General features: G+C 34.3%; 1 long non-coding RNA gene across 2 annotated transcripts; it reads left to right on the top strand.

Annotated features, from left to right (window-relative positions):
• The first annotated feature begins 15,612 nt into the window (after positions 1-15,612).
• On the top strand, positions 15,613-58,664 carry LOC112643813 (uncharacterized). Of its 2 annotated transcripts, none has more exons than XR_004812173.2 (5): positions 15,613-15,747; positions 29,350-29,453; positions 44,938-45,029; positions 52,092-52,190; positions 58,578-58,664. It is a non-coding gene; the product is annotated as an uncharacterized LOC112643813 (long non-coding RNA). The 2 variants fall into 2 exon arrangements; XR_004812172.2 differs by lacking the exon at positions 58,578-58,664 and adding an exon at positions 53,476-54,188.
• Positions 58,665-72,089: the final 13,425 nt, after the last annotated feature.

The following is a 72,089-nucleotide window of genomic DNA, read 5'->3' as shown; positions in this document are numbered from 1 at the left end:
TCTGTTTTAAAAGCAAACTTAAGTAATGCGATTAAAAGATTTAAGAAGTGATTTCTTAAATTTGAACCACTTGTTATATTTCTTATGACTAAATTACTTATGTTAATGCTAATGATTTATGAAAATGAGCAAAAAAACTTACATACTATTATGTGTAAATAAATATTCCTTATTACCATCAGAACAGTGTTCTCAGTGAAATTTAGAACAGGCAAATAAAATAGTTGTCATGCAAACAGATGATGGGTCAGATTTAAAAGTTTGGCTTTCACAGTATGCCCCTAGATTGAATATGAACATAATAAAGATGAGTCCACTGATACATTCTCTGGGATTAGGAAGTAGAGATGGGGTGGTAGGAAAATGATGAGATTAGATATGTTTATAGTTTTGATTTATCATCACGTTTTTATGTCACAATTTCCCGCTTGATGGTCTAAGGCCCAGGTTTAAATTTGTGTGAGCCCAAAGAAAGAAATGTAAGTACACAGGACATATATTTAACATTAAATTTAACAGCACGTATTTCTAATGGTACTTTAGGGCACACGTTAAATTAGGAATAACTATGACAAGAGCAACCATACACACATTCACACACACAAGTTCAACATGACCATTAGCAATATATGCTTAGAACTGAAAACAAAACAAAACAAAACAAAAAGCATTAAATGTAAAAGGTTTAATAATTAGGAACACAGATTTGGCAGTCAGTCCTGGATTCAAATCAATCTTAATTTCTCTTCCCATTTGTGTCTTTCTAAGCCCCAATTTATTTACAACCTCTTCCCATCTCACAGGAATAGAAGCAAAGTGTTCATGGACAGGCCAACACCACAAACTCAATGAGTGACAGTAGGGGATAGGCCCTGGGCTCTGACCCTGAAGCTTTAGAAGGTGACAGTTCCTCCTTGCACATATGTTCCTATGGGGCCACTTCTGTGAAGGTGGTCCATACTGCCATGTGTCTCACATGCTTTTCTCAGATCTAAATGGTCATCTAGTAGTGAAATGATGTGACTGTCTCTCTCCATAGACCCCTCTTGCCAAGTAGCCTCTGCCTCCTTCCCATCCTAACTCTACCCTACAACTGAGATGAGGCCCAGTTTCTGTCAGAAGAGACAGGGCCTATAGGCTTTAGAACTTGTCTCCTGCTCATGCTTGTTGAGGTGATGAAGTTGGCATGGTGCCCAAAACCCACCCTCATGGTCAGGCCGTGTGCCCTCAGAGTGGGGAATCTCTGTCCACTGTTTGCAGATGCACAGGTAGACACCTGTTTTCTCAAGAACCACTTAGGTAGCACAAAATTCAGGTAGTCAAAATTCAGTGACTTAAGTTGTTAGCTAGCCACATTGTCTTAATGTTCTTAAGCTGACAGAGATTCCGGAGTTTGGTAGGGAGTTGTCAGGCTCCTATAGTCAGGAAATAGCTATTCTCAGAAGGGAATGGTGGTGTTGCATCTTGGAGCAGCCAGGAAAGTTGGCTACTTTGTGTGTTCATTCAAGTCCCAAATCTTGATCTTGGAGTCTGTAAGAAAGGAGTGTGCACAAGAAAGAGAACAGCCAGTGGTCTCATCTGTCACCTTGGTGAGAAGGTGCCCTATTGGGGGGTCACAGACAGCTAAGGGCTGGTGGTTGGAGGAGCTCCAGAGATAGTTACTTTTGGCACAGACTCTGAGACCTGTTACAGTGCTCTTCTGGGCCAAACACAAGAGGCATTTAGGGCAAACCGAATTCTGACACTGGCATTTTGGGAGGCAGAAGACAACCAGGAAGTCTAAAGGATCACAATGGTGCCTTTTTTGGTACAGGCTTTGAGGTTGGTCAGGACATGCTCAAAATTCTCATCAAAGGTAGTGATAATTTTATCTACTCCTCCACTGAGGGTCTTGGTGAAGGGGCCAAAGTCCAGGGTGGGAATCCCTGGAATGTTGGTACTATACCTCCCCCAGGAGGGATGCCATCTGTCAGAAATTGCTGAGCATTCCCCGCCTTACCAGAGTCTCATGCAGTCTTTACCACCATCTTTAACTCTGTGGCTAGCCCAGTGGACTGGGAGTAAAGCTTCTGGATAATCTAAGGGTTGTTTCTATTAGTTTACCCAAATCCATTGGCTTACCTCCAGTCTTAAGACAGTGTGAAAGGAAATTTAACAACTTTAATGCATCTAGAACGCTTCTTTGAGTATAGAAAGTATTTTCTCTATTCATTAGTGAAGACAAAGATAAGGATTCATGGATTTTCATCAGCGTATGCACAAAATGTTTAATGTATGTTTGTATTGATTTGTGTGAACACATATGCACCGAAGCCAACAAGTGTGAAGTAATCCTTCCATAGATCCAACAAAGTGATTGAGATTTGTAATTATGTCATTATTTTGCAGATAAAATAACTGAGGTTTAGTTTACCCAAGGCCATGATGTCAGTGAGGGCAGATTATATTCAAATACACATTTGTATGAAACAATATCTGCTTTCATTTACATTTTCCCATTATTCCAGCTGAAGAAATACAAAATGCATTTACACACTCCTGTTCATTCCAGCCTTTTAAAAGGCTTCTGGTTAAATATGGTGAAAGACGATGAAAGATGAAGCGAATAGAAGAGGATTTGGCAGAGAGCAGCTGAAATAAGAGAATTTGCATTACAGATTATCAGATGCACAAGATGAAAACAATTTAGCATGATTTAGGAAGAGGGCTCAACTCAGAACACCTTGTTCTTAACTAAATCCTGCTACTTCTATTCATCCAGATGGCAACAAGATCTTGAGTAAGTAGTAGTCTCCTCTAAGCTCTACATCCTCTCAAGCCAAAGAAAGGATGCATCAGCAGATAGAAATAACAAAACCTTGAAGTTAGATTCACTGCTTCAAACTTTTTTTTTTTTTCTCCTGGAAGCACTGCTTCAGAAAAACTACATTCTGTGTGTAGCTCTAGCATTGGCTGCATTTGCACACACAATGGGCTATACAGTTTGTTCCACTCTCCCCTCTTCTCTCTGAATGACATGGGATTCTGAATCTCTTTTTTCTCTCTACCCCTGCCTCATGCTCTTTTTTCACATATTCTTGTGTATTTGTTGATCAGTTCTATCATACGTCAGCAATACCCTTCAGTTTGCTGGACTGGGAGTTTTCAGCAAGAGCTCAATTTTCTCTTCACTAGAATAAAACCTTCAGTATGTTCACTTGCCATTCATTTTTCACTCTAGGATTTCTTACTATCTCAATGATATTGCTCCTCAAATTTACTATTATTTTTGTTTCTTTGAGTTTCTATATTGGCTCTTGATATGGCCTTTGTATGACCCTTTGCTTGTGAATAAGACTATGTTATCCCTTGGCAACACATACAGAAAGTCTTCTGAAATGTTTCCTAACCTACAGGGCTATACCATTTCACTCTTGCTTTTCCTTAAAGCCATCTATTCAAACATTTTCTTTTTCACAGTATTGTTGGTTAACCAATTGAATGATTATTTTAAAAAAAAAAGGTGATATCTCATCCCTTCTCAATATTTCAGGTATAGAGGCAGGAGACCGGAAATAGCATTTCTGCTAGCTTATGCTGATGCATTTGAGAATCACTGACGATATGTTTTATCTCTAATTTCCAATAATTCCAGGTAAGATTTTGGTATACATCTCCGATAAATCTCTTCTTCAAAAGGTGAGAGAGAGAGGGGAGGGTAAAGAGATTTCAGAAAAACTAAACATTTATTGAACACCTAATAGGTGTAGATCCTTGGACTCATCGCTTTTAAATATGTTCTAGAATTTAGAGCCTTTTAAAGTTCTCATCCCTATTTCTCAGTCTCACTGTCTTGCTTTTTTGGTAACATTTGGAAAGTTTAATCATCTCAGAGAAGGAATACTGTGTGGTGTTTACTATTATGGACTGTGGAGCTAGAGCGTGTGACTTTTAATCTTAACTTCATCTTTGCCAGCTAAGTGGCTTTGGACAGGTTACTTGAAATCTTTATGCCTTAGTTTCTACATTTATAAAATAATTATGACAATATCACCTATCTAATAGGGATGTCTGGAGCCTTCAATGAGTTAGTCAATGGAGAGAATTTAGAACAATGCCTGACTCCATTGCCAGGATTTAGTGTATGTTAGCCTTTATTTTCCTTAAACTGACTTCATGTGGATTCTGAGAATTAAAAAAAAAAAATTCTGAGCTTACAGTGTTGGAAATTTTTATATTTCAAAATTTAGAGTATGCAAAACAGATTAGCATCATTTTGTGATTTTATAGAACCATAGGAGTTTGTGCTACATCACTAGGGATGCTTAAGAGTCTATTAATATCCATCTTTGTCATAGTAATAAATTATGTTTTCATAAGTTGTCTTTTGGGTTTGGCTTGTGAGTCATTGTTTTTATTATGGGTCAGTCACCTGTGGTCATGAAGCTTTAATGGCTGAAGGAAGTGAGACTGTCTTAACTATGACTACAATGATTGCGGTTGTAAGATTCACATTTGTGTAGGACATTGTAGTTAAAAAGTCCTATCACACATATCACCTTCTTTGATACTTATAATAGCCTTAAAAAGGACAGGTGGGAAAATCCACCCCCCTCCCAACCATTTTTCCAGATAAAAGATGTCAATTCAGGGAGGCTGATTTTTGAGAAGTCATACAAAAGAAATGGGGAGGAGCACATTTCTTTGTGTGTGGCTCAGAAATATTCTGAACTCTTGAGGCTGATACCATGCTTCTCCTGCGGATTTCCTTTTAATGTTTCCTTCAGTGAAGATGATTTGCAATAGCCAGGTGCCAGTAGCACAGAATTCAAAGCTAGTTGAACTACAGTAAGTGACCACTTTCTAACTATATAGACAGATATACATAATTTTTACAAATAAAGTGGACTGTTCTACAGATTCATATCAACAGCGGACAGAAATAAAGTCTGGTATGAGGTTAGTAAAGGAAAGTTCATCTAAGCTGACTTAGTCTAAAACTCAAGAGGCAGTGCTCCCATAGGCAGGAGGGGCACCAAGGAGACCTATTAATTTTGTTTTGTTCAAACTCCTTTTCATGATCACACAGCTTTCTTGAACACGGCTATTGTTTCTTACAAAGTGAAATTGAATATGAAAGTTAAAGAAAAAAAAATCCCCTGGTGAAGCGATTCAAAGCACAAACCATGCTGATAACAATTCAGTGGTCTCATCTCAGTATATGAAGAAGGACATTTGCATATATATAGCATGTTTTCTGGTAGAGCTCGACTTAGATTTTTTTTTTGAAATTTGAGCCTAAATTGCAAACACATTTTATGTTTGCTCATTTGGTGAGGAAAGGAAGTTATTTGTCATTTCCAGTGTTTTTTTCCCCCATCATGTTATTGTTTATATTGTTTCATATGATCCCTGCAGAATTCTGAAGTTCCCGTGGGGTGGAATATCATTTTGAGATAGATTATTTCTTGGTGCAGGGGAAGTAGATTGATGAGTAAAATATGATCATTTTCTTCTTTGGCCATGGGGTGTGTGTGTGTGCATGTGTGGTTTTCGACACACAACAAATACATTAAATTTAAGATAATGAGGCTTTTAAAAATGAAGAACACCCTTTTCAAAAGCAAATGTTATTAATATAATACTAGAAAGCCAAAATCCCTTCATGGTATTATTTTCCATGTTGATCTGTAAGCATTATGAGTTATATCTTATGAACACTGACTGTTTTGGGTTAGAAATCAATTGTTTTGACGCATGTAAGGGTAAACAAACATTTCCATACTGAACTTGGTTTCTCTTTCACCAATTAGCTATTTTCTCTGCTTGCTGACAATAATGTAACTTCACTTCCCTTTACTTCCATACCATGTTGAATTAAGCATACAAAGATTCTTTCGTTATTTATTTTCCACTTTCCAACTTTGTAAACATTCTACATCTCACTTTTTAATTTTTAAAATGGTTTATTATTTTGTTACATCTTCCACAACCTGTCTTCCTTAGTTTCTTTCTTCTTTCTCTTTTCTTATCCCTCTTTCTCCTCCCAAAAGTAAAAATGTTAAAAAGTTTCAAGCAACATACCAGCATCTAAGGTAAAAGTGAACCTCACTTCGCTGACAAAACCTTCAAGAAATCCTATCTTTAAAAGATTGTTTTTTGTTCACCTGCCCAGATTCTCCCTATTGAGCACTGCATGCATTCATTGAGTAATATCTAGTGTTTAGTAGATGTGTGAGGGGAGATACCTCTTTTTGATACCATAATTGATCAATTTACAAAATCACAATTTATAACTATAAATATAATCCAGAGACAGCATAAGACAGCGTACTGAAATCTTTCTCTCCAATATTTATCTCCACCCTTTTATCTGGGTCACGAGGACATTCACAAAATTGTATGTATGAGATAAGCTCACATACTGTAGAAAGTTGACCCTCTGTTCCCAGGCACAGAAAACTCAACAATTCTCCTTATTATCAGCAATAACTTGATGCAAAGTATTATCAATCTCTGAGTCCAATGTAGTTCCTGATTAGCATGTCAATAGCTGTGTTTTCCCTTCATTGAAGGATTACATCATCCACTGCAGCCAATCTAAGTACCTTTAAGTACAGGTCTAAACCGATTTAAATCTCTGTTGACCTATCTTTTCCCATAAATTGATTTTTTCCCCCTTTAATAGGTTCAAAATATAGATCTCTTAAAATTTTGTGAATCAGAAGTGGAGTCTGTCATGAGGATTCTGATCAAAGAGTTCCCTTTTGCAATGGCAACAATTGTGTTAGATTATAATATCTAGATGCAATTTGTATGTTTGTGTATGTTGGCAGATTGAACTAATGTTAAAATGTTATTTAAATCATAATATTTGCTATTGAAAAAACAGATTTAAGCTAGGAGTCTTGTCCAAATTTATTTTTGTTTTCCACTCATTGAAATGGCAGTTCTCAAAAATAATAGTCAACACAAAAATAAAATGTATCATGTAGTTGGCTGATGTCTGGCAGCTAGATGATAAAACTCAGTGATTACACTGGGACCTTAATTTTTACAATTTTGTTGTGTCTTCTATAATTATTGAGACGCAAACACTATTTTACTCAGCATGTAATGAAATAGAAGAGCTTAATTTATTAGATATTAATAAAGTCTCTGGAAACATTCAAGAGTCACTAAACTCTTAAATCTAGTTTATAGGTCAGGGCATGATACTATTTATTCTTTAAGGAAGAAATAAATAAAATATCCATCCTAATAAATTACTACAACACTGAAATGGTAAAAGCTTAAGGTTTAAGAATACATTTCTAGAAGTTCCAATGACTTTCAATTTAATTTGGAACTAGTATTACAGATATTTTTTAATAATCAAATTATCCCAGAATATCAGACTGGAATCATCTGAAGCATTGATTTTATATGCAGTATTATTTATAAAGGTTACTAAAAAGGAAAACAAGCTAAAACCACCCATTTTGGCATCTTCATAGGACCCTATGGATGTATGTATGAGTAAGTACTTTTGTGTTTTTTTTTTTTGTCTTTGTGTCTTCAGTGAAGTACACTGTGAAATGGTCTTTGTTAAAGTATTGACAGCTTCTGTTCCATAAGTCAAGAAGTTTTAACTGAAAATAAATGTTGTTTGTTATAATTTACTTTTTCTCTACTCGATAAAAATTAAGTCAGCCGTATATAATATCATTCAATTTATAGGTTATTTTACTTTTCTGAGTTCCAAATTTCCTGCCCCCCTGCCAAATATTCTCATCCCTTTATTTTTTTTCTCCATTGGATATCTAAATTTACCATCTCTCTCCATGATAATTGAAGGAATTATGCACAGACATGGATTATCTCACCTTGCAAAATGTCCTAATCTTGACCACTGTACCTCCAACCAGCCAAAATAGCTGGCTTACTAAAATTCCTGCAGTATCCTAAGAATTGATGTCTAGTCTGGGATTTTCCCATTATTATAATTACAATCAGTGGAACTCCTAATAGGCAGGCCTGGGATTGATTTTAAAACTGTATGAAGGCAGGCAGTATTGTCTGTGGAGCAGCAATGACAGTCAGTCCATCATAGATATGAGGGATATTTATAACTAAGCAAACTATGACAGAATTGAGCATTAGAGAGCAGAGCACAGAGATCCAGCCACTACCAAGCCAGAGTGGGGCTGTACAATCAGTGGGGAGTTGGATTAGATGAAATTTAATGTCCTTTTCAATACTAAGATATTATTCTAAATAATGCAGTATGGTGACTGGTATCTGCAAGCTCAAGGACCAGAACTGGCATAGGACTGAAACCATGTCGGCACATGGTTACTTTGCTCAGCACACAAAGTAAAACGTGGTGGTTAGGTATATATGTCAGGATGAGACACCCTGTTAGTTTGGGTCAAGGTCTTTGGAGAAGTGAAGAAGAGATAATAAGGAGCAATGGGGGGAGGAGTGAGGGAGAGGGAGAGAGAGAGAGACACTAATATTGGCTATGATATAGGTAAATATGATGGAAACAGATGGTATTTGTTCTTATCATTTTTCAGTTTCTTTGAAACAAGCCAATTACATTTTGTTTCCACAGTCCACAAGGTTTTAGTTAAAATATCATTTGTGAGAGAAAATTATCTAAGTTATTGACATACATTTTTAAAGGGCAGCCATGCAATAAACAACTTTCTTTTAACTTTATTTTTCAAAAGAGGCCACTAAAACAATCTAAGAATATCATTAGCACTTTTCAACTACAAAAGCATATCACCCTAAATCAAATTGCACTGATTTTTTGTTAAATCAGGACTGTTCTCTATATAAAAATTTATAGGCACATAAAAAGTCATCCTTCTCTGTGCTTCCCTCCATTATATTATCTACTGTCATGAGTGAATATAATGTAATCAGGGTTGTAACTGAGAGCCTACATCCTGTGTTACCTTGGAAATGGCCATACTGCCATGTGCAGAGCCCCCTCTACAAAATCAAGCTGCATTGCTCATCAGAATTATCTCACAACAACATAAATTATGAATGAAGATGGAAGGACTGCCTTTAAGTATTCTGCGGTTAAACCTGCTCACAGGGAGCCTTTCAGACTCCTTTCAGTGTCTGGGGATGTCCATATTAATATATATTTTTTTCCTCTCACATATCATGGTGTTTATTCAAATAATTGTGAAATATACACTAAATTTCCCATGATGTCCCAAACCTACAACAACAATAATGAAAACCCTAGTCCTTCATTTTGATGAGGCTGGTTTCACAGAAGCTATTCCAGATTTTCTCCCTGCTGCTCCATGCTAAGGGCATTGCTTGGTAATGGAGGGAATGCATTAAATAGGAGAGAAGCATCAAGGAAAATTTCAGCCTGTCACACTGAGCTCATTTTGACCCACTACACTTCCCCTCTGCATGAGAAGGGTACTTCTCAACCAAGGAACCCCAAAAGCCCATTTAATAATTATTTTGATGTATATACATTCCACCATTTACCTCTGCATGTGCCCACTACCTTAAAATCATAAAGAGCTATTTTGGATTGAAAGACATATGGGACTATTCCATTAAGAAGAATATGGCAAATTTTCTCCCTGTAAAAAACTAGAGGTATTACCCAAGGCCTACTTTTAGCAGCTGTGGTTGCAGACATTACTTTTAAAGAGTACTTGGCTTCAGCTGGATATGACCAAAGGAAAATGCTTTTAAATCAAGTAACAACAGGGTATAGTAATGTTGCTGATAGATCTTGAGGCACTGAAATTTTAAAATGTGGTAACGTTTTCAGGGCCATTGTAAAGTCTCTTATAACTCGGTGGCAGAAAGAATTTCATATCACAGATTGAAATTTTTAAGAGGTCAAATATAAGGTCAGATATGAAAGGGATACAAAATTTGACCAAATTGGGAAATGTAATCAATCTAGTTTGCTTCTCAAGTATAAATTATTTTTGGGCTGCCTGGGTAGCTCATTCAAAGCACCAACTCTTATTTTGGCTCTGGTCATGATCATGGGTCCTAGGATCAAGCCTCATGTCAGCACGGAGGCTGGATGGGATTCTCTCTCTCTCTCTCTCTCCCTCCCCCTCTCTCAAATAAATAAATGAAATATTTAAAAGGAAAAAATATATTTTTTTCGAATATTCATGGAGTATCAGGATCATAAATAAGACTATTTTTCTTCCATCCTGCTGCTTGCCCTACCATATACTCAAAAATAAGATTAAAGCAAATGATGAAACATATAGGCATCTTAATTTTCTGTCTTAGCTATACTGGTCAATATGAATTTTGATTAATTTTTGTGTCAATGAAAGTTATGTTGAGCACTACAATGTGTAAAATTTTTGTTAGGTCTATTTAATAGTACATATCATCTTGGGGCACTGGTTAAAACCAAATTCCTTTAGGGATTTGTCTGTTGCTTGGTACTTATCCATGCAAGATCTAATCTCCAATCCCACTGCAGTTCAGATTTATCTATTATTCACTTCACAACTCTGTATAAAATGACACTTGTTAGTGATACAGTCTAATTACTCTATAAATATTTGTGAATAAGTTCTTTCATAAAAAAAAATCAGTCCTAAATAGAATGAGATCACCTGCTCCATAAGCCTAGAAGACCTGATCATTGCAGCCTCCCATAGCTGATTGGGAGGAGTGTGCACTAAGTTGTACCAGAAATGGAGTCCACATCAGTATGTCCTGTGACGTACTGTTTAACACTGCATAGTAATGCTTCCCAAAATTATGTCAGATACAGGAGCAGTTTTGCTGGATGAGCTTTATCACTATAGCTATGCAGCAACCAAGGTGACAAAAGGGATTGGTAAAAAATGAACAGGAGTATAAGAGTTTCAGTTTGGCAAAGATGGAAGAGTGGTAGTGACCTGTTGCACAACCATGTAAAAAGTTATCACTACTGTACTATACACTTAAAAAAGTTGAGGCAATAAATATTATGTACTTTTTACTACAATAAAACAATGAATACCCAAAGAGCACAAGCTTGGACAAATCTAAAGGCTGATAAATATCCAACTACTCATTCATAGGTGGTATTATGAGTTGAAATGTGTTTCCTCAAAACCCACACATTGAAGCCTTACACCCCAGAACCTCAGAATGTGTCTCTATTGGAAGGTCTTTAAAGACGTGATTAAATGACAAGTGCCATTATAAGGAGAGGAAATTTGGGCAAACAGTAGGGATATATGTATGTGTACATGAGGACACAGTGAGAAGGTGGCCATCTGCAAGCCAAGGAAAGAGAACTCAAAAAAATCAAGGCAACTTATGATACCCTGATCTTGGATTTTTAGCCTTTAGAACTGTGAGCAAATAAATTCCTGTTTAACCCATAAAGACACAAAAACAAATCATCAAATTAAGACTATGTTCTCAGATATTATTAACTTCTATTTAGTAAATAATTTGCTATTGGTCAAGCAATCCACATCACAGTGCTAAGAAGTAGGTACTACATTTTCTTATACAATAGCAGAATATAGAAGTGGGGAGGGTTTACGTGTATTCCACTATAAAATTTGCTATAAACTTTTATAAAAGTTTTATAAAGGTTTATAAACTTTTAAGAAATTGTATAAAAAACGTGGAAAACTTTATAGATTATAACATAGGATACATATCACATGTTAACATAATATTGCATATTTAAATGGAAAATATAAAACATATTTTTTCTTTAATTAGTCCCATCAGCTGAAGTTCTCTGATTATTTATAGTACATTTGAATGAGACAGCAGTATAAGCAACTGCAATATGCTACATTTCTAGCTATTTCTGTAATTAGTAATTTCCAATGAATTAGGAAATGGGGTGATTCATCTGACCTTTCAAGCTCTAATTGCAGGCAGTTTTTACAGACTATTGAACTTGTATGAACCCCTTTCTGGGACCTGCCTTCTGACTTTTTGTTTTGTTTTGTTTTAATGACTTAGACTGTCACTTAGAACTAGTGAGCTGTGATAATAGGTATAATAGAAAACAATGTACTACAGAACTTTGGTATATTCTGAGGTATTTCATGTATTTTTCAAACAAAAACTTATTCTTAAGAATTGAAATTTTCTAAATTGTTTGTTTTTAAAAGCATGAGGAATGAGTAATAAGATAGATGAAATGCAATATCACAAGGAAAATTGGTGGCTATACATTTTTCAGTTGCCTTTTTTTTTTCTTTTTCACTCATCTTCTGAAAAAATTCCACTGTTCCTCAGTACTTTTGCCGTGTACATCCTCTTTCATTAAGTATTCTTTTCATCCTAATATATCTTGTAGTGCACTGGGTTAGTGAGAGACCATTTGGTTTCGAGGGATGGATACCCTGTTAAGATAGTTCAATCACAGGAGGGGTGGTGAAGATTATGGGAATATCTCTTAGAAATCTAGGAAAAGTTGGATTTTTCTGTAGAGAATTGGCCAAGGTAGACCAATTGCTTAACATATCCATGTATCCATCTCTATAGACAATTTTGGATTTTGAGAAGCCTCTATCCTCTGCACCCACCCAGTGTGTCCATTTAAATATCCATTCCAGCCTCACTTAGACATCTCTGACTGGAAGTCCAAAATATCTTTCTCTGTGTGTGCATGCTATATATAATAGGTCAAAGCTATTTAAGGCATAAAAGTATTTTATTCAGGAAATAATTATGTTTTCTCACTCAGTGCCAAAGGGAAAATACAAGATTTGCAGGAAGTAAACTTTTAGTAAAGACTAAGTGTAAATAAGAAGTTATAAGAAACATCATATGGTTCAGAAAGAAAAATATAGTATTTGTACCTCACTTCTTTTTACAGAGATTGTGAAAAGAAAATCATAAATTGGTACACATACATGAAAAATTAAAGGAAAAAATATAATTTCAGAGTTTTTTTTTATATCACTTTATGTCTCTAAGCATAGAAACTTGGTGTAGAAGCCTATTTTTAGGGGAGACTATATGAGTAGCCATCTTGCTTTGAAATAGAAAGAAAGAAAGTTTTGGACTATTCTCGATGGAAAGGTTGAAGGCAATTGGTGTTCATTGCTCCAAATAGTAGAAATGGATTATTTTCCTTGTAGAATTGGAAGAAAAAATGGTTTTTCTATCTTTTTGTTATAAAAATGTCTTTCTTCCTTTATTTCTTTATTTATTTCTAGGAAAAGCCATAGACTTGGGAAAATGGTCTCTAAAAAGAATCAAGCGAAAGGCCATAGCCACTTGGTGGCAGACAGACATCACTAGAGTGGTTCTCAAATACTCAGAAAGATCCCTTAGACACAATAGCCTTGCATGAGTAGTACTCTGAAGAAAGAGATAAGTCTACACTTAGGAGGAAGCAGAAGAGGTCAGAAGTTATAAAAGGCCCCAGGGTTTAAAATGATATTGTACAGTAATTAAAATGAAGCCACATATAACAGTTCGGAACTGGAGAAAAATTAAAGATGAGGAGAATATATATGAAATTCCTCCACTATTATGATTCCATGGAAAAATGAGATCACAAAATTTTCCACAGCAACATAGATCTTAAATTAGAAGTATGAAACTTAACAACAACAAAGCAAAAAAACAAATACCTTGAGGTATTGGGAAGACTAGTATTACACCAGTAATCTGAAAATATTCATTTTATTTTCTGGGTTACATTTTATCTATTTCATTCCTCTTGTTTTTGTAAAGCCGCTGTACTTCTTACCTTGAGATTTTGATTTTTTTAAAAAGAGGTTCATAGATATAATAGTCCAGTGGGCTGCTTGGTGGCAAGTTAGTTACAATGAACCTCCCCCTTCTGGAAGGTCCATTAGTACCTTCTCAGGTATATTTATTCTGAATATGAGTGCCTTATAACTGCAAAACCTCAGCCAGCATCATTATTTGAGAACTTATGGATGCTTGATCTACAATAACACAGCCAACTAGAAGATTCTCTTTACAGCAAAGGACGGGGCCCTGACCATGAAATCTACTCATTCTATCATCATATACCAAAACATCTTGATGTAGTTAACCTCATAGAGTGTTAGAGTAGCCTAATAAAGACTCAAGTGAAGTACCGGTGTGGAGGAAGTTCTCTGAACACATGGGGTACCATTTTTCAGGATGCAGTATATGTGTTAAACTAGAGACCACTGCATTTTATCTCCAATAGAAAATGTTCACAGGTGTAAGAACCAAAGTATGAAAGCAATACTTGTCTTCAGCGGCTCCCGGTGACCCATCAGATACTTGTCCATCTCCACTACTCTGGTTCTGCATGGTTGGGATTCCATTAGAGAACTTTGTACTCCTCATGTCTACAGACCAGTAGGTGAGAAGAGGAGTCAACATCTTCCAAGGAAAATGACCCTTTTCAACAAAGGAAGGTGTCACTCTCTTAATCCAGTGGGTTATAGAATACAGGAGATCCAGTTGGATTGACACGCAGCAATCCTACCTTTGGAAGAGTATGAGTACTTGGGGCTCAGACCTCCCAGGAATAAGAGATTGGGTTAAATTAACACTTAAGCCATCCAGATTGGCTGAATAGCTGAGAAACATTTAGCATTAGTAGTGGAGAAGGGAGAAAACTATATTTTGGTCTTGACACAAATTGCAGCAAGAATGAATACAGATGAGTTTGTCAACATTGTTTTTACTATAAATTTCCTTCAGAATAAAAAGGGCCAGAAGAGCCTTAGAGTAGATACCTCTTAAATGTGCATGGAAATGGACTCTGTTGGCACAATGAGTAGACTGTGGCATCTCTGGAACCAAATCTTTCAGATATCCTTTAAGAGCACTGGCTGCAGGGAGCATAGCCCCAGAGCATTAACCAGAGATTTTCTCACTCCCCTATGTGCTCCCAACCAATAATAGAGTGTTACTGCACAGGTACTAGTGCTGGCCCATTGTAGGACGCAGGATCCTCTAGGGGAATCTTGGTTTTGAGCACTCTGCATCAGCCTGAAGAAATTTTCTGAGAGTAATCTTAAGCCCAAGATTTTTCTGGCCCCTTCCTCCCTGCTCCCTTTCATTTCACAGATGTCAGAACTGCATTACTGCCAAAGGCTCTCTATGCCTACTTCTGATTCTTCCCCTTTATCCTCTGTAGACATTTTTCTTTTTTCAGTATATCTCTTACATGTTTAATTCCATCATAATGTTTGCTTCTTAGAAGACCATAGCTAACAAATTTATTTTTCCCTGGAATCTTTTAATACTTGAGTTTTAGTAGTTTTTCTGATCTCTTTCTGGGCATAGACCTCCCTTTCTGCTCTTAGGGTTTTCAAATTTCTGGAGTTCCTGTCACAAGGATTCTTGGTCAAGATATAGTAAGGGGTATGCTATAGGAACTTTTCTCAAGAACCAAACCTTTACATAGGCTTTTTCTCCACCTTGCCCTCAGTCCTAACAATCTTTCAGAAGATATATGAATTGGAATAGGTTAGGTAAAACTCCAACTGCAGGGGTTTAAAACTAAAAATGATTTGTCTGTTGTATTCTAAACTTCCACTATAGTAGTTAGGGGACAAGCTCCTGTAGTCACTCAAGGAGCCTGTAAAACATTCCAAGATTCTCTTAAACTGTGTAATCTGAAAACATTCCTCAGTTGCCAAGGCAGGAAGAGAGAGCTAGAAGGCCACAATTTTTTAATGTTAGTTGATTAGTGATACATTTCAGCTGATTAGTGACACATGCCACTTCATTTCAGAGAATATTGGATGGAATGAGGCCCTTGGTCATGCCTAACCGCACTAACTAGAACAGGTAGTTAGCAGCTGCAATGTTTGTTGAACACTGCTGTCTTTTCTGGAGAACTTAATAGTGCTGAGCAGATGCTTTTGAAAAACAAAGCCTGTAGCTATGTTTTTATGCTGTTAAAAATACTTTTCTGATGGAAAATACACTTAGCTACTTGAATCATAGGAAGGGCAAAGGATACTAAAGAAATTATAAAATATATATTTGGTTAAATCCCAAAATCATAAACCAATGTATACATAACAGGATGTTATATTGGAATATGTAACTACGATACCAAGGGATAATAGATATCCGGTAGCAGTATGTGTGTGAAATGAGTTAGACCACCTAGAGATCTTGAAAAAATATGAAAACAAACTGTTTACATGACTTCACACACTTTCCTTCTGTTAAGGGTAAAATGTTTTATAGGATGTAACTTTAGAGATAGCTGGGTTATGATTCCCATTATATCCAAAGTGGAGTGAAGTTTGGGGTGAATAGTGGGTTTCACTTTACCTCAAGTGAGTGGAAAGAGTCTTCAACTTGGAGAATTTCATATTTCCTTTATTTAGGATATTGGAAGGATGGCTCCCTAACTTATGCCCACAGAATGATAAGGGTGAGAACTAAGTTTCTTCCTTTTTAAAAATTTATTTATTTACAAGAGAGAGAGAGCAGTGAAAGAGAGAGAGAGCAAGAGAGAAAATACAAGCAGGGGGAGCAGCAGGGAGAAAGAGAGGGAGAGGGAGAAGCAGGATCCCCACTGAGCAGACAGCCTGAGGTAGAAGCTCGATCCCAGGACCCTGGGATTGTGACCTGAGCCAAAGGCAGATGCTTAACCACCGTCTGAGCTACCCAGGCAACCCAAGAACCAGGTTTCTAAGTGCTTGGCAATGTGGTGAAGTAGAGCTAGATGCATTAAGTGGATGGGACATTACAGTCAACTCCTCCGAAGTGTTGTATTTTTCTCTCTTCTGTAATATTAGAACTTCCATCTAGGCACATACCCATCCAAAATAAAAAGACTATACATTTCGGGCAGCCCGGATGGCTCAGCGGTTTAGCTCTTGCCTTCAGCCTGGGGCATGATCCTGGAGGCCCCGGGATTGAGTCCCCTGCAGGGACCTGCTTCTCCTTCTGCCTGTGTCTTTGCTTCTCTCTCTTTCTCTCTGTGTCTTTCATGAATCGATGAATAAAATCTTAAAAAAAAAAAAAAAGACTACATTTCCAAGCCCTCCTATAGCTGGATGCAATCATATGTTTAAGTTCTAGTTAACATAAAGGATGCAAGCAGGAAAGGTGGTGTGACAGCCTTAGGATAACTTCCTTGAGAATTGGTGCACACGAGACATTTCCTTGCCTTTCACCAACATGTTGCTGGATTAATAGGGGCTGTAATTTTAAGGCAATAATGTGTCTTTATTCCTCATGCCATATTTGTATGGAGTCATTATTTAGATATTTGCATGATATCCTAAGGAGAGAGAGCTGAAGCAGCCCTAATATTTTAGAGTCTCAGTCTCAGAGTACTAAACATTTTTTCAGTGTCTCACAGGGGTGCTGAAGGCAGGTACACAAATCCACAGAAGACCATCATAAACATGAGAGGGTAGGCTTTAGGAAAAAAGAACATGGGAATAGGTAGGATAGAGAAACTTCAGAGAAGTGGAGCAGTAATGTAAGCATGGTCTGAATATGTTCCCAGAATTTATATGTTGAAACCTACCCCCCAAGGTGTTGGTATTAGGAGCCAGATCCTGCTGGGGAGTGATTAGGTCAGAAGTAGGATTAGTGTCCTTATAAAAGAGGCCTGATCGAGCTCCCTTGGTCCCTTCTGCAATTTAAAGAAACAAGGAAGAGTCTGCCATTTGGAAGAGGGCCCTCACCCCATCATGCTGATGCTCTGATCTCAGACTTCCAGTCTCCAGGGCTGTGAGGAAACAAATTTCTGTTGTATATAAGCTACTCAGTCAATGGTATTTGTTATCACAGCCCAAATAGACCTAGTCACATGCCAAAGACTAAAGAGAAGGTGAAGTAATATATCTCACAGCTCACGCTACTAACTACTGGATATAGCTCCTGCCCCAATTATAAGGATAAAGTAATGAAATATGTTCTAAACAAAGGGAAATTCTGAAATGATTAAATTTAACTAGGAATTGAAGACCAAATTGAGTTCAGTATACAAACCTTTTTATTTTAAACCTGATTTTTTTTGTCCCATGATTTTTGTTGGTTTCATTGTTCTAAGAAAACTGAATTGTCTATGTACAGAAAAATCAAATTGAACCTCCTATTCAGAATGACCTCAGAAGGGAAATCATCTCTTAAAATGGCAAACATTAAATTGAAACATGACCTTGATTGGATTGTGGATCACTTGGTGAGTCAGTCAGGTTACCTGAACTTTTAATTCAAATAGAAAGCAGGAACCAAATTCTCAGACAGTGAAAAATGATATATCAAGTTGGCTGTGATCTTCTAATATGTAAGGATGAGAAAAGTGATGGATTTTTCTGAAATTCAATCAATGAAATATTATGAATATATCAAATGAAAGCATTTTTAATGTACTCTACCTTCAAAATCCTTTTTTTGGGAGGGAGGGGCAAGAGCTGCTCTACAAAAGCAACTTATGGAAATTAAAATATTTTTATCTTTCCAATTACCTGAATTGATTTTCCTTCCTAAACTGTAGTTACCAAGTAAGTTTATTTTTCTCCTACAATGATTTAGCTAACATGACTCCACGTATTGAATACATGGATCTGATTACCATGTTGAATCTTTTTGTCTTGACTTCTGCCTTCTTGAGATTGAATTCAATTTTATATTTGATTTTTAGAAGTCTTTATGACTCTAGGATCACTGTAGTTTTGCCTCCAAAGACAAAGTTTGTTCTAAGTTCTCTAGCAAACTAAATATAGCCCACTGCATTCAAAATACTTTTATTAAAACTATGTATTGTGTTACTATTTCATTTTAAAGCAGATTACTAGAACACCCTCTTGAAAGAGACAAAAAACAACTCTCAAGAGTGATCTTGAAGTTGATAAAAATATAAACCTGATCATTAATTTTAGCAAAATATTACCTGGTTACATAAATTTTCTTAACTATGTGTAGTTTCACATTAGGTATGAACTATTCAATCATTGCTGTTAATTTATAGGAAGCTCATATTAATTTATGTAATCAAATGTATTCATGAAATAAACACAAAAGCCATTTCATTGCAACTGTAATGCATCTAATTAATAAATGATTAAAGACTATTTCCATCTTGATGACAAATAGAAGAAAACTATAAAATGTGCATTAATGGATTTTACAAAATGTCTTTCCTGTATTAATATGCTAGCATATTTAATATACTTAATAGATGACTCATATATTAATATATTAAAATAAAATATGCTATATACATGTTTTATTAACTGACTTTGAATCTTGTGTCACTAGAAATATTTAAAGTACCTTTTTTGAACTATCACATTACTGCTTCAATATTCTGTGTTCACTTCTAACAAAGTAAAGAGATTTGGGACACTGAAGTGTGCCTTAAACTATATGGTTTTTAAAAAGAACTATAATTGCAGCTGACTAATAGATGATAGAAATAGATGTGTACATCTGTGTTCTATAAAAGTCATAACTCTACATATATTTTCAAAACAAAAAATGTGTTATACAATGTCTTTTACGGAGATTTAAAAAGATCTTTTGAAGGCCTTTTAAAAAATGTTTTAGAATGTCACTTTTTTGGCAAGGGGGAAGGTGACATACATCTGAGGAAAGTGAATGAAAATGATTTGCCAGCTTTCCTATCCACCTTATTGAAAAATTTTGCTATTTTCCCTGTTGTATCTATGAATACTTATTAAACATCTCAAATTTTGACTGCATTTTTATTGCATGTTTAAAGAAACTACTCAGAGTGCAAAATCCATGAAATAATTCCCGCAATGATTATGATAAAATTAAGCATTAGCAGTAAAGCTTAAAAACAATTTGATCACACGGGTTAGATAAATCTATCGTCAGTACCATCTAAAGTCAGTACCATCTAAGTCCACCCAGAAATGGGGTGGATTTCTCTGTTCCCACTACCAACATGCATTGAACACTTGCTTGGATCTCAAAGGAAACAAAGCAGAAGTTTGCAGTGAAGACAAGTGTCAATGGGACCAACAGGTAAGACAAAATAGAGTAAGGCTGCCTTAGCAGCTGGGGAAACAAAACTTCACCAAGGAGGAGCAGGAATTGGGAGTGGGGACATATCACTGCATCTCATTGACCATAATTGGTAAACCTTCTCTTTAACAAAGAGCACTGAGGTGTAAATATCCAAATTCACCAGTTTTTCCTTTCTTCTTATACATTGGAAGATCAGCACCAATCCAATGCCATTTTTCATTGTCAGAATGATTCTTTCAGGCTTTGTTTTGAATTCTAACTTTAAGTGAACCAGCTGACTCACTATTTGATCTGCGGCCCAAGTGAGATTATTTTTATATTCCATAATTTTATCAATTATAGTTGCAATGCTCTATGCTATTCCCAAGAAAGCACAAGTGCAAATATAGTGTTTTGTTTTAATCAGAGGTAATCAAGGAAACTTAGACAAGACACATTATTGTATCACCAAAAAAGGTTAAAGTGCCTAATTTTGCCTTCTGAAAGTATATATGTCTATGATGTTGCAATTAACATTTACTGTTTCCCTCTATGTGGATAGAAATTAATAAAGTCTATGATCTATTTTTTTTTCATTAAGAATCTTATTTCAAGTTCTAGATTATCTATTGCTGTTTACTAAACAATTGTAGTTTACCAAACTTTTAACATTGATGAAATGCACTACTTGACCTCTTTGTTAAATAATGTAATAGTTTTAATGACTGTGCATATTCATAAATATGCATTTAAATGTGGTCTATACATTTTAAATTTTTTATAAACATGCTTTCATCTGCATTAAAAAGAGCTTGTGGGGTGCCTGGGTGGCTTAGTGGTTGAGCCTCTGCTTTTGGCTCAGGTAGTGATCCCGCGGTGCTGGGAACCAGTCCCACATCAGGTTCCCTGCAGGGAACCTGCTTCTCCCTCTGCCTGTGTCTCTGCCTCTCTCTTTGGGTCTCTCATGAATGAAAAAAAAAAAAAGAACTTTAAAAAGAAAAAAAAAGGAGCTTGATAGTTTTGACAATAAATTACTTAACAGGAAAACAATTTTGAAAATTAGTTGTTTTGTCCAACTAATTCTAGCAGCAATATTTTATGTGTTGATGTTTCTCACTGTATTAAACTTATTGTTAAATCACCATTTCCTGGTTTTAAAATACTAATAGATATTTATAAAATAGATATCTATTTGTAAAAATTGTCTTGGCTACTTAAAATAATGTTTTATCATTGAGTGTTAGTGATGGTAATTTATTTTACCTAATATGTTTTTTCCCTAATATATTTTAAATGTCTTTCCTGTATCATCTTATGCAGTTTCAGAGAGCATCTGTTTGTACTCTTCCACAGACTTGCTGTGTATGGAGTATTTCTCTCTAGAGAAACACGTGATTAATTGATTTCACCTTCTCAACTAACAACTATGACTCACAGTATCATCTCCTGATGTGGCTCACTCTCACTTGACAGTCATACTGATCCAAAATTCTTTTAAACATCTTTTGCATAGATATTGAATGAAGGCAGCTTAGTTTTCAAAATTCATGGCAGCTGCTTGCTTCAAAGAGTTGTACAATCTAAGAAAAAGTGTAAAAGATAAAACATACTAGTTTTGTTCTTTTAAATAGGAATAATTTGCATAGTTTAAAAAGATCTTATTACTTACAATAGATTTTTCAAATTCTAAACCTAAAACATATTCAGGGTTTGTCCTACGACTCAAAAAATTTCTTTCAAATAACTTTCTTACTCTTTTTCTAAGAACTTCTATAACTTTATGATCTTTCTTGGAATTTTTTTATAGATAATCAGTTTCATTGTTTTATTAATGTAAAATGTATTAATCATTTATTGAAAATCCTTTATAGAGAAGTGAACAAGTTCATCGTATCTTTTCCCAGACACTTGTGTTTTAAGTTCTTTTCTTATATATTTAGTTTTCTTATGTATCTATACCTATCTTTGTCTATATAGCTATGTATCTATGTATTTGGTTTATTTTCACTTTCTAGATTGGATGAAGCCAGATATATTGTTCATAACATACTTGTTGCAATTATTATTTTTTCTCTGTCAAAACACATACACATACCACATTTTTAATGGTTTCAAAGTATTTTCACATACCACATTTTTAATGGTTTCAAAGTATTTTCAGTAGGGACAAAGAAAAAATGTTAATAAATGTTAATAATTTTATTAATGAATAATAAATCTGTTTTCCAGTTTTTGCTATTATAAACAATGACTACTTACACTTGCACAAAATCTTTCCATTCATATACAGACTTTTCTGTAGAATATTTTCATAAAAATAAAATCACTAGTCAAATAGTGCTCCACTTTCCCCCAAGAATCCAAGATGGCTAAAACTGTTTCTAAACCTAATAGTATAAATGTGCCTTTTCTCTCAAACATCTAACAACTAATTGTTAGTTAGGTTTTATTGTGTTGTTATTAGGTTTTATTCTTCCCAATTTATTTTTATAAAAATTGTGAGTGTTTTGTATTTTGATTTATACTTCTTTTAGTAGAATTTAACATTTAAAAATGTTTTCATTGGCTGTGTGTATTTCTTGTGTGAATTTCCTGGTTATATAATATGACCATTGTAAAAATTGGGTTGTCTCCTATTAATTTGTATATATTCCTCAAAGATTCTGTACGGTAATGTCACTCATACCATAAAGATCTTCAATAGTCTACAATGTATCATGTTGCTTTGTGTATTTTATTAAATACATATTTTAAAATATTTTTTGATATTTAAATCTGTTAGTTCTATGCTTTGTAGTGTCCATTTTATGTCATATTTATTTGTTATTGTTGTTTTTTTTTTGAAGACTTTATTTATTTTTAGAGAGAGAATGAGCAGGGGAGGAGCAAAGGCAGAGGCAGAAAGACTCCCCACTGAGCCAACAGTCCTATGAGAGGCTCAATCCCAGGATTCTGAGATCATGACCTGAGCCAAAGACAGAGGCTTAACCAACTGATCCACCCAGAAATCCCCATTTTATCCCATAATAAGAAAGTATTTCAGAAAACAATTTTTCCACAATGACTTAAAATTCCACTTCATTACATGCTAAATTTTTTCTATATACATTCCTCTTAACTATTTTGCTCTGTCATTTTATTTGCTGATTCTTGTCCTAATGAAATAGAATCTAAATTACCTTACTTGTCAATGTTTTGCCTTAAAGAATAAAAATATTAGTTTATAAATACATTAAAAAGATTAAAGAGGTTCTACCTTTACATGAAGCAAAAGATCAAATAAAACTTTGTAGTGAACAAATATTTATTAAAACTAGACTCCTACATTTTCAAAGTCAAGTTTGGTGGAATATAGTTAAGACTTTTACACTATATCCACCATATTTTATGGTGTTAAAAGCATTATGTGAGGGAATTAATAAAGGTGGTAAGAGAGTATGGTTTTTAATTCTATATTTATAGATGTGATTTCCTCTGGTTAGCAAGTCATGTTTTACAAGTAGTTGATTGTTTGAGAGACATTTCAGTATAAGCAAGATTCTAAACATCCAAATAGCTGTTAGTAGTTTGCTTTTGCTTATTTTGTTTTTCAATATTTTGAAAAATAAATCTTATTTAAATAGGCTTGGTAGTGATTTACACTATGGTTTGATTAATATATTTGTTACATCTTTTTGTAACTATTTGCTTTTAAAACAAGAGAAAAAGTTGATATACTGGAAGAAATATCAGGAAACTATTTTTTTTTTAATCAGGAAACTATTAATAATTTCTCTTGTAAAATATTCTTCCTGTAAAATTTTGAACTCATGGTGAAATAAACTTTAACTGAAAAAGGGGACAGATATAGAGAAGAAAAATGGGTCAATAAAACAGAAATAGGAATGAAAATGCAGGCTTTGCACTTTATATTCTATTTATTCAAATCAGGAATGAGATATAATGCTGCCAATGGAAATCGATTAAATATTAAATTTGTGTCTTTGGTGTTATAGTGGACAGAGATGAACTCACAATATAATGGCAAGGAGTGGGATATACATAAATACAATGAGTACTAATACCTCACTGGGAAGTGGGTACTAAAATAATAGAACAGGTAAAAGGAAATATGACCTTTCACCAAAAATTAAATAATTTGGCTTTATCACATAATTTGATATTTAATCTGAAAGGCATGATACCCCTTGCCCCCCATAAAGAAAACTACAATATTTCTTATAGTGAAAAGTGAAAAACAGCCATATCTTTATTTTAATGCTTCTCTGATAATTGAGATCAAAGGCTGGTGGTGGATGGGACAGATTGTTTTTGAAAATTAGAGGCTTAAACCTGATTCCACCATAAGTGCCATGTGTACTTGTACATTCTAAACAAATCACTAATATTTAGTTTGCTCATTTTAAAATCTAACCATCGGAACAATTTTGAATATGAAAGAAAATATGCAGTGTGTCTAGAAAGGCTTTCCACTCAACACGGTTGCCTTTCCAGTAGGGCTTTCATGGGTGACAGGCATATCTTTCTTCTCTCCCCCTCTGGTGTCTTGAGTTCTGGTGTAGGGTTTCAGATCTAGAAATTAAAGGTCATATTTTGCTGGTTAGCTATATTTTCTTATTGCTTACTCTCCTTCCTTTAATCATTTGTGGCCCTTTCACAATTTAACTCATTTAAATTTTCCTGTATTTACCTGACAGGTAGTTAACAACTGCTCTGATGTTCAAGTAGGAATGTCATGAGAAGGTTTTCTTTTTTCCCTATTATGCAGTTCATAGGTTAGCTGGACAAATGGTTGAGGTCCATCTATCCATATATCTATATCTGTCTATCTATCTATCTATCTATCTATCTATCTATCTATCTATCCATGTGTGTATACATATGTAGCCTTTCTACTTCCTTTCCCAGAAGGCCTTAGAAAGATAAAAGAGGTTGGTCATTGGAGGACATAGGAATAACTAAATACTATATTCAATACAGGAGAGCAAGAGAAAAGCAACTACTTAATAAGAACTACTTGTGCTACAGGAAATTATTTATGTTATGGCCCTACAGGGCAATAAAGTCTCCATATTTACATTGTATCTTACCTTGATTGAGCTCAGGGCAGTAAATATTTTAACGCTGACATCCATGGGGATATACACACAAAGAATTAAGATTGCTCTCTGTATATAATAATTTGTTGAATGTGTCATTTATGATGATCCAAATAAAAAGTAGGCAAAAATTAATACAGTAAGGCACTCAAGTAGTAACTTAGTTTTCTCACTATCTTGAAAAGCAAAAATCATAGAACTTTGGTTTCTGTCCCTTTAGTTTATCTTACATCTCACGAATACTTCACAATTCACGCTATTCCTACTTTTATGAGACTATAGATTCTGATGTATTCCTAGAAATTAAAAACTTAAAAAAAAACTTAAGAGCTTTAGAAGTTAATGTATATTATTCAAGTCTTTAAAGTTCTTTGAAAAGTATGCGTCAATGCTAAAATAAATTAATGTTTTAGATTTACGTAGTTTTGCCTTGTAATATATTGTAACATTCTCAAAGTTCTAGGTAGATCAAATATCTTAAAAGATTAAACCGGGAAAGTATAAAAATAAATGAATGTTTTATATATTTCTAATTACTGAATTGTCCTGCTTATAGACAGACTTATAGTGGCACACTCAAGTATTTTTTTAATATATATATTTTAAAGATTGTATTTATTTATTCATGAGAGACACACACACACACACACAGAGAGAGAGATTGAGAGAGAGGCAAGAGGCAGAGACAGGAGCCCAAAGTGGGACTCAATCCCCGGTCTCCAGGATTGCGCCCTTGGCTCAAAGCGGCGATAAACCACTGAACCACCAGGGCTGCCCCACACTCAAGTATTGAAATACCAAATTTAAATTCCAAGTGTGGTTTAAAAATTTCCTTCTTTTTTGCAGTCTGGAAAAAAAGTATCTGCTCTCAAGATCTGCTCACCTGTAGGGACTGCTCAATTAAACACCCTTTTGTATCTCCCTTTGGAACTGATTGCACTGTATTGTAGCTATGCTTTTGCTTTCTAAACTCATTAAAGGCAAAAAAAACAGAGATCCCTGGGTGGCTCAGCGGTTTAGCGCCTGCCTTCAGCCCAGGGCATGATCCTGGAGACTTGGAATTGAGTCCCAGTCAGGCTCCCTGCATGGAGCCTGCTTCTCCCTCTGCCTGTGTCTCTGCCTCTCTCTCTGTGTCTCTCATGAATTAAAAAAAACAAAAAACAAAAAAACAAAACAAAACAAAACAAAAAAACCCACAAAAAACAAACAAAAAAAAACTTTAAAGGCAAAAAACTTTTTTTTTTCCCTTCCCAGAAATACCTAGTACATATTAAATGGTTAAATCAATGTTTGAAAATAAATTTTCAAAAAAATGTCTTGGACAACTTTGGTTTTCTAAAACTCCAGCTTTGTTGCTATAACTGGTTTAAACAAAATATGTACTGGCGAATCTATAGAAATATATTGAACATGATTTCTGCTGTTGGGTTGGAGGATAGAATGCAAAATTGAAGGTAAAAAGTTATCAAGTGCCTCATATTCTAAAGTGAGCAGAAAGCAAGTCTACCCAAGGGTCAAGAATTATAAAAGAAGGTTAAAGATTCATTGTCATATTCAGTTATTGGTTGAGTGCAAAGTGAGAAATGCTATGGCTTTCTCTTCCTCATCATGGATGAGGACACTGCCTCCATATCCTAATCAAATAGAGGGACATTTATAGGACACTTGTTAAGTTGGAGGCCTTTTACAAAAAGGAAGAAGGGGCCATACTATATTAAGTGGACATTATCGTTAGAGAATGCTAAACTGCTCAACTTTTAATCCCTCCCCTTGTTATTTCTATAGAGGAGCTTGACACATATTCTCCAGCCTACTTGCTTCTTCCCTGGCTATTTCTTAAGTCATTAGGCTTGCTGGAGCACACTGCATTCATAGGACAAAGAAAACTTGTGCAGTGTGCTTGGGAAGAGAATGCCCCTTCCTTCCATACCACTTCTGTGCCCTTGAATGGCATGGATAAAGACCTTGTGGTTCTACATGGAGATTTGAGGACAAAGGAAAATGGGTGAGTTTGCATAGTCATCTGCATGTCCTACAAGGTAACCTTCTTGGAGAGCAAAGCAGCAGGCAGGAAAGGTTTAGGGGATAAAAAGAATACATAAGTGGCCCTCTAGAAGGAGGTCATCTTTGGAAATGTGTGCTGGGTTGAAAAGATCCTCAAGATAATCACACACAGAGGCCACCACATAAGCAGAAGCCAGTAACAGGGAAAGCCACTAGCTGTCCCAGGGGAGCATAGGGTGTCTCTGCAACACCAACCAGTAATTGGTTAAATAAGATAACCTCAGCTCTCTCTCTTTTCCAACATGTTAAAAAAAATACGAACCTATAATTGTCTTGTCACTCCAAAGATAAGGGACATGGAAAAGGATTTCAGTGTGTATTGTGTTCACCTCGTCTCCTCTAGGTCATCAGGACAAACCATAGACAAAAATATTTGGGCATAGGAGTAGGATGATAGATTGGATAAGATCAAATAGAAGAGGCCACATCTTTTAAAAATTTGGTTAAAAGTGATTGGAGATTCATAGACTTAACCAGAGAACTTATTAAAAGATGGAAAAGATTCAGCAAAATATGGTTGAAGGAATGATTGGAAATAATGAAACTCTTGTATTTGTAGCCCTGATTTCAGAAATCGGCTAAACAGCTTACATGTAGTTCATGATAATATCGATTTCTACATGAGGTTTCATTGCTATTGAACTCAAGTTGTGATTTTTAAACCATACATTTTTTGGCCATAAATTTGGGCATGAAATAATAAAGCTGTGAATTCATATGAATATGTCTTCAAATGAAAAACTAAAAATTGTTCTGTTTAATCAAACTCATGCTCTGTGGATCTCAACCTATTGTGCTCTCATATTTGCATGCATCTGCTGTTAATACATTTAACCTGCATTTATCATTTTTCTAATCAGGCTAGAGATACTGATTGTGTGTGATTAATTAATGACAAATCAGGTAGTTACAGAGTATTTACTTCTTCCTACTATATAAATTATAATAAAACTTACCCAGTAAGCCTTTCTTTCTCTATGACACTTCAAAAAAAATGTATATAATTCAGATAAAAGGGTTCTTATAGGAGACAGGGGAGTGACACAGAAGACTTAAATATTCAGCTTCCTTCATCCTCATACCAGCATCTTCACTAGGGGAAAATATAGAGTATTAGACATTTGTTTTCTGTGGATTTTCCTAAAACTCCTCAAAAAATGATGCAAAAGGGGAAGTTAAAAACATCAAAAAGAGAGAAGCAGAAAATAGTTTTGGATATCTGAGAGCAGATAACTTAGACATCATGGCAGTCACATGGAGACAGGCAAGCACTTTGAAACAAACAGAAGCAAAATTTGGAAAATTTTCAATTAGCACTACTCTTTTGGTAATTATCAATTTCCTAAACATCAAACAAGCCAATTCTCTCCAGCTTTTCCCCCCAGTAATAACTGGAATACTGGCTGAAGTGTGCCTCATTGCTTTATGACAAGACATTTTCTATATTCATGTGTACACCTTCATTCTTTCTTTCACCTGGAGGTCTAACTTCTTTAAGGGTCTGACAGTCAAACTCAAAGCTTATGTATATGACTTCATCACTTCTTCAGATCCATTCTGAGGACTGATGATCTAATTAGTATTTTCTGGCTTGTTGAGTCCACCTTGGGGACAAAAATTAACTTTTAGACATTTATGTGATTTTGTGGCTGTATCTTGGACAAGTATGAAGTTCTTATTAACTATGTATTGAATCCTGAAAGATATTCACTTTGCATATCTAAGCAACATGACTTTATTATCCTCCTCAAAATAAAATTAAAATCCTCTGCATACTTTTTCATTTACTAGCTATTCTTTTCCTGATATCTCTTTAAAGTCAGCTAATTACTAATAGAGCTTTAATAAACCCTCTCTCTGTACATAAGACCTTGCCCTCAAGCCTATTTCATAAACTATTTGAGGTGACCAGACAAGTGAAAATCATAGTAAGAAGTCTATATATATAATCAAATATTGACAATAAAAGGTCAAATTCTTTCACAGCAAAAATTAGAACTAGGAAAGTAAGTATTCATGTGACAACACAAAACACATGAACTAAATAAAATTAAGAAGGGAAAGATAGGGGTTAGGAATCACCGGGGAAGACATTTTCATGCAAGTATAATCTGATTTGACTATTAAAGATAAAAATATTTTAGTTTAGGAAGAATCAATTATAAAAGAGAAGCAGATATATGACAATAGTAACAAATTTTTAGGATGCACTTAATGTATATTTTATTAGTTCACAAACTGTAAATGTTTATAACAATTATTTTGAAATATTATTTTGTAGCCATTTTAAAATGAAAGGAAATTCAATCCATTAGGAATGCACGCTACTCTTTGAAATGTATATGAGATAAATTCAAGGTAGCTGATGTAGCTGCATGTTCTCAGGTAAGGTTTCTTTTTCTTTTTTTCTTTTCTTAGTCTCATTTATATTTTCTGAAAAATGAGTCAATTATAAGCCATGATTGTTTTAATGATTAAATAAAATGATATCTTTTTTTAAAAACACTTATTCGCGAGAGACACAGAGACAGAGACAGAGAGAGAGAGAGAGAGAGAGAAGACGCAGAGACACAGGCAGAGGGAGAAGCAGGCTCCCTGTGGAGAGCCCAATGCAGGACTCAATGCCAGGACCCCGGGGTCATGACTTGAGCTGAAGGCACTCAACCACTGAGCCACCCAGGTACCCCAGATAAAATGCTATCTTATAGTTTATGCTTCATTGCAGGCAGAAAATAAACATCCTTTACAATTTTTCTTCAAAATTAATCATGATGTAATTCAATAAGGATGTATTACTACAGAGTAGCATCTTGTGAGGTATTAAAAGTAACCGGAAAAACTCAGAAGGCTGACTACCCAAATCTGACTCAGAAATAGGACATTAAGAATCTTGATGATGTGAGTTGAAATTGGCCAGGATAAGATTATGTTGTTGATCAACATGATGATGCTATCACTTCAGCATTTCCTCATGTTGGAAAACACACATGCAAACTCTGTAGGCTGAACTATTTCTTTTAGAACGTGATGACTATACAGAGCAGGTTGCCAAAGCACAGTCATTAAAACAAATAGCATGATATAGTTTCTGAGATGGAATCAATGTTAAAGAGTAATACAGAGAATTAAAGGATGCAAAGATAAAATAGGAGGCTTGGAGCACTTTAAATTTAATTTTCTGGCTTTGGTAACTTTTCCTTAAAGCACATTTTAACAAATCAAGGAGATTTTCAGATATTGTGAGTGAGGTAAGCGATTTCCTAATGTGCTTTTTTGTATATCACCTGGGAAATGTATAGACTATTTCAAATCACTTTGGCATCAAAGACAACAGGCCTACACCAGACCAAAACACTATTTCAAGTCCTAGTAATTCCCCTGTAGTATGTCTCAGCAAGCCAGCATATTACCCTCTAATGGGCAGGCATTAAACACAGGACACTTAAGATCTACTGCCAAGAAAGCCTGTGATAAGCCATTCTGAGTGAGTTTGCCATTTACATTCAGGTTATTCAACTGTATATAGACCTTACACATCAAAGCCTTAATGTAACAGAGCAATAGCTATCAACTTTCACCAATGACTTGATAAAAACAGCATAATGGTTCTAGATGTAGAAGAAAGAAAGAGAACCTTTCTCTGTGAAATAAGTACATTGTGTGCATCAACAGCATTGCTATACTGATTTTTTTTTAAGTTCTTTGCTCTGCTGGATTTGATATAATTCCATAAATTCAAATCGGGCTGTATGAATGCAGCCCAATGCCTGAACATTTTGCCATCATAAAATGAATCATTATGAACTATACAGGATATAAAATGCTTTTACTCTTATTGGTTTAATTCCCATGCTTGCATAATAAGGTTGGAATCAATACATTCCATAAATAATATAGTAAAGTGAACACATTATCCAATCATTGGCCACCAATAGAGAGTTGGCCTGCCAGGTGTTGCTGAGCAGGGCTGCTACCGCTCCCTTTGGGATGCAGTGCTCCTGACTTCCTCTCTAGCCCCTTCAGCCCTGAGCTCATCTTTTCTTCTCACTCTCAGGCACTCACTAAAATACCTAGAGAGCTTTGCAACTTATTTAAAATTGCAAACCCAGGGGAAAGACACTGGCAGAGAACACAGTAGTGATATTATGTTAGGAGTACCAGGGTTTCCCAAACCCTCTCCTTAAAATTAAAAAGCTAGGAAATTTAAATATAACTGGTTTCAGATGCCAGAGTAAAGGCAGTTTTATCTACTAGCTTCTCTGAACCAAAGTAGAATTAAAAAAAGAGAAGTTAAATGGAGAAATAAAACTTAACTTAAAAAAATTATACTAACAGTCCAAACATGAAAGTGCAAGTATAAAGAATATTGGGAAAAATTTGGGCCAAAATGTAGTGATAACATGAGAACCTACTCCTACTGGTATTCCTAGAAGTGGATGGCACAGTTCTGAAAGAGGCACCAGATGATGCTTGGATTGCAGTAATTAGATTTAGCATTCCTTATCAAGAGAGAAGGGTGAATACTGCAGATCATGAGTCAAAGTGGAGCTTAAGAAGAGGAGAATTGTCACATATTTCCAGACTGTACAACTTGGCACTAAATCCCTAGCACCCAAGGAGACTGCTGTAAATGGTTTTGGCCACAGGAGGAAAGTAGAAGCCACCATTGTCAGATCACAGTGCTGGTGAGGGTTTTTTTTTTTTTTTTAAAGACACTTTGTGGTGAGCCACAGTGACTTCCTAAAGAGTAGACACAAAGTAAATTGACTTCTAGAGCAGAAACACTTGCTCCTAAGGTTTCAAAGGCAATATTGAAATCAAAATGCAAATACTACATTATTCAGCCAATAGCACACCTTCCTCAGAGATAAAAATGAATTAACAAGCCTTGGGAAAGATATTGAAAAAAATGAAATCATAGATATTATACCCCCATTAAAGCAGTCAAATTAAATATAAATAAAAGAATCAATGGGTATACAGTACACAGGTTTTTGAAAAACCCTTAAAAAGCAAACAAAAGCAATGACTATGACTTACCAGGTTTTATCACCATATTGATTTCCAAAAAGTAAAAATGACATTACAAAATAATGCATTTAGTTTCATTGTAGAAAACTCATCACATTTTTCAAATTTTTTCTCTTGGAGACCACACTAGTTCTTGAGCACAGAAATGAGAAAATCTAGATTCCTAGGTCAAACGAAAATTATAATGAAGTCTTTGAACAAAAAACCCTGAATAGAAGCTATTGTATTTATGATCCTCACTGGCGTCCTGCTTCTTCCTTCTTCAAAAATTTAACTTGCCCCATCCTGAAAAATTTACCTGAAGTCCTTTAATAGTTATACTCACAAGAATTATACTGTCAAACGTTTAGAGAGAGCCTATCTCTCCACCAGGGAAAACGCCACCACTGCTAACTGCCATGAGTTTATTAGAACAAATCCCATAACACCCACTACTCGAGTATAATCCCATTCTCCACATGAAAAGCCAGAGCTCCAAGACGTACTTCTCTCTGTTACCTTATGCTCTGCACATCCTCTGTTCTGCCCCTTAATTTCTAAAGCATTTCACTGGTACCCTCAGGTATTAAGTGTTCATCATTGGCAACATTTTTCTTATGTTAAATATTTTCTCATTATTACAGAAAATTGGCTTTTAAGTATCTTCTGTTTTGCCAACAGCCCTTGATGCCCTCACACTGTTTGTACCTTTGGAGAAAGAAGGGAAGAGGCACTGCTTACTCTCTTGTTGCTTCTAGACTGTGATCCTACCCTCCCTAAAACCCCCACCTTTGTACCTCATGTCATCAGACTATGTCACCCATTATTCATCACTGTTGTTATCCTCTTCAAACTCTTAAATTAGCTCCTCACATTGTGATCCTTAGCTCATAACTTATTCCTATTTTTCTCTAACACCATTCCATCTTTCTTCCAATGAACTTATTCCTCACATACTTAGTCATTTTCATTCTGCTACCCTTTACCTCATCAGGCCTCATTCCCTTATAATCTTAATTGTCATGCAAGACTCTTTGGGGTCACCACCCCATCTTTTCAGCTTACTTTCACAGTGCCATGGCTTCAATAATCCTTTGACCTAAAAGAGTTCCAACTCATTCTATCTACTAACTCTTTTAATCTGTTATCTTTCCTCCTTATAAATTTTAAAACCCATGGTAAATTATTATTTTATTGCATAGATCTTCAGCAATCTTTCTTCTCTCATTTCCTTATTCCTTCCTCTCTTTCCTTCATTTGGGAAAAAACAAAACAAAACAAAACAATTGTTATATTTGAAGACAGCTGGAGAAAATTACAGTGCAGAACAGACTGATCTAGTTTGAAAATCATAACCATAAAGCAAAATAAAGTACTTAGTACTGACCTGCAATCACTTTCTCAAATATATTTACCTTACCTTCTCCAGAAAATTATTGCATGTGTTTTCTTTAAGGCTCAACATCTTCTATGAACTCTCAGCTAATAATTTTATGCTTGTGAAAAAAATGAATTAGTGAGAAAATGACTTCACCAGGTTCCCACTTTCCCATATCTTTATACCTCTACTACATTGCTTCCTCCTGTAAATGACAGTCTTTGTGCTTTTCCAATGTTAAAGCCCTTGCTCAGGATCTACATCTCCTCCCCTTTTACTTTTTTGAGAATACATCAAATATTTTTTCCCTCTTCTAATAAATTTTTCCTTCACTATTGGATTGTTCCCTCAAGAGCTAATATGTGCTTTTATTCTTTCTTAAAACTTATAAACAAATTCTATCTTGATCTTATTTGCCTTTTAAAGAGCATCAAATTCTTTCACCCTTTTTAGCTAATCTCTTAGAAATAGTTAAATTCATTGTCTCCTGTCTTCCCTCTCTTTCACACTCTTAAGTCTACCAAGTCTTACACACATACACAAACCATCATTTCACAGAAATTATGTCAAGACCACCAGTGAGCTTCTTCCTGCTAAATCCAAAAGTCATTCTCAGTTCTTATCTTACTTGACCTCATTTTGACATTAGCCACCATTCTTTCCTTCAGGAACACTTTTTTTTTTTTTTTTAATGTATTTCAATAATGTAACACATGCACCTCCCTGCCTCCCTCCTTCTAGCTGTTTGTTCTCAGCTTACTTTGGTGATTCTTTTAATAGTTAACCTTAATTTTGGATTCAGTCAAAATCCTCGTATATAGTCTCTACTTTATTTGCATTCACTCTTGTGGTAATGCAATTCATTCACATCTTACCACTCACATCCTGCTAACCCACAAACTGGGTCTCCAGAAAAATAATCTGGTGAACTTCAAACTTGTGTTTGATGCCTTCACTTAGTACTGTTCAATTAATTTCATTTACTTAATATTCTCAAAACTAAAATTCTAAAAAGATTCTCCCAAAATCTGGCCTACTAACAATTTCCTCTTATCGCTTAATAGCTATACCATACTTCTTATTGCACAGGCCTGAATCTTTCAAGTTTTTTCTTTTCACCTCAAGTTTATAACTATTTCCTCAGAAATTCTATTGTTTTTTCTTCTAAATATATCAATGACTCCATCTGTTTTCCAAGTCACTCATATTTTGCCTGAATTATTGATAATGCCTCCTAAATTTTTACTTTGTTTTCATCTAATCTTCCCTTAGTTCTCAAAATAGAAACAAATATTAATAGTATAATCTCTTCATGTCTCTGATTAAGCCCTACAAATCTCCCTATTTTTGTCAGAATAAAACCAACTTTTTTCTTTTCTTTTTTTTTTTTTTTAAGATTCTATTTATTTATTTATGAAAGATGCAGAGAGAGGCAGGGACATAGGCAGAGGGAGAAGCAGGTTCCTCACAGGGAGCCCGATGTGGTACTCAATCTCGGGACTCCAGGATCACATCCTGGGCTGAAGGCAGATGCTCAACTGCTGAGCCACCCAGGTATCCCTAAAACCGTTTTTTTTAAATAAAAAGTCTTATAAAACCCCCCCAAAAATCTTATAAGCTGGCCTCTATCACTTCTTAGACATAATTTATGTTATGTTTTCCTTGCTCACTCTGTGTACCCTAATGTCTCAATAAATGCTATAAATGCATCTGACAAAATCCAAAACTATTAACAAAGGAGGAACAGAATGGAACTTTCTCAAACTGATATACCATCTGAAAATCATACTTAATTGGTAAGTAATGCTTTCTTCTGTGTTCAGCAATGAGACATGTCTGCTATCACCTCTTTTAATAATGAATCTAGTGAAATTATTTAAGAAAAAGAAATATGAAGTATAAAGATTGAAAGGAACAAAAAAATTTATTATTTTGCAAAGAATATAATTGTGTCTATATAAATCAAGAATTTATGAACAGAGTTAATTTGCAAAATTAGCAAAGTTGCTCAAGTTCAAGAAAGTAAAAAAACATATATATAATATAAAAACATATATTATATATTAAAAACATCTATTTATTAGCAACATGCAATTAGTAAATAAAAATAAATGACAAAAAATATAATAACACTAGCAACAATGTAATATCTCAGAAAAGCTGTAATGATGTTCAGGTCACTTCTCTAAAAGCTATAACACCTTCTTAATAACAATAAAATATCTTAACAAATGAAGAAAGGTATTATGTTAGTGATTTGGAATACTGTACATATTCGATGTAATTCCAATACAAATTGCACAGAAAAAAGTTTTTGGTAGAAATTTGACATGGTTTCTAGAATGTAAATGGAGAAACAAAGAGTCTGGAGTAGTTATTTGATTTGAAAGAAAATGTTCAAGTATGGACAACTAACATTATCAGCTATTGAGATTTTTTTACTTTTACTGTAACTAACATAGGACATTATTGGTACCAAGTTCAACAAATAGATTGACAGAATAAAATAGAAACAACAGAGACAGACGTAGGTATGTATCATCATATGATGCTGATAAAACCAGTAAAGTTCAATGAAAAAGATAACCATTTTAAAAAACGTTTGGTAAGTGAACTAGAAGTCATAGAAAAAAATCTTTAAACTTAAGAGAAAAAAAACACATAAAATTAATTTTCAGTGGGATCTAAACATAAAATTGAATGGTAAGAAAATAAAAATTCTAGAATAAAACATAAAGCAAACCTTTAATTTTAGATCTCAAAAGTTAATTAGGAAGTTTCCCATAAAGGTGAGATTAATTGAAATTTGTTAAAATCACCGTCATATTCATCGAAAGATAATATTAAGATGAAATTGCCAGCCATGGACTAGGAGAAGATATTTGTGTGAGTGTATATAGTTAGATATGTCTACATATATACGTATATATGTGTGTGTGAGTATATATATATATATGATATATAGATATATATGCACAGACATATACATACACAGAAATATATATGCATATATATATATGCACACACAGATATATATATCTGCCAGTGGTCTCATATACAGAATATATGAATAACTACAAAGAAATAAGGCAGACAGAGGTAAACCAAATACAAAATAGCAAAAGGCTGAAAAATACAGAACACTAACATATACTTTATGAAAAGTAATGGAGTATAAAGTATGTGTACCTTGTTGGTTATACTCAATAAAAAAATAAAACTGTAAAAATATCTTAAACCCTTTAAGTTTGATTGAAACATCCTCATGAAATCTCCAGTATATATATATTTTAATTGTGCTATTTTGTCCACAGGTCGTTGTGTATTCTGAATATACAATCTTGATATGGTTTCACTCATATGGGGAATATAAGAAATTGTGAAAGAGATTATAAGGGAAAGGAGGGAAACTGAGTGGGAAAAATTAGAGAGAGTGACAAACCATGAGAGACTTCTAACCATGGGAAATGAACAAAGGGTAGTGGAAGGGGAGGTGGGGGGGGGATGGGGTGACTGGGTGACAGGCCCTGAGGGGGGCACTTGACGGGATAGGCACTAGGTGTTATACTATATGCTGGCAAATTGAACTTGAATAAAATAAAAAATTAAAAATAAGTAAAACAAAACAAAAATCTTTATTTAGCATCCCTTTTTAGATTACATAAACATATATGAGTTTAATACTTTGTTCTTGATATATTTTTAATACTTCCTTTCACTTGAGAACATCTACCCCATCACTCACTCAACACATTTTTGTATTTATCATTTATATAAAAGTAATCTTAGTCTAATTATCCTGATGTGGAAATAATATATAAAAGTTCTAGTGAATTTATACTAGACCAAATAAGATGGTGATTTATATAACCTCTTATCAAAACAAGGAAGCATTTTTTTTTTTTGGAAAGGAAATGAGAAATTGATTTAAATTATATTCACTTCTAAAGTGAGAATATTTTTGGATACCTGGGTGGCTCAGCAATTGAGCATCTGCCTTTGGGTCAGGTCGTGATCCCAGGGTCCTGGGATGGAGTCCCACATCGGGCTCCCTGCTGGGAGCCTACTTCTCCTTCTGCCTATGTCTCCTTTCTCTGTGTGCTTCTTACAAATAAATAAATAAAATATTTAAAAAATAATAAAGTGAGAATATTGTTTCACTTCTGTTAATTTCTAATATGGGTTATTTCTACTTCTGTTTAAATACCACCCCATCTACATTTTTAATTTCATTTATGCAGACAATGCCTATTTTCACAAAAATGACCTATTAAAAGAAAAAAGTGACTTCATTTAATATGCACTTCATTTAATATACCTTAAAATATAAAAGTTTTGACATTTTATTTCTTTAGAATGAAAGGTTCTTGAGTATGCACACTGAATGCTCACAATGAATTGTAGTTAGTGTCATACAGAGGAAATTCCTCAACTATAACAAAAGTATTTGACAAAGTGAATATTCCTTCTTAAATTTCTACTGGTGACTACTCACTATGGTCTTTTGTATAAAATGTTTTTCAGAGTAATAATAATCAAAACTAAAGCACTTGGTTTCATGTGACAGTGTAGGAGATCAAAATGCAGAGTGGTAATAAAATCTAAAAATAGTGGCAAATGATCATAAATAGTCAATTAAAAAGAGGAAGACTTTAATACCTTTGGAAGTTGAGATTTCAAGGCTAGGTGATTCTAAAATTACAAGTGCTTAGTCCTTAAAATTATCAATGTTGTATACATTTATGAATGGATGGGTAAATGGATGAATACGTGATTGGAGAACCAGTTTAATTCACACACAAAGAAGTCTGAACCGTGAAACATATTGAACAAAGATAAAAAGTTCAAAGATGAAAATGTAATTGGTCAATATGTCATTGATGACCTTTCTAAAATAGCAGCTTCAGTACAGTGACAAGTAAAAACCTGATGGGAAGCAATTAAATTTGATCAATTTACAGGCAAATCTACTTCTTTCCTTTTTTCTAAAATTTAATCAGAATGAAAATGGGAGAAACAATGAGCATATATAATCATTTATTGTAGCGAATGAGACTTTACCCTCTGTCTTTAAAAAGTTCCTGCCCCCTTTCATCATTTTCTGACTTCTGTAAACCTTTTCTTTTGATTTCAAAATTATACAAGATACTTGTAATTTTTCCTTTTCTTTATGTTCTAATGGAGACAGTGGTTCAGTTCTCTTGTAATTTGGGATCAAGATTTTCCCTGATGTGAACCTGAGCTTGTCTGTACCAGTAACTATATAGAAGGTCAAGATGAAGTGAATATATCTTTTGATTGAACAAGTTAAATAATTTTTGAGCACCTAATAGATGCTGTGAATGAGAGAAGTTACAGATTACAGCGTATTCTGAAATAACTTTAAACATGTTCTGCTTACAACACACTGTCCCATCTACCCCTTACAGGTACTTCCTTACTTCATGGTAACAGATCATTGATGGACTAAATCTATCTTACCATTTCTTGAATTATCTTCCTTTCTATATAATGACAATGTATATATACATATACATATAAATTATAAACTATACACACACACATATATATAAATACATGGATAAATTATCTAGGAAATATATAGGTATATATGAAATAGGAATTCGGAAACAATTATTTCACAATTTATTATTGGTCTGTTAATTCATTGCATATTTATGTTTAGAAATATATGTATGTATATATGTGTATTACATGTGCTTGCATGTATGTATGTATATATGTATAATTACATATATATGTAATTATCAAGATCTTTCCCACATTTGAGGTCACTAGGTCACTGCCCACTTTTTTTTAATTTTTAATTTTTTTTAATTTAATTTTTTTTCTGCTCACTTTAATAATGTCATCCTATCTCACTTCTTTCAGCTTATTTTAATCCTTTCAGATCAAGTAGTTGTCTTTTGTTTATGACATTTTTCTTTGCAATTATAAACCAGATTAAACATTTTTACCTATGAATTCATGGACTTTTTATAATAAAGAACAGTTTAGGACTGGAATTCTTTATATGATAATTGGGGAACCTAAATTTCTTTCCCCTGGATTGATTAGATACTTCTTTAGAATAGTGTTTCTCTTAGTTGAAGTCATCAGGGAAGCTAAAATAGAGTGGACACTTAATTAACATTTGCAGCATGATTGATTCATTGGCATTACCAATTATATTCTTGAAATTTATTTAATAAAATTATTGAAACATCTTATCAAATTATCAAGTACATAAAATATAATATATAATTAGTATATCACCTTTATAGTATTTGTATTTTCTTTTTATTTTTTACATTACAAAAGAAGAGATTCCAAAGAAGAGCAGACTTTAAAATAATTTAATATAGCTATTTCTAGGACTTAAAAGTTACCATGTGTTGAATGAGAAACTAGTGGTTCAAAAAGTCTTCTAGCCAAGGTTTTGTCCTGAGTAAAACCATTTATGTTCTATGGAACAACCAGTCCACTTGTATTTTGTTAAAATACACTGTTGTGGTTGGTGGTTATAGTGAATTGATCTGCTGTTTGTTATCTTACTGCTTTAATTTACTGTTTCTTTGTATGTAAATCAAATATTTTGCTGAGGTGTAAGCAATCATCATTTTCAATAGATGTCAAATGGATGTATATACATGTAGATACACATACATATACACATATACATATATACACATATATACATATATATTCAGAGATTGAAAAGTAAAAAGTTCTAGGGCTTTTTCCCTCACTCCAGATTTTCCTTTTCCTATTTCAGGATTTCTCATTTTCTGCAGATTAGATATTTATTTGTGACTTCCACTGTAACTCATGGCTTTAACACTATTAATGGAGATGCATTAGAGCTGAGAAAATTTTAAAGGCTTGTTTTAGTTCAGAGAAATAACCTGATTGGGGTTGCTTATCACAATTCCATCTCACCTACTCAAACCTTTTGAGTTTATGAAATTGAGCTGAGAATTCTAGGAGAAAATGCAAGCTTTACAGCAAGATTTAATCTTTCTGTAAGCAGCTAGTCCAGAAATACCATAACAACAGCTGCTCTCATGGAATATTAGCATTTTTGCTTCTGGTCTCAGCTGCTTCTCAGAAGTGCAAAGAAATGCAAACATGGAAAATGTTCATTTTTAACATTAGCTTGAGTTTGAAAATCAGGGGGCATTCATTGGTCCCCAAAAGTAATGATGCACATTTCTGCTAATGATTTTATTCCTGAAGTAGTGTATGGCATATACATAGCTCACAGAACATCCTTTATTAACTATAGAAGAGGGAGAAAAGCATACTCATCATTCGGCAGCATGATTTTCAACTATTGTCCATAATGTGGGTGTGGTCTTTGATTCCATGTGAGACAAAAATGCAATATAATTCTCATCGTTTTTATATTACTATTGTAATTTCATCTCCTTATGCTCTACCATTCATGACTAAAAAATGGAAACTTTGAAACTGTAACAACTGTGGTACTATTGCAAGTGAATTAACTCTCTCCAGTCCTGAATAACACAGACAATTTATCATAGGTCAGCTCCAAGGTAGAGGGATGGGGGATGAGATTTGCCTCACAAGTAAAACTTCATTTTGTCTTTTAATTCCTTTTACTGAACACTTGTAGCCTATTTAGTCATTAAGTTCCAAAATAACACAGTTCTCCATTACACATCAAAATAGCTATTCACTTTAAGGCAGCACAGCCTATTTTACTAAGTGTAAAAAGTTCTTCAGAGTGTCTTGATAAAAAATTGATATACGATGTAGCCTAAGATTTCTTAGTAGAGTTAATCTTCTCAAAAATAAAAAAAATTGTTATTAGGAGAAATAAGAATTGTTTCTATCCCTGTGACTTTGTCAAATAATTATTTGCCTTGTTTAGATTCCTTTCTATTAATATGCTTACTGAGTTCATTCACAATGGATTCAAGTTTCTTAAAGCCTTTGGGTTGTTTTCTTCCTTTTTAAACAGAAAATCTACTTAAAATACTATTTGGAGAAAATATTTTATCATGGAACTTTATTTAAAGGGCAAAATCTAAGTCAATTCATGTATGGAATTAATGATATACAACTAGTTAAGCAGTCACCTTTGGTATGCTTACCCCCACTAATGCCAAGAATGTCTACTCTATGATGGAATTCTGAAACCATGATTAAATGTAACTCCAGAAATTGGTCCTTTTGTTATTACTTAACTCAAATCTTAACGTGCCCTTCATTTTGCTTCCTTTAATACAAATTGATATTTTCATTGTAAAACAATTTCAAATTTTGTACAATATTTATAGCAGCTCATAATGAACAACAGTGGTTTTGTCACCAAAATGTCTGTATCCTTCATTATGATGCTCTTGATATATCTTGTATACAACTACGTGAACATTCCAGAAGGTTGGAGTATTCACCTTTACTTTAAAATAGTCTTTCTCAATTTCTTTGTAATATCTATTTTTCTATCAGAATGACAGCAAGGGTTTATGAATTATCGTGATTTTTGTAGGAGAAAGAAAATAATCTTTGAAGAGCACTATTTCATAAAAATGTCCACATGCCTAAAATAATAGAATCTTTGTTTCCGGATTTACACTTTCAAATATGAACCTAAAATTGGAGATTCTAGTTTATTTATGTCATGACCATTTATATACATGGTACACACTGCCTTAAAATTTATTATTATTTTTTTAATAGTACAATGCAGACAATTGAACTGACAGATTCTGGTAGTTACTTTACAGAAAGTTCATGAGGTCCCACCACTTAGATATGCCAATTTATGGTTTATTTACATATGTGAAAATTAAACGGAAATCTCATTTAAAAAGGAGTTTAGAGGCTGGCCGGGAGGCTTCTCAGTCTTACCAGTCAATTGCAATAGCAAGAAATGGATTTTGCAAGTGAATACTTCCAGCTTTCAGATTATTCCAATGAACTTTTAGTTTATAACAGCCCCTCCCAACTCCTTTCTTGCTGGATAAAAGAACATTCCTTTCTTTTGCTCATCAAACTTGCCTTTGGTTTTATTTTAGCTTGCTTGTCCTGGGTTGCAGTTCTCTGCTATTCCTTAATAAATCCTTACCAGCAAACTCTTTTGATGGTAAAATAATTGACAGTTTTATTTTTAAGGTTAACACATAATTAAGTATCAACTACATTTAACTAATACAGATATCATAGAAAACCAAGGTGAAGTAAGAATTAAAAAAAATGAGTGTTTTTGATAGCTTAAAAGATTATATCTATTACAAAGTATCAAGAAAGTTTGAAGGAGATGGTATTGGAAATAGATATTCAATGATGTGATTTGTATAAAGAGTGAGCATTTGAGGAAAATATTTTAAATAAGGAGAATAAAGTAAAAGTTTAGGTAAATTCAGAATTATTAGAGGAAATTCAGAATTATTAAAGGTAAATTCAGAATTATTAAAGGTTTAGCTGACTTGATGATTGTTTTAAAGGAGAGTAGTATGATATAATGTAGAAATATCTATGAGCCAGATGTTGAAAGATCAAGAATGCCAGTGTGAGAATTTAGCTTTTGGTTTTGAAGACACAGGTCAGCTATTGCTTGCCTTTGAAGAGGAATCTAACTCTAAACAGTAGGAAAATTGTTCCTCCAGGCAGAGAACAACAAAGCCCATGGGCTAGAAGTGAAGCAATGATTTGGCTAATATCTTTTTAATTCTGACCTTTTTGTTTATAAATATTTTATTAAAATAGTTAGTAGTGGTCATAGGTAGCACTTGCTTTTCTAATGAACACACTGGGCTTAGGAGCAGAAAATTGAAAATTGTTATAAACTGTAAACATCCTTTGCCTATGTGCTCTCCACATCCAATAATACAGCTCTCTGTGCATTCTCTTTTTTTAGTGCTCTATCAGGAAGAAAACAAAAACATGAAACTCAGAGTCCTCCTAAGAAAAAAAGCATCAAAAGATGGTTATTTCAGTAAATTATAGTAACCACATAGCAATTTGGTAGTACCCAATTAGTGCTCCTTACAATATTTGCATAGTTTTATTCTTGTGGTGGATCACAATTCTTAAGGTTTCACAAATGTATCATACATTTTTCCAATACCCCCACAAATCCCTCAGGAGGAAGGAATCAGCTTGATGATTTACAAAGTTTCTTTTAAATACAACTTGACACAGCTAGGAACAACATTCCTAACTCTACATCTTTATGTCATCCTAGATAAACTCTTAGATAAGGCAACAGATTGTTGTGATTTGAAGTAGGAGGTCAAGAAAATACCATCTGTGAGCAATAATCAATTGCAAAAAAAAAAAAAAAAAGCCATAAGACACAGCATGATGTAACACATAGCAAATCTCTCTTACTGGGAATTATATGGAAATATTTGACACTATATGATGAATATGTAATTGTAGTTTGTTTTGAAAACCCCAGGTGATTTCCTAAAATATAAGATTTTTTTATTCACATCTGTGATAACAGGGAACACATTTAAAAGGTGATGTGATGTGGACCTAGTTGACACATCTCTTTGAAGGGAGATAAGTATCTAACCACATACCCATATATATTTAAGTTAACAACAATTTATGGGGGATTATTAAGTTATGTTTTTATAATATGCTAACATAAAATATTATATATTTTCTCTAATTCAATGGTCTGTCACCAAACTAAGGAAGGGAACAATATGGGCTTCTTGTTATACTTTAGAAAGTCTATAAAAATCAAACAATATTTATATTGTGGGGTGGCTTTACGGATTAACCTACCCTGACACAGTGCTTCCTCTAAAACTGTCACCTGTGGGATTACAAAATGCCTTATTTACCACAATGGCAATCCACTCAGATTACCTCTGACAACGAATTCATTTTAGATCAGATAGAGTGTGGCAATGGGCTCATTCTCTTGAAATCACTGTTTTTATGTTATCCATAATTCTGAAGCAGTTGGCCTGATAGAACACTGAAACAGACTTTTAAAGATTTAGTTCTTATGTGTCCACCTCTTGAAGGGTAGTACAATGAGCTCTAAGATGCAGTCTATGTTCTGAATCTGTGATTAAAATATGTTGTTTGTTCCGCAGCCAGGATTAAAAGGTCTAGGGAACCAGTGAGGTGAAAATGAAAATGGATTCTTTCACTACTGCTTCTAGTGACCCACTAATGAGGTGTTTGTTTCCTATTCTCATGACTTTTGCTTTTAGTGGTGTGGTAATCTTAATTTTCAAGTGGAAAATGCTTCTATCAAAGGGCCAGACAATGATTCCATTAAACTGTAAGTTGAGACTTCCACCTGGCCACTTTGGGTTTCTCATGACAGTGAATTAACAGGTAAACAAAGTATTAGTGTCCTGGCTAGGGTGATCAATTCTGATTTCAGAGGGAAATTGAATTGCCACTATATAACATCAGTTAGAAGAATGTCTGGAATAAAGAAGATGTGTTAATAGTAAACCTTCTACCTCTGTATTTATATTACAGTATATTAAAGGACAAGTGTGATTTGGCTAGGAAAGGAATACATATCACCCAAAAATGGATGAAGGAACTGTGCATCCTCTTTGAAGGAACAGGTAATTTTTGCTCTCAGCTCCATCAGGGATGGTTGGATGCCATTAGGTGCAAGCATAATTGTGTTATTCTCTCTCTTTGGAAGTTCATAAGGATTGAAGGAAGTGCTAAGTTGATAAGAAGCAGACCGGGATGATATTATATGTGATATTATAGATATGTATGTGATATTATAGGTCAATATAGTTAAACTGGAAATATTTTACCATGTATTTGATTTCCTTTATGGTTCATGAAAGAAATTTATATAAGATTTGAAAGAAAAGAAGAGAAAGCTGTTCTATATGAAGTTTGGAGCTAAGCACCAAGTGACGTGACACCTACAAGTTGCCATGGGATGACTTGGTCACCTTGCTGGTATAAGGTACATATAGGGACACTAGACCTCTTTTGGCTTCTCTGAGAACTGATCCAAGTATTTAAGCAGTTCTGTGTTGAAAAGTACTATTTTACTGCATGTCAGATGAGATGACAGGAAACATGGTTTCCAGTTTATTCTCATAGGTCCTAGTTTATTCTCACAGGTTCTAGTTTGCCCTTATCTCTCCAGATCACATTCCATTCTCCTTCCCTATCATCAGCCTGGCTGACTTATCACATTTCCCCAGCTCCCTAAATTAAGTCTAATTTTTATAATAAACTCCTTATTCTGTATCACTCATGTATCACTCTAAACGTACCCTGACTTACTCACAATTTATAATTTATTTATTTGAGAGAGACAGCGCATGTGCCCATGCATGCATACTCAAATAGGGGGAGGGGCAGAGTGAGAGAATCTTCCAGTAGACTCCCTCACTGAGCCAGAGCCCAAGATGGGGCTTCATCTTGCAACCCATGAGATCATGACCTGAGCCAAAACCAAGAGTTGGATGCTCAATCAACAGAGCCACCCAGGCACCTCTAACATTCTTGTGAAAAAGATTTATATAAATACATCTACAAGGTCTTTAATACATATAAATCAAAAAGACAAAAAAGAAAAGAAGAGTGAAAGTCAGCATTTAAGACCAAGAGAATCAAACAAAACTTGAAATTGTAGCATCTGTATACCACATACGTTTTCTCAGCCCATAATTTTACTTACAATATTGCTGCCCAAACCAACCAATCACAGTTGTAAAGTGGCAGCATCCTACTTCACTGTACACAGATGTCACTCAGAACATCTCTGCAGGTACTCTGTCAGCTATCATGACCTTGCACAACATGGAAGTATAAGTGAATTAACCTTTTTTGGGGCAACTCTTACTGAAAGGGGTTATCTAGTTATCTGATTAATAAATGCTCTTTTAATCTATCTTTATGATGGAGAGCTCTGAGGTGCATTCTATAAGACTCTTTAGAAAGTTGTCAGCAAGATATAATCCATTTGTGCACAGTGGTGATCAGGTCAATATTTCATCTTTGTATTAACATTCCCTGTTTTGCTCTTTATAATTGTCTTTTGATTGGGATTAATTCCAGACTTCAAATCCTCTGTTCAAGATATTTTCTTAGGCTAAGCTTTTGGCGGAACCCAGATTAAGAGAATGGTTATCAATTTGGTGCTAAGGACCCCTTCTGGAAGAGACTTTAGAACTAGGTCCTCTGATTTGTATAAGGATCAATAATGACCCTAATACTAGGGATAGATGTGAAGATGTAACACCTGATGTATAATTGTTTCACAATTATCATTTAACTGGTAGTGAACTTGATAAGATATAGGTGGAAAGTGAAGCATTGGTTTAGTTGTCAGTGGTACTACTTGAAGGAAACAGGGAAATAATTACAAATACGAGACATCAGCTATCTGACAATAGCTTCCAAGCTACAAAAAATTTGAATGTTCAGCCTCAGCAGATGCCCTTTGTCAAAGTCAAGACTTTGACCCAAAGAATGGGATGCTGAGTCTTGGAATTCAGCATTCAGGTGAATAAACCTGAACCCTTGGATTATCTTGAACCCTCCCCCTGTATGAAATGGGTGTTTTCCAAGGGCTCCTAAAATCTGTCCTAAATTTTTCTGTTTTATTATTATCATTTCCTGGTGAATAACTTGGGCTTACCTCAACAAAGCCCAAGGTTGTAAGTTCTTTCTCCACTATGAGAAGACACAACTTATTTATCAAAGAGTTTTCAGATCTGGAAACAGGTGATTATATGTTAACAGTAATCTTGAATGTGTTGGACCAGAAAGGGAGATTTTAGGGAAGATAAGGGAGAATTTATTGATATGAGTGTATACCCTTGTGATCTGAGTTTGAAGATTTGGTCGATAATACCTGAAACTATTCCTTATATGCTGCTGGGTTAGTTTTGTGATGGACACAGTGGGAGCCACAATGAACAGTAGAGAATGTAAAAGATAAAAGAAGCCTCACAGATGTCAATGTGGGGATGTTAGAATAGATTTACTATGTGAGACCAGGGTACCATAATCTATGTTCTCCAGGAGTGACACAAGGCCACTTCATATTGTTAAAGCTGTAAATAAAGAAGGTTATTGGGTAAATAATACAGTAATACCTTTGAGAAGTAATAACTGTCTTCTCTATGCTGGAGTTGATGGTAGGGAAGGCTGTTGTGTAGTTAGGCTCTCTATTATTATTTATAATAGGGCTTTAGATCAGCAGAGGCCCAGTGGTGGTAATTAACTGACCAAGGCAAGGTAGACAGCAGGTTTGGAGAGAAAACCATGACGATTTGACCTGCAGGAATTTTTTTGGCAATGGCTAATAGATTAATGATCTTAAAGATTAGATTAGTGGCAAACCAGCTTGGATATCACTTAACAAAATCACAAAAGAGAAACAACAGAGAGCAAAATGTCTCTGCAGGAAGTCAGACGCAGCAAGTGTAAATAATGATCCATTAATCATTTCCAGATTTAGGTTAATTATCAGACCCAAAATGCTGTAATTCAAGGAACCAAAAGCTGTTGAGTATCAGGTCTGAATGGATTAGGATATAAGCAGAACCAAAATATAGTAATGGTTATAGTGAAAGTACATGGCAGCCAGGTGATGAATGGCATTCTAGCATACAACTCTCTCAGTTGTTCCAAAATGTCCAGGTACTCATTGTGTAATTATTTTTTTTATTATATAATTGGAATGTATAGATTGTACTGAAAGAATTCCAATAACTTCGTCTTACTTGTGAATTAAGAGCTATTGAGATGGGGAAGACCGAGTTGAATTTCTTGAAACTCTTCTTTCCCTCCATCACACAAGCAAACCCATACTAGGATAAATTAAACAGGTTAATGCCACCATCAAAAAGGATGTACGGTAGTATGCTCTAAAAATCCACATTTAGTTCCCAGTCTGGGCACTAAAAAACTAGAATTGTGCCAGATAGTTGTGGAATATCATAAACTTAAACAGACGGTACTTCAATTGCCGCTGGTATGTCACATATGGTATTGATATGCAAATAACACAGCCTCTGGCACTGGGTATTTGGCTATTGATCAAAGTTAGAATTGCCATGAAAAGACATCAATGAGAGAGTTAAAAAGTCAGGCCCCATAGAAAGGATAGTTACAATAAGTATAGCCAACAAATTATTCATATTCAAATACAAAAAGGATGGTATTAATAAAAATGCAGCCAACCCAATTGAAAAATGAGCAATACTCATTGGGCAAGTCCTTTACAAAATAGGTATAAAATTGGTAATAAATATAAAAATGTGTTTTAAGTTGAAAATTCATTAGTTAATAAGGAAATACAAATTAAAATCACACAATGTGATACCTCAAAATACCCCCCAATATTTCCAAAAGTGAAAAGAGATGTAGTGTTGGAGGGACGTATATCAAAAGGAATGATTTATGTATATTAGGTATAAACTGGAACATCACAACTAAGAACGGCTTAGCAATATAAACTAAAGCTATACCTTTGCAAATCTTATCACTTAATGATCTCCTAGGTGTATACAAGAGGAAAAAATATCAAATATTTAACAAAATCCATGTACAAGTTTCTTTTTAAAGCACTATAGCCTCAAATTGAAGATTCAATTGTGCATAAACAATTTATGAATAAACAATATTATGAATATTCATAAATGGAATCATTTAAAGCAGTGAGAAAAAAAAATTACAACTACACACAATAATATGGATGATCTGACAAAAATGTTAAAAGGAGATGGATACAAAGAAGTACTGAAAAAAGCAAAATCAGCCTATGGTATTAAAATACCAGGACAGTGGAGCAGGTAATCACAGGAAAACCATTGATATTTAATTTTGCCATAGTGCTGGTTATAAGCATGTGTCCACTCTGAAAATTTACCAATGTGAAAACTTCTGATTTGTTTACTTTTCTCTATTTATACTTTAATAAAGTTTCCTAATGTGAAAAAGGCAGCAGTACACATTTTCTGTCTTCCCCTAAGGTTGTGCTTACTTTTCTGTACTCTGTTATAGTATAGTCTGCAACGGGGTTTACCATCCTTTTTTTCCCCCCTCAGATCATCATCACACTGGTCACCATATTAATGCAGTCATGCTCATTGCAATCACACTAATCAGGAAGTAGAATTCTGGGTACTTTAGTAAGACACATGCATTCCAGAGAGTGGCAAATAAGAGCCACAAAGACTAAGGGATCTGCCCTGCCGAGAACAATTTGTGGGCTCTGATAGTGTAAGTCATGCCCACATATGTCCTCTATGGTATAGGGCCATTTCTTGCACATTTGTGACACCTTACTTTAAGCTTCCTGGGCCTCTTTGGATTCTGGAGATGACATATGTTATATATAGAATATTATTCTAATGAATTTATCAGGTGACTCAGAAGCCCGTGAGCAAAAAAAAAGTGACGTCCAGGATTTCTAAGTCACAGTATAAGCTGCCTTTCCACTCATGCTACATGACTCCATAGATTTGACAATGCTGGAGCTATTTGAGCAGATAAAGTACTGTGTGGTAGCTCTAGGAAGCCCAGAGAGTGTCACAGAGCAGACTCCTCAGGAACTGAAGTCCAGTCTTAAATTGTCTAGCAGAAAAATACTTATTTAAAAATAGCTGTTGTTATGGCATTGGTCCTATTAGGGTTAAACATCTGACCATGAAACAAGTAACTATGTGTGTAGGGAGGTCATTAAGAAGATGTGACCACTAGTTGACCTACTAGCAGGACTGGGGCAACTGAAGTCCCCCCCCCCTTATCCCTTCCCTCATTCTTGGAATGTATGCTCTTCTTACCTTCCCCATTCCCAGAAGCTGTGTGATGAATAAAGGTCTGAGATAGAGATGTGGTATCAAGACTATCTAGAGAATATACAGAATTAAATCCAGTTAAGATCTCTAAATTCAAGATTCCAGTGGGTATGGAGATCTACTGGTCTTATAGCAGCCACCCAAGACAAGCTCTTTTTTTTATTTTTTTTTTATTTTTTATTTATTTATTTTTTAATTTTTTTTTTTGATTTTTATTTACTTATGATAGAGAGAGAGAGGGGGGGGGCAGAGACATAAGCAGAGGGAGAAGCAGGCTCCATGTACCGGGAGCCTGATGTGGGATTTGATCCCGGGTCTCCAGGATCGTGCCCTGGGCCAAAGGCAGGCGCCAAACTGCTGCACCACCCAGGGATCCCCCAAGACAAGCTCTTACATAAGTTCCCTTGCTCATTAAATCTGCCACCTACCAATCTGGAGTAGTCAGCCTCTTTGGTCTCTCCCTTTCCTCATGTACGGGGACCAATCTCAGATTATACTTAAGAAGCTCCTGAGGAATTACTAACAATCAGCAACTAATTACTATGCAATCAGAGCAGCCCATTCTGACCCAAATATTCCAAGATCCATCAGGCAGGTTTAGGCAGCCATGGTAACAATCCACTGTGCATAGAAAATAATGCATTGTAGATCTGGCCTTGGAAGGTCCAGAAGGCAAAGATATGTTGAATGAATAGATGACTTAGACTCCTTTGTCACCTCCCTTAGTTTTGTCAATGCTTTATTCTTAATTTATATATGTGGCCTTTAGGGGCTTCTTTGCAATAATCTCATAAGGGAGAATGGCTTTGTTCACAAGTGCAAGTACAAGTGATTGTGTATTATATTTATTCTGCTACCCAACAGACCTACCAAGGATGGCTTTGAGGGCAATGGTCAACAAAAATCTTTGCACTGAGCAGAGCAGTTAGCTGTGTTATTGGTTATTGCCTTATGGAAGGATACCTGATGTGCAGATATACATGGATTCTTGAACAAGAGGTTTGGATATTCAGTTAGGGGCCTAGAAGAAGCAAGAATAGAAGACTGAAGCCAATATGTTTAGGAAATGTGCAAATACATAGATCTATGGGAGTGGGCACAAAGAATGCTGATCTTTAGGTCTCATTTTCTTAACAGCCAGACAGTATTTGCCACTAAGGAGAAAGTGTTGAAACAGGAGTCTTCTAATGGACGTCAGCTACTCTCTCCTGTCAGCCAGAACAGTTTTTGCATAACAGACCTGTAAATACCACTATCCATATGCTAATAGGGTATCTAATTTACCATAAGAGATTCTTCATAATAGTGCCTAAAACCAAGGAGCTTACTAAAAATTATGACAGGTAAAATGTTCAGTTCAAGACCATGGTATTAGTGGTCTTACAAGAACACATCTCTGAGATAGCCAATTGAGTATTACCTGATTAGGATGACACTCCTGGAAAACACCCTATATAATGCAGTATATACACTATTCCACAACGGATGTATGGATATGTATCCCTACTAACTAGAATGTGGGGATCTGATCCAGGGATGAAAGTAATATTGCTCCCTCCACCAAAGATGCACTTGCAGAATGTTTTTCCCCATGCTGATAATTATACACTCTGCTGGCCTAGGCACAGCAACTGGCCAACTTTTTTACTGTAATGGGTTAGACTCTTTATAGGATATTAATTTCTCTTAATGGTGCTGGGAATGGAGGGGTTATGACCTTTCTGATATTCTCTTAGCCTAACTTTGAATTCTGAACTCTAGTCATTAGCCCACCTCTGGGCAAAAGTGTAAAGTGAGAGCAGCTCATTGCAGTTACATTGAATCTCTCTCACTTTCTGCCCCAAGCTTCTGTGACATCACCATTTGGCACACTTGTTGGAAACTCAACAGATACATCGATATAAGAACAAACCTGGATGTGAAAGGACATTAACACTTGGACCAGTGAGTATGAGCCAGAGCATAAGTACTTCCTCAGGTGGCTTCAGAGGACACTACACAGAGGTAGTCAGCTTCATCATGTATCCCTTGACTGACCTTCCCTTTACTTCCTTTCTACTCCCAGCCTCAAATCCTGTGTCCTGGGATCAATTTCCTAAATAAGCTACCTGCACTCCATAGTTTGCTCAGGCTTTGTTTTGAGGAAGAACCAAGAACAAAGATACTGGCATTAAAACAAATACACCATGGTAATCCTGAGGGGCTTTGGACATGGAGAGATAGGGGCTTGAAGTGTCTTTATGTCAAGAAGTTTCTTGGGTTGGAGCCAGTTTATTTAGCTGCAGTATAAGCAGCTAGCTTCATTTCAAACATTCTTCCACTTTTCATTCCAACAAGTAATTACTCAAATATTTCTTACATGCGAGTGAAAATCAGTTCAGATACGATGGTGTTGAGTTACCTCATTATATCTAGAATTGCTGAGTATGAATGTGTGAGATACTTGATAGAGATGTGCTTTTTCACAGCTCAAACTACGTGATGGCATTTGCTCTCATTGTTGAGAAGTGGAGCTCAGTCTTTGCCCAATATTGTATGCTTATCTGCAAACATACGAGGCATTAGCCTGCTGGAAAATCTTCAGTAATAATTTCATATAGTCTCTTTTTTGTGCTGTATATGGCACAGCATAACATTCAGAGAGCAGGCTGGACCTTAGGTTCCTCAAAAGCTGAAACTCAGCTCAGGACAATGGCTCAGCATCAGCAGGGAAAGTTATGAGGGTGTTTGTCCTTGGTGACTTAGGTAGCTATCTGACCAGAATTAGACAAGCAGAGATGACATCCGCAGAATTCAGCTCTTTCTGAGCTCAGGCTTGCCTTCATTCTATGTTTGCACAGTCCTTACATCATAGTATACATGTCTACAATTGCAGTTGTCAAAGTTTATGCATGAAGCAGAAAAGGAAAAAGGAGATTGTACAAAGTACTTTCAATTTACGTGGGCATATATTCATGCCTTTTTCTTTTACAATATTCATCTACAAGCTGAGAGATATTTAGTTTAACTAATTTAATTTTAGGTGTTGATCTTCATAAATACTCATTTAGAAACAAAAAAAAATGTCATCTAGTGGTTTTGTTTGCAGCAAGAATGAAAAGATGAAGTGAGGTAGACAATATGATAGCTGAATGGGAAAGAGAAGCTAATTATTGCCCGCTGCTGTACTTCATGGTGTGTGATGAGCCCTGAGTGTCCCCTGAATAGAAGGAATTTCTTTCTGTTACAGGAGAAGACTGACTCATGGTCAAGCCAGAGCCGATCTTTTCTTCTTATACAAAGGAGACAATGCAATTTGGAAGTCAGCGTGAAGGATTCTGTGGCCATAGAGGCACAAATCATCATATAGCCTTGATGATAATGACATTCTTCATCCACCCCTTCCATTTATTATTGACTAGAATACTATTATCTTTGGCTTCTTTTGTGTTATTTAATATGTTGTGATACTGTACTCATTTTAATGGACTCACTTTAATCACTCCATTTCCAATAGTAACAAAAACATTTCATACAGGTACTTCTTGCTTCCACTAGGTGACATATATCAGAAAACAGGCAAAAGAAGAAATCATTGAATTACAGATTATGTTTCAGATGTCTGCATGGCGATTGTTTAGAATGCAATGCATGGTGTCAGAGAAACGTTGTAGATAAGAGTGGTAAGGTCCAAAGTGAATCAATCAAAAAGAAAACAAACAACTACTAAATTCATAATGTTACTGAACTATTAGTAGTATTTCACAATTATAGAGAGAAAGGAAGAAAATAATTTGATGGAGAGAAAAACTAACATTAGTTATAAACCTGTATGCCAGACACTTCAAAGTATCCCATCAAATCACAAGAAGTGCTATTATTTCCCTATTTTATAAGTGTGGATGCTGAAACTAAGAGTTTGTGATATCATGTCCAAGGTCATTTAAAGCTTGTGAATAGCTAAGCTGGTATAATAAACCCAGTTCAGTATGATTCAGACAGTTTCATCTACTGGATCTTCTCAGGATGGCCAAGAATTGGATGTTGCCTTAGTTCTATTACAGAATTATAACATCATTTCATAGAAGGAGAGACCCAAAAGGTATATGAGCTCCGCGACATATCTCTTTTAAACTTCATAAAGCACCTTAAACCAGACATTGGGACTCAGACCTGTTCTTAGGGATTTGGGAGGTACAGGAAAGAGGGCAGATAAGAGGCAGAGGACAATTTTCAGTTTTCCTCCGGGCTTAATAACAGAGGGCTGATAGGTTTTTGTGTGCAAAATAAAGTCATAGAGCCATATTCTTATGTTACTAAAACCAAATAAATGATTTGTGTCAGTTTAGTTACAATCTATATAGATGAAATTTCAATACTTTAATGAGATCCAATAAAATCTTTTTCTTTGGGTCACTCTTTTATCAAAAGATACCAACTATTTAACAATCTTCATGTGAGAGAGGACCTGGGTTTTTTTCATTTGTATCTGTCTTCCTGGTTGAGAATTGCCTTCCCAAAAAAGAGCAATTCATAAGATATATTTTAATCAGGAAAAAAGCAGAGTAAATGTCTCATCCCCCTCCCCATTACCACTTCTTCCAGCTGTATAGCTCTGATTATCCATTGGGTGATTAGGGATTTAGCTACCTCATTCTGTTTTCCCACAAATGTAAACCAAAAGGAAAAGGTTACTCAGTCACCATACAGAAAATCTCACAGTGTGTGTGACTCACATCAATAACACTGGGGATGCTACTCTTATATTTTGGCTTATGGAAGAGTGATGGGAAAAAAAAAAAGCTAGGTGTCAGTGCCTTCTTTGAAGAGAAAGACAGATCAATACTCCTGTAATTTACTAAGTAATTTTTGCTATGTTTGCTGAGGCCACAGGTTCTGGTAAATGAAGGAAACTACCCATTTTTAAAAGCATTATGGGATTATACATTTTCACAGTTATTTCTTGAAAAATAAAAGTTTCTTTTAGAAAAAATTGAATACTAAAAGTATCATAAGAAAATTCATTCTTTTCTCCAAAGTGAATTGTAAGTACATTGTCAACTTACCTGGATATACTAAAATTATTTTTTAAAGTAAATATTCTCAGCTATCTCCCTTTCAGCAAAATTCTTTCTTTATATTAGTAGGGTAGCTAATCATCCCACTGACAAAAATGGCAAAGTATTTTATAGGTCTCAATTTTGAAGTGGTCTTAAGCATAGAGGAGGAAATTGCTGTTTATTATAGATGAGAAAATTCAGGCCATTATATTAATGTGATACATATGCATATACTCCCCATATCACCAATATTTCTTATTCTGGATAAATATATATACTTCGGAATAGCTTATCTACATACATTCATAATTTGAGTAGTTTTAAATGAAAATTTCATAATTAAATTTATCTAAGCTGGTTATTTACAGAGAAAATTTAAATTCATTTGAGCTGTCATGAAAAAAGAAAATTATGAAGTAATCCAAAATTAAGAGAGGTGAAGAAAGACATGATTAATTTCTGTATGAGAACAGCATTTTTAACAAAAAGCCTCATAATTTTCTAGGATAAATTGTCTTTACAATCTATATTGAGGCAGGTATGAAAAAAAAGAATACACATTATTTAAAAAACTTCAATTATTTAATTTCCCATTTGCATTTTAATATAAATTTTGACTGCACCACCTGAGACTTGCCATAAGGCCAGAATTTAAATATTAAAGTAATTAAGGACTGAGCAAATTATGAAATTTCTCTCTCATTTATCTAATGATTGTGAACTGAGGTTATGTCATGGTGGAAAGAAGGAAGGTGTTCCTGTCTTAAATGTCCTCAATTTTGAGATGAGGTCTCAAATTTCGATGCAAGATAATAAACACTTTGTGTAATACTTCTCATACCAAGGCGGGGGGAAAAACAGGTCTGATTCAATGTTACATCCATTCTTTCTTTAGTAGACAGAAATTGGAAGTTAAAGATTTTTGTTAGGTAAATCAATTCTCAGAATGGTCCTTAATACATTTAAAAATTCCAACCTTGGATTTGTCTGATTCTAGGTTGATGATCTGCATAGATTCTCTGGCCAAATTTATGTTTGAATATACTATATAGGCAGTATATATGTGTTTACTGGAATTAGGTTACAATCTTGCATCGTTCTAATAAAATAGCTGATAGTTTCTATTTATGCCAATTCAGTTTTGCAGTTTCATATCTCCTGTAATAAATGAATGGTTTCCATGATAAATTTTGAAATTTCCTCCACTAGATGTACATTTATCTTAGGTTCAGTAAAAGCTAAGGGAAAGTATTATAGAACATGTATAGTTGGTCCTTCAATATCATTGTAAAAGAAATATTTGCTTTATCCTCCAAGATAAAGCAAATATATTTCTTTGGGGGACCTTTTTTTCATTGTGTGAAAGTCACCTGATAAAATCACAGCTGCTTTTATCCCAAATAGCAGGGCAGCCACCTCATGAAAAGATGTACCAATTTTAGTGCTTCCTAAGCTCCACATTTGCAAAACTAGGCAGCAAATATAGCTGATTCCTGATTCTACTTAATGGAAAGCCAATAAGGATTAAAAATATGTATATTTCCTATAGCATAATCAAAATATTGGTATAAGGAAGAATCAACTTAGATCAACTAAATATAAGATAAATTGTGATTAGAAATTAGGTTCTAAATTTGTCCAAATCAACCAATTTGAAGCCAAAAATTTTTGAGGAAAAGCATTGTGTAGGGTTGTATATCTTAGAAACTGTTTCTCTACTAATGTGGGTTTTTGTCATGTGTTAGTTTTAGTATCACGAATTGTACTAACCTCCCTAAGACGGCAATCGTGATCTAGGAATTGTATTAGGTACTAGGTAATCAAAGATTAGCAAGCCATAGCTCTTTATTAGGAAACCTAGAGAGTAAGCAAGACATCTATAGGTACATAATGTAATTTCAGGCCATAGGTTTCAGCCTCAACACTATTGACATTTGGGGCCAGAAACTGCTTTGTGGTGAGATCTGTCCTGTGCATTGTAGGATGTTTAGCTGAAATAATAGCATCTATCCATTAAATTATCTTATTTATACCTCTCTCCCAATTGTGACATCCAAAAATTTCTCCAGAAACTGGCAAATGTCCCCTAGGGACAAAACCACCCCTACTTGAGAAGCATTGTTCAAGTTATTAAATGCCATAATAGAAGTCTAGAAAATAAAAAAAAATTAACTATACTTCTAAGTAATTAACCCTGGTGTACGATGGGAAGGAGAAGAAGTGGGGGGAAAATAGTAGTCAGAGCAGTCTCCATAGAGCATGTTCATTGAACAGCTTCCTAAACTATATCTAGGATAGAGTGCACCAGTCAGTCAGGATGAAGTGAGGCCATTGGAGGGAGATAACGGTATCAAATAGAGAGACTCGAATTAGAATGAAGATTGATTCGTTATCACACAATATAGAAAACCTAAAAAGATGGAATCAACCAGTTAAAATCCTAGTGATTTTGTATCAATAGGCTGCAAGGCAGACACTCCAGTCTTTCATATGCTTTAGTCAGGACTTTATGGGAATGTGCTATCAAGTTCTAACTGATGAAGCTTCGAGTTTGAATATGAACTATAATACTCACCATGTGGTAAGCTCCCCCTGCTGAATCTTGGGGGGTATCAACATTGCCTAGAAGTATGATTTTCATGATAAGCCTCCTATTAAGTGTTCATCTAGTTGAATGATTGCATTTAATTAATCAATATACTCTTTTGAGACAAAGAAATACTTTTTTTCCCTAAACTAGAAGTGAACATTCAAATGGTCTTAGGAGACAAGCACACTGTACATTCTTAGTAACATGAGTCATTTTACAGCATTGCTTTCCTAAAAGTTCTTTGAGTGAAGTACTAAGGAATTAAATTGATATACGTGCCTTTTACTATTTCAGACTTTGCACAAACATGGAAGGGGCAGTCCGATGCTACAAACTTAATTCTCTGTATGAAGACAGCTTAGGGACTAAGCTAAGTCAAAAATACCAATTTTAAGTAGCTCAAATACTCCATGCCTTACCTTTTTGCCTTCTATTTTTTTTTTTTTTGAAATTTAACTTTGAATAGATTTTATTTCAGCATTTGAGATAGGGAGAAACAACATTGGGGCTTTATAGAAAACCGTAGAGTTTTTAATTCCATTATCACATATGAGAACTAGAAACAGTATCCTGTCTACTTCTTGAGGATGCAGTGAGGACAAAAAGTTCTTTAAGCAGTAAAAGGCCTCTTTAAGAGTGTGAGTATGTGTGTATGTGGTCTGTTAAGAAGTCTTAACACTAATAATATATATATCTTGACAGATTGCTGAGTAATTCATCTAAGAATATAAAGAGAAACCTGGAAGAAACTAGGAGTTACCAGCAGAAAATGCAAAGGGCAGCGATGAGGTGAAACAAACTTTTGAACAGTTCCATTCAAATGTTGTGGTGTCTACAGGTGTTCTGTTTTTAAAAAGTTGTAGCAAAAATGTGGAATGTGGATAACCACCAAACACTGAATTCCAGAACTTCCATTTCAGCTGACAAAAAATCATTAAGTTGCTAAAGACAAAGGAAATATCTTTGTTCCTGATGTTGTATCAGCCTACATGTCTTGCTGTCCTAATTTATTTAACCAAAAAAGAACAAAGAATCTAGTAGCAGCAGACTCAGGCTGTTGAGATAAATGTGTGGATCCTACTGACAGGACATACACAGCTCAGCCTTTGGTCATGCTGCCTGTTACATCACTAGAGCTGAATTCACTCTGTGAACTGGTATGTTGAGCGGTTGTTTTTGTAAATTTGTTCTTTTCAATTCTTGCCTTTGAAATTATTTGCCTTCTTATTTTGAAATTTTAGCATGTTTTAAAATTTACAAATAATAGAACATTATAAAACATGGGCGGCATACTTGTAACCTTGTATGCTATCAATATTTTCAAACACAAGTAATCCATTATTCAAAAGAGTAGCTCAGAAACAATGCAACTCAATCAAATTAGAGCATGCATTCAAATAATGGCAGTTTACATAAGATGGTTTATCTACTGGGTAGAAAGAAAATAGGTCTTTTTCAACAAACAAAACATAATTCTTTGAGAACTGACCTACGGGTCTCTCATGATGTAAGGGGACAGTATTCCCCCAACATTTACAAACTCATTTGTTGTGAAGGGGGTTGGAATTCTTGTTGGAATATCATATATAAAGATTAATGATCAAAAGGACATAAATTACACCATGTTGTGGACTATTTTTTAGTAATACTTTAGTATTACTATTTTTCAATACTTCTTTCACTGCCTTCATGTAGATTTCTCTCTCTATGTGCTTGACCTGAAGTTTCTCTTATTATAATCATTCCTTTGGTTAGAGTATATAAAGACAACGCCATTTTTTTTCTGAAAGACTAAGATGATTGTGATTTACTGTGTCAGGTAGAAAGAGTGTTTTTTTTTTTTTTTAACTTTACTTTCTAGTTATCCCTACAATTCCTTTCTTTCTTACAGTGAATATTTCAAAAAAAATCTTATTTCCATCACTATCTCCAGTTAGTTTTGCCCCACCTCCTCACCAAACTACCTTTGTCAAGGTAATAAAGTCTTACCTGACTAGAAACATTTGGCCACTACTTCTTCCTCTTCAAAATACTTCCTTATATTTTATTACACCAGTTTCATCTGACTTTCTTCCTACCATTTTGCCTACTACTCATTCCCTTTTTCTATCCTCTTCAACGCCCCAAACTCTCAATGTGTCAGTACATTATGGATAAGTCTTTGGACCACTTCTCTTTTTCTATTTGTTTTCACTTTTTAGATGTCCCCTCTAGATCTTTGACACAAAATACTTTCTATATTCTAGGATACACTCATATTTATAGGTCAGACTTAGAGCACTCTTCTGAATCCCAGATCTTTATATCCATAGCTTCAGACTCTAATTATATGTATAATAAGCATCCACATCCTGTAATAGACATAAAGAACTCTGCAACAATAGAAAATACATTCTTCTCAAGTGCATATAGGAATATTCTCCAAGATAAAACCACATGTTAGGCCACAAGACAAGTCTTAATAAATTAAAGAAACTCAAAATCAAAGCATTTTTTTGGTTCAAAGTGCAATGCAACTAGAAATAGGACAGAGTAAACTGGGAAATCTGCAAATATATTGAAATTAAATTCACTTTTAAATAACAAATGAGTTGGATAAATCACTAAACCAGTTAGAAAATACCTTGAGAAAAAAAAATGAAAACACAATGTATCAAATCTTACAAGATGTAGTGAAAACATGTAAGATGAAAGGATATAGATACAGCTAAGATTAAAGTATATAGCTATAAATGTATACATTTAACATGAAAAAATATCAAACAACTTTCACCTCTAGAAACTAGAAAAGGAAGAAATTAAACCTAAAGCTAGCAGATGAAGGATAATAAAAATTAGAACTGAGATATACAAAATAGAAAATACAACAGTAGGGAAAAAAGCAACACTGAGGTGTTTCTTTGAAAAAATAAAATTGAGAGGCATCTGGGTGGCTCAGTGGTTTAGTGCTTTTGGAGTGCTTTTGGCTCAGGTCATGATAACAGGGTCTTGGGATTACGTTCTGCGTTGGGCTCTGCATAGGGAGCCTGCTTCTCTCTCTGCCTATGTCTCTGCCTCTCTCTGTGTCTCTCATGAATAATAAAATCTTTAAAAAATAAAATAAAATTGATAAACACTTAGCTAGATTAGGAAAAAGAGAAAGACTCAAATAGTTAAAATCAGAGATGAAAGGGGGACATTACTACTGATGCTAAAGAAAAAAAAGATCAGGGGGGCCTAGATGGCTCAATGGTTGAACATCTGCCTTTAGCTCACGGTGTGGTCCTGGAGTAGAGGGATGGACAAAACAGTATAGAAATACTAGCTAGAGCAATTAGGCAAGAAATAAAAGGCATCCAAGCTAGATAGATATAATATTTTTTTGAAGACCACATTTTATAAGTAGAAAACATTAAAAATTTCACACACACACACACACACAGAACTAAAATGAATTCAACAAAGTCAATATAGAAAAATCACAAAAATCAGTGGTTTATATACACAGACTTTGAACAATTTGGAAAAGTAATTAAGAAAACAATTCCATTTATAATGGCTTCAAAAAAGAACAAAATACATAGGAATAAAACTAACCAAGAAGGTAAAAGACACATACCAAAAACTACAACTGTCAAAGGAAAGGCATGATTAAATAGAAAGGCATCTTATGTTCATGGATTGAAAGAATATTGTGAAGAAGTAAATAATAAAGCAATCTAGAGATTCAGTGCAAACTCTATTCAAATTCAATGGCATTTTTTTTTGATAGAAGTAAAAAAGTTTATCCTGAATTTCATATGAAATTTCAAGGGACTTTGAACAGCCAAAATGGTTTTGAAAAAAAAAAAATTGGAAGATTCACACTTCCTGATGTCAAAAAATTGACTTCCAAAGAACTGACAGGGGGATCATGTAGAGGTATTTGTACACCCATGTTCACAGCAGCACTATTTACAATGGTCAAGAGGTGGAAGCAGCCCCAAAGTACATGGAAAGATGGATAAACAATATGTGATTCATACATACAATGGAATATTATCCAGCCTTAAAAATGAAGGAAATTCTGTGATAATATAACATGGTTAAATTTTAAGAACATAATGCTAATGCAATAAGTCAGACACAAAAGATAAATACTTTATAATTCCAATCATCAGAAATACAGGAAGTAGAGAAGTTCATAGAAACAAAGTAGAATGGTGGTTACTAGGAGCTAGAGTGAGGGTGAATAAATGGAGGTATTGCTTAATAGGTACAGAGCTTCAGGTTTTTAATATGAAAAAGTTTTGGAAAAAAATGAAAAAGTTCTGGAGACCTGTTTTTTCAATGATGGGAATATGTTTAACACTACTGAAATGTACACTTAAATATGGTTAAGGGAGTAAATCTTATGTGTATGCAATTAAAAAGTTTTAATAATTGAAAGAAGAGTCTATAATAAAGTAGAGCATTTTGTGTCATCTCTACCACCATTATTATCTTTCCTGCTTCTACCGTTATTATTCTCCAGTTAATTCTCAGTACAACAGTCAAAGTGCTCTATTAAACTTTAAATAAGATATCATTCTGTTCTTCAAAATCCTTTTATGGCTTCCTATATCCCTCAGAATAGAAATCAAAATTATTTCCAGGAACTGCAATCTCTCCCTCCACTCCCTACCCTCTGCAGGACCTCCTCTCCGATCTCACTGTCCTCATAAAGCATGATATTTTACACTCCAATCTGTGTCAGTTCTTGTTAATTCCTTTAAACAGAATGACCCTCTCCAGTATATCTACTTGGCTAAATTACTCTAGGCCTTTTCTCAAAATTAATTTTCTTAGTGAGACTTAACTAATCATCATTTTATGAGAAATTATATCATCAACCACCCCAATTTTGTAAAATCGTACATTTTCTAAAATATTTTTGTCTTATTTTTTAAATTTTCATGGTCTAATATGCTATATAGTTTAGTGACATATTTTGCACAAGTGATTAAAATAAGATATACATCAATTCTGAAAGTACAACTGAATTAAAGATGCAAAAGCAGAGCAGAGATGAACTCAGCAGAAATGAACTGAGCAGAATTTGGAATGAGTGACATGGAGAAAAGTTCTAGAATATCATACAGACAGAAACACAGGGCAAGAAGGGAGACTGAGACAGAAGGAGGGAAGGAGGGAGAGAATGACACAGAAATTAGAAAAGAAAGATATAAATGACATATACTTTATATTGTGGTGTGTGTATATATATATGCTATATATTATATGTAATATATATAGTTGTTACAAATGGGTAAGAGTAGAGAATACATGTGCAAAAATAGTTTTTAAAGCCATACTAAAAAAAATTAAATTAAAAAAAAGAAAGCCATACTAGAAGGAATATATTTGAAATATTAGATTTAAAAATTGTAGATTTAGGGACACCTGGGTGGCTCAGCAGTTGAGCACCTGCCTTTGGCTCAGGGTGTGATCTCACCGTCCCGGGATCGAGTCCCACGTCAGGCTCCCTGCATAGAGCCTGCTTCTCCTTCTGCTTACGTCACTGCCTATCTCTCTGTCTCTCATGAATAAATACATAAAATCTTTTAAAAAAAATAAAAATTGTAGATTTAAAACTCTATCATAGCCCATTAAGTCTCAATGTACATTACAGAACACCAAGATAGGATATAGCAGAAATATTATACCTCAAAGGAAACAGTGTACCATATTTAGGCATTGCAGGCAAAATTTAAATAAAAATAAATATATTTTCTATATACAGTCATATTCCAAGTTACTGGGGGCTAGGGCTTCAACATATGAATTGGGCATTGTGGGGAGGGGAGCACAATTTTGTGCATAGCAGACTGGGTAGCAATTTTTTAAACATCCAACAGCACAATACACTCAATAATAATCTATTTACAGATGCCTAATGTTGTATATGGAAAATTTCAGAATTGAATAGTATCACAAAAAATATATAATTTCGAATATACAATTCAATATTATTTTGATGATATTTTAATTGAGATGGCCTTTTACTAAAGTTTACGTAGCATTTTCTTTATGAAACATCTGTATATCGTCTCTCCAAAGTACATATTTTTGTTTCAATATTATGTTTATCTGAGAATCCTGTCTCTGCTTTGTTGATACCACAGTTATGCAAATGTGAGACTCACCACAAACATTTCTGTGCATTTGTTCATTTTATAAAACATCTAATGCATTTATATTTATCCATATAGCCAATATATAATATCCTATACAATATAGAATTATTTTATATATGTATATATCTGAAATCAGTTCATTACTTTTTCATTCAGTATACTACCCATATAATCAAATATCAACAAATGTGTTTTAAATGATTTCCAGGATTAGCTTGCTATTAGTGTTCCTTTGACCATTCTTTTAAGTCTTTTGGTGAACACATGCATACATTTCTTTTGGGTATATAATTGGTCATTATTAGCCATAGGTATTCATAAAGTCAAATTTAATAAATGCGATCAGTTTGCTCAAGTGCTTATTTCAGTTTATGTTCTTAACTGTAAGAATTTCAGTTTATGTTCTTAACTGTAAGAATCTGTAAGAATTTCATTGCTCCCTCTCTTTGCAACCACTGGGATTATCTTTTTTTATTCTATTACTTTTCTTTGCAATAAGCCATTTGGTGTTTAGTGTTATATGGTTAGGTTTTAGTTTGCATTTCCCTGATGGATAAGGAGACAGGATGTCTTAATATCTGTATTGTCAATTAGGATACTGTTTTGAGAAGTACCTATTCAAGACTCATGCCAAAAATAATCTAGTATTATGTCTTATTTTGTAGGTAAATTTTTAAAAATCTGGATATAATTCTGAAATGGGAATCATTTTCACAGTATATGAAGTAGGAGAAAAAATGACTCAAAAATAAATTTCTGACTTAAATGACAGAGTGCACAGTGGTGCTGTTAACAGTTTGAGAATTAAGGTGTCTGTAATCTGGGTGAAGCTCTGTAAAGGTGAGCTCTCAGAATTGCGTAGTGGCTTTATAAAAGCCAAAATAAGGTGAAAGAAAATATCAAAATATGTAAATAAACTAGGAGAAATATTAAAGTACAAATACTTAACATGCTTAATGACCATATTAGGAAATTTCATGTGGGAACATAATGGGATATATTCTATGTTGTTCAAATTCTCCTTGGGCCATGTTTTTGGAACATATATCAGGATAGTAGAAAATAGTAGAAACATACTAGAATCTGTAGAATAGACACCAGGATAGTAGAAAAGACAAACATGGGCTGCACAATTTTCAACAGCTGTCAAGAAATTATTTATATAAAATTAAAAACCATTTTAAATTTACTTTAGATAAGGCATAAATACTATGAATAATTCCACTTAAAGACTTTAAATTTTTAGGAAGAATAAATTTTCAGGCTAAAGAAAATTATTTTTCATCAAAACTTGCAATGATATACACATATTAGATTTTTTTGTGTAAATTTATTTCCATATTGCAGTCTTTTTTGAAATAGCATAAACAATAGAATGCAATTTGTTAAAAATATATTTGAGAGAGGAAAAAATTTAATAATTTTTCTACATTATATGATCATCTAGAAATTCTTAGTGTGAATAGATTAAAATACATGTATATGCAGTGATTTACTTAATTGTGAAAAAATAAGATATTTTCTATGATTTTAATCTTCTTAAATTTACTAAATTTTGGTTTATGGTCTGGTGTGTGTCCTGTCCTGGAGAATGTTCTCTGTGCATTTTGGAAAACTGTATAGAAGGTAATTGCAGATTACTCTGTGGATGTATTTTTAGTTTATAGCATTGTTCAAGTCTTCCAATACTATGTTGACCTCTGCCAAGTTTGTCTATTTGTTATTTAAAGTGAGATATTAAAGTCTTCAGGTAGTACTATTTACTGAATTGTCTTTTTCTCCTACTATTTTTGTCAGTTTTTGCTGCATGTATTTGGGAACTTTGTTAGGTACACATTTTTTTTTAATTGTTATAAATTCTAGATATATTGACATTTGTATCATTATAACATACACCTTTAAAGAAAATGTGACTATATATGCACAATGAAATATTATTCAGCCACACACAATAAAGAAATATTGCCACTTGCAATAACATGAAAACTCGAGAGCATTATGCTAAGTGAAATAAGTCAGACAGAAAAAGACAAATATTATAAAATTGCACATATATATGTATATATAATCTAAATAAAATAAACAAAACACTCCAAATCCATTGGTACAGAGAACAGACTAGTAATGGCCAGAGGAGGGGCAATGAAGGATAAAATAGGTAAGGGCAGTCAAAGTACAAGCTTACAGTTATAAAATACATAAATCATAGAAATATAATGTATAGTATAGCAACTATAGTTAATACTACTGCATAGTATTTTCATTTTTTTTTTGCATAGTATTTTCAAAATTTGCTAAGAGTATATCTTAAAAGTCTCACAACAAGAAAAAAGTATAGCTGTGTGGATGGATGTGAATTACGCTTATTGAAATTATTTTGCTATCTATATATATATTTTTTAATTTATTTTTTATTGGTGTTCAATTTACTAACATACAGAATAACCCCCAGTGCCCGTCACCCATTCACTCCCACCCCCCTCCCTCCTCCCCTTCTACCACCCCTAGTTCGTTTCCCAGAGTTAGCAGTCTTTTCGTTCTGTCTCCCTTTCTGATATTTCCCACACATTTCTTCTCCCTTCCCTTATATTCCCTTTCACTATTATTTATATTCCCCTATATATATTTTTTGAATCATTATATCGTTTACCTGAAAAACTAAGATTATATATGTGTGTGTGTGTACACATGAAAATCTAGTAATTTTTTATGTCATAGTCTATTTTGTCTGACATTATTATAGCTATTCCATTTTCTTATAGTTGCTGTTTACATGATGTATCTTTTTACTTAGTTTTACTTTCAGGCTATTTGTATCTTTGAATATATAGCATGTCCCCTGTTAATAGTATATAGTTATTTTAATATTATTCAATCTCTGTCTTTTAATCAGTGTTTATGCCATTTATATTTAATGTCACTATTAATAAGGTAGGCCTTAATCTGCCATTTTGTTTTTTGTTTTCAATAGGTCTTATGTAGTTTTTTTTTTTCCTCTATTGCTGCCTTGTGGTCACTCAATTATATTAAATATTTCCTAGTGTATTATAATTTAATACTTTCATTTACTATATTCTTCTGAGTTATCTTAATAAAAATAATTTATAAAGTACTTATTCTTAGAATTTTCTTTTTTTTTCTTAGAATTTTCTAAGTTATCCTCTTAACCTCAATAATCTAGTTCAGATTAATATTAATATACCATCAGTAGTATGCAAAAAAATTGCTAGCTTTGTTTCCCCCTCTCCTTGTGTTCCCATTATCATTCAATTATAAGCCCATCAAAACCCTTTTATAATTATTGCTTTATACACCTGCTCAAATCAAAGAGGAAAAGTGTTACCAAAAACAGATATAAAGTTTCTTTTTGTTTTCTTATGTCATTTCCTTCACTGGTGCTTATTTTTACCTGTGTGGTATTGAGTTACTTTCTGGTGTCTTTTCAAAAATTCTAGCCAGAAGGATTCTAATATTTTTTTTGTAGGGCAGGCCTGCTACTGACAAACTCTCTCAGTTTTTATCTGGAGTTGTCTGAATTTCTCTTTCACTTTCGAAACAAAGTGATGCCAGGTATAAAATAATGGGTAGGTGGCATTTTTCTTTTAGCATTTTAAATATAACATTCCTGGCCCTTCTGGCCTACATGTTTTCTGAAGAGAATTCAATAATCTTTTGGAGTTTGTTTCTTTGGTTTTGGGTTTTTTTTTTTTTTTTTTTTTCTTTTGGTTTGACTTTTTTGTTTTTTTGCATGAGGACTCATTTCTCACTTCTTTGAAGTTACTCCCTTTGTGACTTTAAAATTTGACTGCTATTTGGCTAGACATGGAATTATTTGAGCTGCTTAGATATGTAAAGTTTTTCCATCAAAGTTGGGGAATTTTTAGCTATCTCATTTTTGGGGGGCTCTCAATGGATATGTTTAATTCTTGATGGTATCCCCCCATGAAGATAATATATTGATGTTATCTTGAGGTTCTAATTCATTTTTTCTTTTGTTTCTCAGACTGAATGACCTCAAGTCACATAACATCAGGTTTGCTGATTGTTTTTTTCTACTCACTCAAATCTGCTATTCAGATCCTCTAGTGAATTTCCTATTTCAGCTTATATTTTAAGTCTAGAATTTCTGTTTTAAAAAATACATTCTATTCCTTTATTGATGACATATCCCTAGCAAGCATGGTTCTCATACTTTCTGTTGATTAGACATAGTTTTCTTTAATTCTTTAAAAATATTTACAATAGCTGATATGATGTCTTTGTACAACATGTGGTCTATCACAGGAAGAATTTTTGTTGGCTTTTATTTCTTCTGCATTCAGGTTATACTTTCTTATTTCTGCATATGTCTAGTTTTTTAATGAAACTGGACTTTTTATATAACAATGTGGCAATCCTGGAAATCATATTTTCTCCCCCTATCTCAAGGCTTGTTTTTGTTGCTGTTTCTTCCTTGTTGTTCTACTACTTATTCAATGACTTATTTAGATTATATCAGTAAAAATTCTATTTCCTACAGGTTTAGATCACTGATTCTCTTCTCAGATTAGTGGTCATTTAATTATTGATCAATGATGACATTAAGTGCCATGAACTAATGTTTTTACACCTTTGCTGAGAGACTCTGCATGTGTTGAACTGTGCTTTCAAGAGTCAGCAGCTTATAACACTGCCTTATCTTTGTTTTTGAGTATGTTTTTCTTTTTGTGTCCTCCCAACTGTCTGCCTTAGATAGCCATGAAGTTATATCACTAGCTAGACCCCAAGACCTGAGCTTCATTGCCCACCTGCTTATACTTCTTGAGGTTTTCCCCATATTTCTCCTTAAGTTCTTTCCAGTTTATTTCTTAACTCAGGCAGTTACCTTACTTTGTTACACTAAAATCTCCACCGAAGGAGGAGCACAGGTCTCATTAACATAACTTATAATGTGTGTATACGCATGTTTTCTTAAGGCACATGCTTAAGGCACATGCCTACACTGACATCCAATGACAAGGTTTCCCTATCTAAACATTCATCCTAACCCTCAACAAAAGGAACCCACCCATCCTTGCTGAGGAGTTAGAAGCCAGTCCCTGTGTTCTCCTTTTTTGCTGCAAATTAAGTTTTCTTTTTGTGAAAACTCAATCTGGTGCAGTTTCTGATTTACCAAGGAGTGAGCTCACTTTGATTTGTTACAATTACATAATCACTGCTGATTGTTTTCAAAAAATGTCTTGAGGACAGGGTTTTACCACAGTGAGCTCTAAGCCAGGTAAATAACAACCGCCATCAAGCTTTTGTAGGGAGTTACAAAACAGGTCAAATAGTTATAATCCATGGGTATGGACTTTTTGAGAGACCCAAAGGCAGGCCTACCCTCTTCCATGATGGCCAGAATGCTGTATTTGTAGCTCTCCTGGCCATAAGCTGATGGTTTTCAAGGCTCTTATGGAGGTCTGACAGTTAAGTGCAGTAGGGAAATATAACTTGTTAAAAGACCATATAAACGTCCTCTTTTTCCTGAGGTTCTGGTTTTTCTTGAATAAACACTCTTCAACTTGGTTAATTTCCAAATCTCTGAAAATGTTAATTTTGACCATTTTATCATTTTTTAAAATATATATTTTACGAGAGGGGGTGAGAACGTGGGCGCCTATGTGCACTAGTAGGCAGAGGAGAAGAGGGAGAGTCGACAAGCAGACTCCCTGTTGAGCACTGAGCCCAATATGGGGCTCAGTCCCAGGACCCTGAGATCATGATCTGAGCCAAAATCAAGAATTGGCTGTTTAACCAGATGAACCAACGAGGCACCCATGTTTTTTTTTTCTTTAATATATATATTTTAATTTTTATTTATTTATGATAGTCAGAGAGAGAGAGAGAGAGAGAGAGAGAGGGGCAGAGACACAGGCAGAGGGAGAAGCAGGCTCCATGCACCTGGAGCCCGACGTGGGATTCGATCCCAGGTCTCCAGGATCGCGCCCTGGGCCAAAGGCAGGCCCCAAACCGCTGCACCACCCAGGGATCCCCTTTTTTTTCTTTAAATGGAGAACAGCTTTATAGAGATTCTCACTCCATAGTCCCAGAGGCACCACCATAGGTATCTATGTTAGCCATTTGCAAAAGGCCATTGATTTTTCTGAAGATGCTAATCTCAATACTAAGTATTTTAAAATGACTTCTCACCATCATCTTTCCTAATTATGGTATGACTTTTGAACCACAGTAAAGAGGAGGATAATCCAATTATTTCCCTCCTCCCTGAAATTTATAAAAGAAAACTAAGATCATAATAAAGCAAACAGTGTATAAGACAGATATGTATACATGCCTAGCACAAAGTATTATATTACCCATTTATATTCAATCATCTAATATAAAAATCTAATAGTGTTACAAACTAAAGAGATCAAAGGACATTATTATTTCCTCCACGAGAAGGTTGATTCCCAGTTCATGAATTGAATATTTATAGAGAATAGAGTACTGAAATATCAAATGGATCATTTAAAGTAATTATGAAGCATAATTATTCAGGAAACAAGCTGCATGTTTAAAGTTACTCTGAAAAAATTCTACTGTCTGCATGATTAACGACAACAAATGTGTTGCTTTTGAAAACTGACAATCAGTACAGAGATCAGTAGAGAAAGTAAACATTTTGTTTTAGGACCAATTGAGTCTTAAAGACCATAGAAAATACTATATCAAGCCTTATTTGGTTTGCTCACTTGAAATTCATATACATATATATGAATATATGTATGAATATATATGTATATATGTAAATATATATAAAATATAGAAGTAAATATATACATAATTGAGTGTGTGTGTGTATATATATATACATATATATTTAGTTCGCAAGCTTAGTAATCTGCATGCAAAAAACACAGCAAATCTTGTCAATTTAGGAGTTGCATACTACTCTGTAAGAATAAGAATGATTTTGTTACCTAAAGTCTTTTTACCTGCAGTTCATATGTTTTTATATAAAAAAAAAAGAAAAAGAAAAAGAAGAATTTAAAATCCCCAAGGAATGGAAATAAAAATCCCCAAAGAATGGAAACAAAAATAAGAGAAACAAGAAATTTTGTGTATCAGAGGGAATTGGAAAATGTCTCAAGATATGGACAAACTATGTTCTGTTATATAGCCAGCATTTATGTAGACGTAGGACAAAACTAAGTTTGTATGTTTGTACTATCAGTCATTTATCATAGAGTTGTTTCTCTGAATTTATGTGATGCCTCTTTCTCATCTTTCACAGTCATGACCTCACTAAAAGCTAGAGAAGAGTACCCAGATGGAATATTAAGCAAATCCAGATTCAATTACCACAGTGGAAGGGTTTGTTACTGCTGTAAATACCACCTGGTATTTTTTTAAATTGTACTGTATTTGGCTGTGTTGGTTTCGTTTCCTTTGTTTTTCTTGTGTTGATTTTGTACCTGATCTTAAAAACATGATTTTAGCTGCCTAGCTACATAAACCCAGAATATAGAACATGGTTATAACAGTCTTCATAGGCAATAATTCTCAAATTGTTTTCTAAATTATGTCATTAAAATATCTTATGGATTATCACACCATGGATCAATATCACTGTTGGTAATGATCTGCCGCCCCACCTCTGCATTAATCAGAGCATCTAACATTCATCTCTTTGTATATTCAGTTCTAACTCAAATATCACTTGAAAAATGAAGAGAAAAAAAGGCAGAAAAAAGGAAGAAAAACAAGTTGGTTAATTTCATAGAAACAACTTTGAATAAAGCATATACACATATATATACAACACTAATTTATTTGTCTTAAAAATGCCTTATTTCTTTTCTGAAGGCTCTGAAACTTTCTATTTCTCTTAGATAAATATATAGTGCCCAAGGAAAAACCATTAGTGAAAACATCCTACAGAAAACAACAAACCCCTTTGTTTATAGTCTTTCCTATTTTCACATTTTAGATTTTCTTCTCAGCCCAAAAGCAAAAACATGGAAAAATATATGTGCTTTTAAATGTTTCCAGTTTAGATTCATACCAAAAGTCCTTAATGAGTTCTTGGCACTACATAAAAATTTTGGAATCAATT

The sequence above is a fragment of the Canis lupus genome, chromosome 1 (genome assembly GCF_003254725.2).
Source record: "Canis lupus dingo isolate Sandy chromosome 1, ASM325472v2, whole genome shotgun sequence".
Classification (NCBI taxonomy): Eukaryota; Metazoa; Chordata; class Mammalia; order Carnivora; family Canidae; genus Canis; species Canis lupus.
Note: the sequence above shows the minus strand (reverse complement) of the source record. Positions and strands in the feature narration are given on the sequence as shown.